The sequence below is a fragment of the Apus apus genome, chromosome 4, assembly GCF_020740795.1.
Source record: "Apus apus isolate bApuApu2 chromosome 4, bApuApu2.pri.cur, whole genome shotgun sequence".
Lineage (NCBI taxonomy): Eukaryota > Metazoa > Chordata > Aves > Apodiformes > Apodidae > Apus > Apus apus.
Window position 1 is genome coordinate 62,213,993 of NC_067285.1, and position 72,089 is coordinate 62,286,081.

The 72,089-nt window shown below is 38.0% G+C and overlaps 1 protein-coding gene across 1 annotated transcript; it reads left to right on the plus strand.

Moving 5' to 3' along the window:
- Positions 1-2,358: 2,358 nt before the first annotated feature.
- Positions 2,359-41,852, plus strand: PAPSS1 (3'-phosphoadenosine 5'-phosphosulfate synthase 1). Its single transcript, XM_051618240.1, has 12 exons — positions 2,359-2,545; positions 8,365-8,479; positions 12,444-12,679; positions 14,036-14,174; positions 16,247-16,365; positions 20,109-20,222; positions 22,086-22,197; positions 25,247-25,452; positions 27,664-27,799; positions 29,218-29,486; positions 30,822-31,051; positions 41,166-41,852. Exons 1-12 carry the CDS (start codon positions 2,486-2,488, stop codon positions 41,302-41,304), a joined length of 1,875 nt encoding a protein of 624 aa, XP_051474200.1. The 5' UTR covers positions 2,359-2,485; the 3' UTR covers positions 41,305-41,852.
- The last annotated feature ends 30,237 nt before the right edge of the window (positions 41,853-72,089 follow it).

Here is a 72,089-nt window from a genome sequence, read left to right on the forward strand (position 1 = left end):
AATCTGAATCCAACACACTTTAGGCCCCCAAGCTTCCAATGAAGTTTCTAGTAATTAATTTTTAACAAGCACCTCAGTCTCTATGTAATTTCCCTTTATGAAATTGAGCATAACAGTATTGGATGTTTTGTTTTTATTGCTCCTGCAAGAATGTTAAACCCACATTTATTATGGTCATGTTACAGAGTAGCTCTTTGACAGAAGTATTCAGCATCACAATCAACTCAGGAATACTAAATCCTGGTGGTTCTTCCAGAGGTAGAGTGGGTCTTATTTTTGGGGGCTCAGACTAGCAAAAAATTTAGCTCATAATTTCCTTTCTGCTGTCGTTCTCTTGCCAGGCTTGACTTTAACATTTAGTTAGAATACAGGCATATAGCACATTAGCTCCATAGAGGTGGGTTGGAAGACCACCTGCTGTCACGAGAACAGTTTTTTCATCAGAGATTGTTCATCAGTTTGAATTTCACTGAGGCCTCCCACAGAAATTTGCTTTTCAAGTTCAGAAAACACCTAGCCTGGAGACTGAAATCATGAAAGGAAAGTGAAATTGGGACTTCCTTTAATAGCCAGGCAGAATTTATACATAACCTTACATAATCTGGCAAACAGCTGACCAAGGCAAAATTCCCATGCAAGACCATTTAAAAAAATCCAATGTATTTTGCTCGCAGTCAATGGGTGAGTATTACCAGGGAGCCATATGTAAGAAGTCACTTGCATAGTTAAGTGGGCTACCTTTGGTTTTTTATTTTATTTACAGCTCTTGTAAACTACTGTCTTCCCACCTTTGCCTCTCAGACTGCAGAATGAACAATACCAATCTGTATCAATACAGTTAGAATAAAGGAACAGCAGAATTTTAAAAAAGAACGTGATCACAATCAACATTTAGAATTACTCTTAAGCCGCATAAAACAATGTTGGGCAAAGTGCAGTTAACCAAGCCTGCCCTAGACATAACTGAATAGCCCGCAGGTGGGAGCCCTCAGGGCAGTATGCTGGTTCTCTTTCCATGCAGAGGAGAGCACTGCGTGATAGATTTTGCTAATGAAACCAGGTCCTGCCTCTGTTACTGTTTGTCATGGTCAGAACATCCATACACAGCCAGGAACCACCTGTTTACCCGTGTCATTCAAGTCAAGCCAAAATAAATAACTGCATTTTTTCCATTTCTTAGTTCTGATGTGTTAATTCTATCTGACCTTCAAATTGCCTGCAAGCATTTCCAGCTATTTTTCCTGATTTCAGAGGTCAGCTACCTTGCATAATAAGGATTTTACGCTTTTAAACTGAATTTCAACATTTGCCTTAAAACCAACACCTTCGTGTTTTTGGAAGGATGTCTTTCTCATACAGCAGGCGTAAACATTCATCCACAAAGAGGGCTTTTTATTTCCTGTGTAAACTATCAAGAGAACAATCAATCTCCAGACAGATTGTAACTGGGCTGACAGTTTGTAAATAGGCGAATATTTTTACAGTAAACGCAACTCAAGTTCATGCAGCACCATTTCCACGTTAAGATTAGCACTTAAGTGCTACAGCAGTTCCTTTCTTTGACTAACATAAATGGACTAATATTTATCCAGCAAACGTAACTCCTGTGAGTATGGCATCATCTCCACTTTCAGATTAGCACCCGAGGGCTCAAGTAGCTACTTTCTGGAAGTGACAATCTAAGAACTTGTGGTTCTACATTCACAATAAGAGACACTTCCTGGAATGCAGCACAGGATTAGCTTTGTTTGTTGGCTTTGTATGGAAGCCATCCTCGCTTTCCGAGCCGCTGCTGCTGCCCGCTCTGCAGCTCCTCAGCGTGATCGCCTCCCAGCTAAACCTCTGCAGCAGCCCCCCGGCTTTCTCCCCGCCGTCAGCTTGCCCCTGTCACAGAAAGAGGAGGCAGCCGCTTCGTCCCCTCTCCACAGCTTTTCCTGATGGCTTTATGGGCTTAACAGCCTCTGTCCTCCCACCTGGAAAAGGTGGGAAACTTAAGGATTCCTGGCGCCAGCTGCGGATCCCGGCAAGCAGGACCAAGCAAACGGCCCCTCGCCGCTGCACTCGCCTTCCTTCCCAGACGCTCAGGGCTGCCCGTGCAGCCCCGGCGCCGCAGCCGGGACGCGGGACCCGCCCCGCAGACCCAGCCCCGGCACCGCCCGCCCGGGGCAGCCGGGACCCCGGGACCCGCCCCGCAGACCCAGCCCCGCCCGCCGGGACAGCCGCGGGCGCGCGGGACACGCGGCAGCGGAAGCGGCCGGCGCCCCTCCCCGGCACGCGGCTCTGCGCAGGCGCGTGGCTGGGCTCCTCCCCCCGCCCCCGCGCGCCCGCGGCTCCTCCCTGCGCCACCTGGGGGCGGGCGCGCGCACGGCGCGGGTCCCCGGCGGCTCCATCCGCCTCCAGGCGCGCGGGGACGGCGCGTCCTCCTCCTCCTCCTCCTCCTCCTCCTCCTCCTCCTCCTCCTCCTCCTCCCGCTGTCCCCGCGGCCATGGAGCTGCCCGAGAGCCAGTGCAAGAAAGTCAAGCTGAGCAACAGGGTGCCGAGCTGGGTGAGCGGGCGGGGAGCCTGTGGGCAGGCGGGCGGGCGGGCGTGCGGGACGGAGGGAAGGCAGGAAGGAGCGGCCGGGCTCCGCGGTGATGTGGCAGCGGGCGGCAGCGGGAGCCGGGCCGGGGGCGCCCTGCCCCGCGCCCTGCCCCGCGCCCTGCCCCCGGCCCGCCGCGAGCCGAGGCCGTTAACGGAGCGGCCGCGCGGGCTTCCTGAGGGAGCGTCGCCATGGAGCCCGGGGCGGCTGCGCCCCGCCGCGCTGGGCCGGCTGCCCGCGGCGGCGCCGGGGCCGGGGGCCGGGGCCGGGGCCGGGCCCGGGGCCGGCAGCCTCTCCGCAGGGAACCGGGCGTCTGCGGGTTTCATCCGTGCCTCTTCTGCTGTCAGCCCTCAGCTTCCAGCGTTCTGGAAGGAAGGTTTAGGAATGCGATGTACAATGTGGCCATTCATGAACCTGGGTTGGCCAAAGACTGAGGCTCTTTGTATGTGGGTGTTATGTGGAAAACTGTCGAGACAGGGCTAAAAAAAATCTAACCAAAGGCTTCATTCTTGTTCATCAAGAGGGGGGAAGATCGGTTTACAGCGAAGACCAAAATGTAGCTGTTTAGAAGATACATTGCAGTCCTTTAAGAACATTTGGTACTTTTGATGATGCAAGACAAGTGGAAAAAAAAAAAAAAAAGTATTATTTCTTTCAAACAAGGCTGAGCTGAAGCAGATGAGAGATAAGATCCTGATAATTTGATATGAAAGTAACTGTAAAACAGCCTTCAATGTTTTGCTGTGAGTAGTACAGGCCACAACTTTCTTATTGAAGTCACATACCTGTTCAAGAGGAAGAAGAATGACCACGAGCCACCAATGTGCCCTTGTAGCCAAGAAGGCCAATGGCATCCTGGGGTGTATTACAAAGGGTGTGGTAGTCTTGACCTGCTGGTCAAGAGAGGTTCTCCTCCCCCTCTATTGTGCTCTGGTGAGGCCGCATCTGGAATATTGTGTCCAGTTCTGGGCCCCTCAGTTCAAGAAGGACAGGGAACTGCTTGAAAGAGTCCAGCACAGACCCACAAAGGTGATGAAGGGAGTGGAACATCTCCCTTGTGAGGAAAGGCTGAGGGAGCTGGGCCTCTTTAGCTTGGAGGAGTCTGAGGGGCGACCTCATCAATTTTTACAAATATGTTAAGGGCGAATGTCAGGAGGATGGAGCCAGGCTTTTTTCAGTGATGTCCAGTGATAGGACAAGGGGCAGTGGGTGCAAACTGGAGCATAGGAGGTTCCATGTGAATATCAGGAAGAACTCCTTTCCTGTGAGAGTGACAGAGCACTGGAACAGGCTGCCCAGAGAGGTTGTGGAATCTCCTTCTCTGGAGACATTCAAAACCCGCCTGGACACGTTCCTGTGTGATGTGCTCTGGGTGATCCTGCTGTGGCAGGGGGGTTGGACTAGATCATCTTTTAAGGTCCCTTCCAACCCCTAAGATTCTGTGATTCTGTGAAAGGAGTCTTACGGTTGTCTGAAAAAGGGGAAGTTGGTATTGTACTAAAAGGCATTCAGTAGTTGTTGTGCCTATCCAAGCCTATTCCCCTGTACACAAGTTCAAACTTGTTTCATAAGAGAGTAATTGGTAAGTTGCATTCTTTCAGCTTCTGGGAGGAAAAGACAGAATCGGATGTTATGAAGATAGTGATTATGTCTGGGAGGGAGTAACAAAGTGTATTCAGCAGCTACTTTGTGTCATTTAACTTGTCAGAAGCAAATCCAAGATGGATTTTTCCAAACCAAAGAAGTAATATGTTTAAAAAAATGTTACCTGACATTAACTGTTTGGTGAATTAGGCTGAGGTTAGCAACCCCTGCTATGTTACATGGCAAGAAGTGGCAGTCTTCCCCTTTTCCTTTTTTCTTCGCAAGGCGTCTGCTGAAATGCTCTTTATAACCCAATAAACTTCATCATGAAAAAAATTGCTGCTGATTCACACGCTCCACAGATGACTATTCTGGCACTTCTTACTGTGTCTGTTCAGCTGAGAGCAAAGTCACCTCAGCCCCTAGGAGAGCTGGCAGAGCCTTGTCTTCCAAACTTTCTCTGGACATCCAGCACACTTCAAAACATACCTCTGCTTGTGGAAATCCCCTTGCCAAGCCAACCTCTGAGCACAGCAAACTCCATGTTGTGGAGCAGCACACAACATAGCCACAAATGCTCCCATTACATCAGCTTGATAGGAAGACTTGTGAAACACTTTCTTTCGTGTAGCTCAAATTCCTAACATGATTAAAGTGTTGCATCTAGCTTAGTTGTAAGTCCTAATGAGAGCTCGCTCCAATTCTTGTTTCTGAAAGCACAATCAGCAGAGGCATTTTGTGCTCAGTTGTCCATTGCATCTGATGCCAGCCAATGGCTCCACTCCAGCACTCATGAGTGAGCTGTCTCTGCTTTTGGTCATGCTGGTACTGCAGCAGGTGAAAAATGAAGATACACTCCTTATACAGTTATCACTGAGTTGCTTTTATCCACAGTACTGTCGAAGATTCTGGCTGCCTTCTGCTGCTGTTGTGATTTTTGAAACTGTCCCAGCTTTAGAACACCTGGCAAAGATGAGCTAATCTGTGGCAGGAGATCATGCATTTGTCAGATAGGGTGATGCTACATACCAAGGTATTCAGATGCCTTACTGTGTCAGTATCACTGTGGTAAACTGGGTTGTGCAAGGCAACTGGGAAGACAGAAGTAAGAATATTTGTTCTAAGTGGGAGAAAATGCAATGCTGTAGGCTATGGCAGAATAGATACATTTATTCATTTCTCCTTTCAACTACCTGCAAAGCTAAAAGGTTACCTTGATGCCAAAAAAAGTCAGCTGTGGAGTCATCCTTCCTTGCTGTCTTATCATTGCCTACTCTTCAGTGCACATCTGTAAAGGCTTGCTACTTTAATATTGCAGTTTTTCTATCTTCTGTACAAAGATAGGAGCCTATTATGGCACTTCAGATTTCATGTGAGAAACAAAATATCATAGTGGGAGAGAAGGAAGGAAAGATATGTCAGTCTTCTGGCTGACGTTACTGTTACAATGAAACAGTGGACTGAAGCATTATTCTTATTTAACATGGTGAGTAGGAGGGAAAATATGAAAATGCAGTATTTGTATAAGTAGTGCAGAAGCACTTAATGTGTAATGGGCTGGAAGAAATATTTTTGTGGGCAAGTCAGAGAGAAAATTTCCAGTGGTTGTAAAAAAAGCAGATAAATTGACCTATGAGATTAATGCCCTTTTTTTCATTAGCACAGAAAAATCTAGTGTGTCCTTTCAGTAGTGACTATTATAGTGAATGTAATTAGGCTAAGAAGTTTAAAATAGCTTTTTTTTAAAGAGTACTTGCTCATCATACTGAGTTTTCTGTCACTAATTTTCCTATGTTTTATTTAATATGGATCTCCAAGGTGAGTGATGCTGATATAGTGTAAAAGGAAATGTCTGTTCTTTATTTCTGCTATAATTTTGGATGGCTGTTTGATTTCATCAGTTGATACTCATCCTCATCAAATGTTATGTACAGGAATTTGACAACTGGATAAATAATTTAAGAGCACAACCAATGTGAACCGCTGATTTCTACTTCCGAGTATTTTTCTGTGCTGCACCAGTATTTGTAGTAAGTGTGTATGTCAGGGGAAGAAATAAAAAAAACCCTGTGTTCAGTGTTCAGATGTTGTTGCTCAATGGCAGTAGTGAATCATCTAGTAGCAAAGTGGACATGATTAGGAAACATACCTAGTGTTTTTTGCAGCAAGAGAGAATAGCTTCCTAAATTAACTCTTTAGAGCACCTCTATAAAAAGCTATTTTCTACTGGAAAATCAGGAGGATTTTGCTACTACTTTGCCGGGTGTAGTACTGAGCTGTCTTGTTTGTGTGCATGTGCACATGAGCAAAAGGTGGGCCTGCTGGGGACGCGTGTGTTTTTGAATGCATGAGTTTTTTGGGCACTTTAACCTTTAGTCTTAGATGCCTGCTTCGGGAGTGCAGATGGATTATTGTCCCACGGCTGAGCTTGCTGGCTGCTCTGTTGCACTTCTGTGCCTCATACTGTAGCAACCTGTTGGCCCTCTTGTTGCTCCAATATGTCATCTCTGAAAATTTGTTACTTGATACTTTTTTGTTACTTTTTAAAAGTTGTGTCTTTTTCATCATCTTGCTGGCTTCCTCAGCCTTTCATCTGTTTTGTGAGCCTAGTGCAATATCCTAAAAAAAAAACCGCAACAAAACTGATGTAACTTTGTGAATACAGACTAGAAGAAGTCTCCTTGGGTGAGACGTTTGACTTCAAAAGTATTTGAGGCTGATAATACACTTGTTGCCAGGAGTTAAAAGCAAAGCCTGTGTATTTTTGTTTTAATGTAAAAGTGCTTACTGAGTGGTGTGGGAGCTGTGCTTTGAGACTATAACTTGTTTATCCAGTGCCTGGTACAATAAAGTACAACTGGAATTAATGAGAGAGACTGTTGCTACTAGTGTATTAGCTTGAATTGTGGTGTATTTTCCTTGTGCACAGTATATCTTTCTTTTAATTGAAGACAAGTAGTAAACATCATCCCCATAACACAGGGTTTCTTTTATACACCAAAAAATGCAAAATTACCTGATCTCTAAGTATGCCACTATAATTTCTCTACATGACTGGTTAACAAGTTCTTGGTTTCCACTTAAACTGGCAGCACTTCTGTTTTTCACTAAACATTCTCAGAGGGTGGGGGCTTTTGTAAGTAGTGGGTCCTTCCAGCCTAAGGGAGTGTATGTTAGTATGTTAATGAGGTAAGTTCACAGTAAGTTTAATTAGTCATTGTTTTCTATTATCTGTTTTACTTCCTCAAGGCTACAGTGGTTAGCATATTTCATTCAACTCTTCTTCACACCAAGAAAAGCTTAGTAAACACCATCTTCCATCTGGTCGTGCTGACCTGTTTTTTTTCAACATCAATGCTGAGTCTTGTTATCTAAAGTTTCAATCTTCTATTAATAAATTTAATATAATTAGATACCATTAAAGCTTAAGGGAATACTTGATCTTCTGATCTTCCTGTGGGTTCCCTCTCCTTAGATTGTGAAATGTGACAGTGGTATCACCTTACTTTAAGATGTTAATACAGCAGCTTATTATGATGACTAAATTGTTTTAAGAAAGTCTCTAGCTAGTTTTGTTTGATTAAAAGTTTATTACAAAAATCCCATCTTTAAAAGTAAGTTCTTTAATAAGTTGCTTAGAAATCGTACTTTCTTTAAACACTCAGAATATATGATAACTGTCTCAATTCTGGAGACTGAAGATATAGGTAAAGGCAGGGTGGATTGGAGTTGTGTTGCTGAACAGAAAGTTGGAGTAGAGGTGCATAGTTTGCAGTAACAAAGGCCTCTTGAGTTTAACATGGGCCAATATTTTCCTGTTTTATGACAGAAACTGTTAGCTCAGAGAGAGAGAGGGAGAATACACTTGATCTTACATTTAAATGACTTCTGTATAAGTCTGGCAGCTCTAGCCCTGCATCTCTGTTTTTATGGTTGATTTTTTTAAACAAGTAATATTTGAAAGTAGTAGACTTACCTGGTAATCACAAGTTACACAGAAGGAGCACAAGGGATGTAGTTTGCTATGGGTGGCTTTTCTAATTCCTTTGTGTTCTTTGATCTATGCTGCAGCTGATGGATTTGGTATTGTTTTTAGTTCCATTGGTCTCTCTCCAAGTTTTTCTTTGCCTGTGAATAAGTTTTAGTATGCTTTGCCAGTGCACCCTTTCAGAAGTTAAAGGCTTAATCAACTTCTTTTACAGGGAATGCAGAGGGCAACCAATGTTACCTACCAAGCTCATCATGTCAGCCGGAATAAGAGAGGCCAAGTGGTAGGAACAAGAAGTGGTTTTCGTGGATGCACCGTCTGGTTAACAGGTAGTCATGGATTTCTGAGGATCCTTTTAGTTACTCTTCTGAAAAGCTACTTAGCTGTAGCTAATTTTTTTCATACAAAGTTGAATGCTTGATACAATTTTATTCCTCTTTTTAGGTAGAATAGCAAGAAATTGCTCTGACACAGATAGTAACTTGGGAATGTGTTTTGTTCAGTGTTCTAGGAGCAATGTTTATTTGGCGCTGTCTGCTGCTTAATTCTGTTTGAGTTTCCGAGTGTATGTTGTTGGTTTTTTTTGTGTTTATTGTAACCAATTCTGTCTCTTTTTACTGCCCATTTTACCTATTAAGAAATTAAACCTAACTTTTTTCTTTTAGAGTCTGTATTTTTGAATCTTTTCTGTAAAGGTCTCTTCTCTTTGGAAAATTCTTGTCCCCTTGGGTTGAAAGAACATTCCAACATAAATGTATACCTTGGGACAGAAACTGCATGTTGAGGCAGTGCATACCTGGGAGTTACGTTTGAAATCAGAACCATATATTTTTTTCACTGAATTGTTTTGATTGTAAAAACTGGGGTAAGTAACTCCTGAAAGACAGCATTGTTTCATAACTGTGAGGGCATTTTTTTGTTCTGTCTTCCAAAGTTCCTGGAAGCTTTAATATATTTTCTTTGGAGCTTTTTTCAGTTAAAACTGAAACTAATAAGTAAATATAACAAAGTGTGTTATTTTATTAGTTTGTAAAGCATTTAGAGCAATGTTGTATTGCAAGGCAAAAGATATTCACAGAGTATTAGAGAAACTTGCTACAGTAAATAAAATTTGCTTCCGTCGCTGTTAATGAATGTGTGTGAAAGGTAAAGCAATAGTTGATAACAAATTGCTGAGAGCCATTCCAACCAGATTTGATCCAGTAGCTTGCTGTCACATATTTCTTTGGTAGAAGAATGGAGCTCTTTCACTCCCTGTTTCAGTGACGTAGCTCCAGCTTCTCTTTCAATACTCAGATGATCTGGTAGGCTGCCTTTCTGTTTTTCCTGGTAATTTATTAATATATTTTGAAAAAGTTCACGATAAAAATGTTTTCTCAGTTATCTACACAACAATGTTTTCCATTCATCATTCTTTTTAAACAAATGTAACGTTAATGCCCAATTTTCCTTTTTCAGGAGGAAGAAGGGTGGTGGTAGAATACAGAAAAAAAGGAAGGCTGTTAAGGAATTAAGAAGAATGTGCTGGGAAACATAGGCTATTTAGGATGTTTGAGCTCTAATGTTAGGGAGTTAAATGAACTGTAGGCATGGAAGTAAGTAATACTACCTATTCTAAAACTATGCAAACATAAATCTTCAAAACTCTGCTAAGTTTTAGAATAAAATCTGAAATGGTGGTATTATTCCCTTCAAGATTTTCTCACCTCATCAGCAGTCATGGGGTGGGAATGTATGGAAAGTTATTTCAGAGATCACATTTAATTTTTAAGCTAAGATTTATTTGATAGATAAATTCTAACGAATGTCTTGTGCTGTTGAGTCAGAGGGTCCTAGTAAAAAAACCCTTAGGATTGTATAAAAAATATGTAAAAGTACTACTTTCATGTGTAGAAAAACATGTAATTTTGAGAGTGTAAGTAATTCTTCAGACTTGTCAGCTCAAAAGCTATTTTTAAAATAAATTATTCTATAACCTTAACTTCTGCATTTCATTACACATTGGATACCAAGTTATGTGTGAAAAGCAGAGGCTTTTGAGTGAATAGCAAGCGAGATGTGGGGACAAAAATTGCAAGTCAAAGACCGCATGAATGAGAAGTAAATGATGAAGTTGCTTAAATCTTAATTTGGATTACCATGCTTATTTTCTAGCATGGGGGTGTACTTAATTGCTGCCAAAAGATGACTGTTCTGTTTCCAGCCTTGCTTTCCTTTTCTTGCCATGCAGAATTTGGAGTGCTTGCCCAGCCCAAACTTGAGCTAATTCAGCCTGCCAAATCATCAGTGAACTTAACACAGCCTCCCACCACATACAGATAAGGGCAAGGAAACAAGAAAAAAGATTAGCAAGTTGAGTTGGCTAATGGGCACCAGAGGTGGTGGAATAATGGAGGAAGGATGGTGTGACTTCAGAGAGGGGAGGGCTTCCACTTTTGGAAGCTGGTGCTGGCCTACGTCATAACATTCAGCTTCATCATGTATAGCTGTTGCACTTTTCAAAGTAGACAAGTAAGCATTGACACAAAAACTTGAGTTGTCCAAGAAAACACAGATCATTTTTATATATTATGATAGATCATTATTCACAGTTGTGCAGTTTTTTGAGAATTTTGAGAATAAGCCAAACCATACTGAAATCTATGAGATCAATGCAGGGTCTTTTCTTGAGAGAGGTTAGTTTGAGTTCTTACGTAGGACTTCTCCTGGGATACACACATTCTTATTTTTTCAGTAGGCTGCTCTGCATCTTAAAGAAGGACTTTGAGGTGCTGGAGCGTGTCCAGAGAAGAGCAGCCAAGCTGGCGAAGGGTCTAGAGAACAAGTCCTGTGAGGAGAAGTTGAGGGAACTGGGATTGTTTAATTTGGAGGACGCTGAGGGGAGACCTCATTGATCTTTACAACTACCTGAAGGGAGGTTGTACTGAGATGGGTGTTGGCTTCTTCTCCCAAGTAAATAACAATAGGACTAGAGGAAATGGCCTGAAGTTGCATCAGGGGAGGTTTAGACTAGATATTAAGAATTTCTCTTCTGAAAGTGTGTCAGGCACTGGAACAAGCTGCCAGGGAGGAGGTTGAGTCACCATCCCTGGGCATATTCAAGAAACGTGTAGACCTCGATCTTTAGGACATGCTTTAGTGGGCATGGCATTTGGACTTGGTGATCTTTGATGTCTTTTCCAACCATGGTGATTCTATGATTCTGAATATTAAATTGAGTGAAGGAGGAACTAAGGCAATTACTCCTCTTCTTTAAATTACCCTAAACTATTGCAGATGTCAAGGTTTCCACTGAGCTTTGTGTTTTCTTAGAACATGCTTGTTAGTGTGATAATTTGCTGCAAAAGTTTTACAAGTAATACCAAACTGCCATTTAGTGTTGTTGGATTTTTTTTGTTGTTCTTTCTCTGAAAGGTAGAGTAAATCTTAACTAACAGAAGTAAAGATAAAAAAAATTTTCTTCACTCAGTAGTGCTGTTTTTTTAGACTACCATTACCCTTTTTTTTTCTTCTTCTTACTCAAAGGATTAATGCCATCTTATGAATATTTGAGTTTGAGTCCTGTTTAGGAATTCATTGCTCTTTATAGGATGAAATGTGCTCCAGGGAAACTACTGAAATCTAGTCTGGAAAATTATTTAAATAAATTTCCAACTTAAAGCAAACAGTACATTTATTTAATGCCAGCAAGACTTCTCAATTGTTTAAAGGTTTGTTGTGGAAGATTCAGAACTGGACAACACTTTAACATTCAAAGTGTCTGCTTTTTGCTAAGGCATGACTGCAGTGTGTGAGTCTTGAGTGAGTTTTGTTGTGTGTCTGATGTCTAATTCAGTGATGTTAGTCTGCAAGGAGTAAGAACAGAATGTGGTTTGCTCTGATCCCATTTCTGTTGTTGACTGAAATTCATTTCAGTGTGAGAGCTTCCTCTTCTGATGGAAAGTAACATCTTAAAGCTGTGTGAGGTTTCTCAGTTTATCTTGCTCAGGTAGTAACAACTGCCAGCAGTAGCACTAGGGAATGTGCACCATCCCTATAGGTAGCAATAGCTCTCAAGGCCATCCTCTTTTTTTCTGTTTCTAATTAACTTTGTGCCTTACTTTCCCTTTACCTATTGTCTGTGTAAAAGGCACTTAGCTTATGTTGCAGGCAAGCATCTCTGAAAGGCATTGTTGCTGATGTCTGTCATGCTAGTTTTTTTCATACTAGCAGTGATACATGTACTACAATTTGCTCTAATTAGTTTTGATCCTTCTAATATATAGATATTTATATTATTATTGAATATTCTAGGTCTGTCTGGTGCTGGGAAGACTACAGTGAGCATGGCACTGGAGGAATATTTAGTATGCCATGGCATTCCGTGCTACACATTGGATGGTGACAATATTCGACAAGGCCTTAATAAGAATTTGGGTTTCACACCAGAAGACAGAGAAGAAAATGTCCGTCGTATTGCTGAGGTTGCTAAACTGTTTGCAGATGCTGGTTTGGTGTGCATTACTAGTTTCATCTCTCCTTATGCTCAGGTAAATGTGAAAACCCTCTAGATAAAATGTAGGGAAAATACAAAATGTCACTCAGAATTTTAGTTATAAGAATCCCTTGCTGAACTTCACCAGAATCAATTGCTTGATTGTTTTTTTGACATTTGTGCTTTCTAGAGATGATCACTCAAATTTCAGAAACGTTCATCTTAATTATAAAACAAGTTTACATTAGTCCTATAACTGAAACTGTCCTTCAGTCTTCAAACTATAGTGTCTTGTTTGATCCATGTAGATGCCAGTATTTTATTACTACAAAAAATATGTATATACTTAACCTAAAGACTCAATTAAATTGTTTTTGAAAGCAATTTTTTCTTCAATAAATGAATAGTGTGAGCTGAATTTTACTAAGGGGCTTAAGGGAAAAGGTGTTTAATTGCCTTTAGCTCTTTTTCCTTAATTTCATGCTATGCATACAACATATCCATGTTAACCTTTTTTTGTGTATACATTATGTCTGTGTATGAGAACATGGATGGGAGGGAAAAAAATGATGTGTTAACACCAAGTATCTTGAAGAATGGTTCATGGGCTGTAGCTCAGACATTGCACAGCATGATAAGGTGTTATTTTCCCCATCCATGGCAGGGGGGTTGGAAGTACATGATCTTTAAGTTCCTTCCAACACAAACCATTCTGTGATTCTGTGATTCTAATTCGTTGGTTACAGGTCTTCTGATAATAATTTGGGGAACTCAAGATCCTGCAGTAAAACAGAAGACTTCATTTATGAGAAAAAATAATCACACTTAGTAAGATACAGTTTTAGTGGCTTTTGAAAGATTTTGTTCTCTAAGTGAAATTCACCAATTATATCAATGCTTGGCAAGCCATAGAAAGAAAATAATATTTGGAGCAAACAAGTCTTGTCATATTAATGAATGTAGAGAAATCTGGTGCTCTGGAGAGAAGGTGGTTATGTCAGGAGCAGGAGGTAATAATACCTCCTCTGACATTAGTGAGCTAGGCAGATGTAACTGTTGGGGATGTAACTCCTAATATAGGGGCAGGTACAGAAAAAAATGCAGTCTATGCTTGGATTTGTGTGGGTGGATTTTTGTTTGTTTCTTGTGGGTTTTTTGGTGTGTTTTTTTTTTAAATAAATAGGTTTAATGTAAAATATCTCAGATCTTCATGTCAGCTTTTACCATGTGATGAACCATGTGTATGGTAGCTGATGTAGCTTGCAGGGCATTGGTTGATCAAATCATGTTTCTTTTTTCAAACTTTGAAAACTTGTTTACATTTTACTATCAACTTCTTTAGAATGAGCTTCAAAACCAGAGAGTCGATACGTGGGTGTAATATTTTAGTTTTTTTTCTGTTTTCTTTCAGGATCGTAATAATGCCAGACGAATTCATGAAGGGGCAAGTTTGCCTTTTTTTGAAGTATTTGTGGATGCTCCATTGCATGTCTGCGAGCAGAGAGATGTTAAAGGACTCTATAAGAAAGCCAGGGCTGGAGAAATCAAAGGTGAACCTAGATGTAGTTACATCCTTTCTACATAAGTGAAACATTGGCATAATTTGACTCCAAGCGAGGGGATGTGCTCAAGTCTGAGTGTACCACCCCTGAAAACAGCATGGACTGGGGGACAGGACCGAGCAGAAAAATGTGATCGACTTCTAGCTCGTGCAGCTGACTAGTTGAATGCATAGGACAGCAAAAGGGCAAAGCTTTTTATTCTCACATGAAAAACTTGAGCAGATTACATGGTTTCTACTGCAGGCTCTTACAATTGAGAATTAGTCTATTTCCTTTGTGTGTCCATTGATTACTTAAAAAAGAGCCTGATTCTCTCTGAAGTCTATAATTGCATTCATAAGTGTTACTGACTTCTTCCAAAAGTAAAATGTGGCCATTATCTTTCTCTAAAGACCATTAAGAACATTTCTGAAGAGACTAACTTGTATTTTGAAAATAGGGTTCTGTGCTAGTGTCCATGAATATGGTTTCCTGTTCCCAGCCCCAGATCAAGGTTTAAGTGCAGCCTGCAATAAAAAAAGTTTAAATGTGATCACTCAAGTGATGAATTTCAAGCATTGTTTCAAATGCCTCTTTGCTTGGTGTTATATTAGTTTGCAGAGGTTGATGACAGCACATTTTACCTTTATTAAGAAGCAAAACAGTTTTTAAGTAATCTATTTCAGGGGCTGAATTTGCAGGTGCTCTAATGATAAACTCAAGTCATTATGGATCAAAAGTGATACAAAATTCAAGAAATTAAAGACATTCCACATGACTGGTTGCTTGATCCTTCTAGTACTACCAAATATTTAATGTGAAGACCAGGAATAAATAAGGCTGAACCAAGGTTTGCTCAGAATCAGAGCAAGATGGCTTGAGAAAGCATGACATAAAGTTCTGTACAGAATCCATATTTGTGCTGTAGAACTTCCTTCATATTCTGTCAATTTTAGAAACCCCAGAATGGAATTGTGTTACTTAAGAGATAGATGGGAGATATACAGTGCTTGAGTAAGTTACAGGTGCATCTGGCTGTATCTTATGACCTATCTGATACGTGAAGGATGAAAATTAAACGAACTTTTCCACAAGGAACGTCAGTAACTGTTAACTTTTCTCTGGCAATTTTAATGGGACACTTTCTTTGCTTTCTATTCTCACTTGTCAAGTCATCAGATACTTATAAGGAATATAGTTTTTGGAAACTATACTGACCTTTATCACATGGGTTACTGCAGCAATTTATCTTTTTCTTAGATGGGGAATTACGCTACTGATTTTGAGAGTATTTAAGTCTGAAGTGAAAAATCTGGAATTTTAATGTTTGCATTTGCAATTATAGAGGATGCCGATGTTCAATTGCTGCAGACCAGCTGATATTTCTGTGCAGATCGACTTGTAGTGCTGACATACTTTGCCTTTGGGCTTGCTTTTTCCTACTTGTTTCAGCATGGTTAGTCAGAATCTCTTCTGTTTCAAAGCAGATTGCTAGCTAAGTAAGCCAGTACAAGTGTCACTGGTAGCTTGTACAGTCTGTGACAATAGACACATCTCCTTTGCTTTAACAGTTATGCTAAGATGTGTATATTAGTTAAAACAATAAAATAGGTGTTGGAATTCCTTACTCTTCAGAGTACTGCTTGGTGGTATGACTGTACATTTGCATATATGCTGATCATTTGTCAACAGGCTTTGTGTTAAAAAAACCCTAATAACAGCTAATCACGAAGGACAGCTGATGAATTGCTAACTCTGGGTTGATGTGCACAGTTATTCTGCCAGTGCTCTGTTCTTTATTCACAGTATAAATCAAGTAAGTTCTTCAACAGAAGTGGGCTATGTATGTGGTACAGAATGCTGAAGTTTGATGCAGTCATGTAGTAGGATTAGCAGAGGGTTTGATAAAGAAGGAAGCTGTTACTTTCCTTAAGAAATCCTATAGTAAGGAAGCTAAAACTGTGCTCTTGCCAGGTGTGTTGGTTTATACCTAGAAAAGAAAACTGTCAGTGAACAATGTTAGTATGGAGTAATCTTATGGGAAAAACTCACTGAAGATTTTTGTCATGTATGTTCTGTAGGTTTTACTGGGATTGACTCCGAGTATGAAAAACCAGAAGCCCCAGAGCTTGTGCTGAAAACTGATTCCTGTGATGTGAATGATTGTATACAACAAGTTGTGGAACTTCTTCAAGAGAGGGTGAGCAGAAATGCAGATATATCTTAATAACTTTTTTCAAAGTATTTGTGCCTGCAGTCTGAATGTATATACTGGGAAAAGCAGAGACAGTTAAGAGTTAAAGGCTTATACATCTTTATATTTGAGCTTTTCAACTTGTCCTGTTGTGTGCTTCCTTTTTAAACCTAAACATTGCAGCAACATGGATCTCAGGGAAATAAGAATTCAACAAGTGGAAAATTATTTTATATTTGTTATAATAATTGATAACTGGAAGGGAGACAAGGCTGTCTCAGTTGTTACAGAACCAATGATGAATGTCAACTTTAAAATTGGTAGCTATCATATGTAAGAGTCTGAAAGTTCTTACTTTGTCTCTGTAGTGTACAAATTAACATATACTACAGATGTGAAGAGAAAGGGATGCACATACACAGTAATTGAGCTGGCTTAAATAGGAGCTGCTGCAGTTGTCTGGTTTCCCCTTTTTCCACTGTTTTTCTTTCACTGTTGAAAGTGGTCCTGCAGTTGTGTAATGACCAATTCAGGAAGCTGATCTTCTTGACATGGCTGAGTTGAGTTAATGGTTCATAGTTCCTGAAAAGGTATGTCTCTTTCCTTGTTCAAGCCTGTAATCTACATCATCCCTTTTGAAGCCTCTGGGCCTCTTGTTCTCTTAATAAGTGGATTCAGCTCATTACTCAACCTAAAAAAACCCCAAACAACAAATCCAGAAAAACCCCAACAAGCTACCCACAGAGGAAAAACCCAAACAAACAAAAAATCCAAATCCAAAACTCATTAAAAGTGAAGGCAGCCATGAGATGGCTTTATCCTCTTGAAACCATACCCCCAGAATTTGCTAATCTTCACGTAGAAGAAATGTGTCTCCTTACATTCTTATCTATAGCCAGTGGGTAGTGGGATGACATTTCAGATAATTACTTTAATTTAGATACTTTAGCAGACAATTTTTTTTTTTCTTTTTGAAGTGTCTGTTCTGGAAATTTAAGGTGTACCTGGAGTAAAGCTCCACCAAGTGCTGAAGTTGGTAAAAGCTGAAGGCCTCATCATGTAGCCAGCACAGAGTTAATGTTAACCTTCTGTGCCAATATAGATCTGGAGAGATTTAGTCTCTTGTATGTACATTTTCAGGAAAACTCTTTTAATAGATCACTGCTTGCACAAGGTTGCACAGAAGATAAGACAAGGCAAAAAAACACAGCAGAATTCTGGAGTTCTACCCTAATGCTCATCTGAATATATTTTGGAAGAAAGGAGGAGAGCACTGTGTAGGAGTCCTACCTATGGGAGGTGACAGTTCATGATTGTGGGAGACCTTGTGCCTCCTGCTCAGAAGAACAACCCAGTATGTTTCAGAATTGCAGAAACCAGTGTTACATGTTCTAAAATTGGGGACCACCAAGTCTTGAGTCAATACCTTTGGTACACAGTGCTGATTTCTGGCTACTGGCCCAGACAGCTCTGCATTGTCCTTTGCTTAAGGCATGTTTTAGCACTTTTAAAATAATTTCTTTGTAGACAGTACTATTGTGAATGCAAAGGTATCTTAGTGGTTGTTTACTTTAATGAAACCAAGGCGTGGCTGAACTGGCATGTCTTGTTCTCAGGCCATATTAATACAGTGATAAATTGAGAATATAATTTCTGTAGATTTCCTTTAGCTGGAATAAGCCATGTCTGTGCTCTTTAATAATCCACTGTGATTAGTAAAGAAAAACACAATAGGCCAGCAGCATTAAAAATAATTAGGAATGTTTGTTTTGTTTTAGTAGTTTTGAAAAACTTTGGGAAGAAGTCTTTTCAAAGTGTTGGTAATTCTTGAGTTTTGAGGACTGTTTTTATACTAGTTCAGACAATACAGACAGCTGGAACTGTATAATGTGTGTTGAGATAGAGATAGGTATACACATATTTATTGAACAAGAATTGGAAACATTTTTCTTTTATAGGTAGTGGGACAATTTGATTATTAATATTTTTTGTAATATTTGAAAAACACTCTGAAATAAATTTATCAATTTTCTAAAAACTTGCTCAGGGAGGTAACCACACAGGAATAGAACTAATAAGCAGCTGTTGCATCTGGAAAGCTTTTGTGTGGCATAAGTTGGTTTTAAAGGTTACCTGGTTTGGTTTCTTTGCATGCAAGTTCAATGAATATGTCTAAGTGCATTTTAGGGATATACAATGCAGGGAACTGATGAGTATCTCCTAAAGAAGTGGAGTTTAAGTAATATGAAAACTGCCTTTTTTTTTTTTTTGGTACTACACAAATCAGTGGTTGCATACTTCTCTTTCCTTTTTTTTTCAGTCAGAAAGGCTTGTGTGGCTTTTCAGCTTGATAAATTTGGCTTTCAATCTGCTGATATTTTCTAATGTAGTCAGACAAGCCTGATACAGGTATTTGGCTGCAAAGACTTCATTTTTTTTCTTTTTTGGTTTTCCTGTCAAAAATTGGTGAGGGAGAAGGGCACAAACTTTCGCCTGCTGTGCAGATAAGGTCTCTCAAGTGCCACAAAGAACAGTATAATTGCTTTTTTAACCTTCTGGCTATGTTCTTGCTATTACAGTACAGTATGCCATTGGCCTTCTTTGCTGCATGGGCATATGTTTTCATAATGTGCAACTTGTCCTTTGGTGGAATGAACTTTTGAGTAAAGTTACTACCATGAAGTGGTCACTAGATGGCTTGCTAGCCTAGTATTTTAGTGTAACTCACAGTTTAAAAGAGCTATAGATTCCTCTTGCCGCTTGTTTCTTTTAAATAAATCTGAGATGTTATTTAAATACTATTTTTATGTCTGCTAGGGAATCTAGGTTTACTAATCCTACAATTTCTCTAAATGTCTGACTCAGTGTTGCTAGATATGCCTTCAAGCTATTTACATGCTTAGAATGAGGTAAGTTGTTGACAGAAACTGCATTGTAAAACCTTTTTCTCCATTGTTTTACCCATTAGTGGGACACTAAAAACAGGATAATATTTGAAGATAATTTTTTAGTAGGCATATTTATTTTAAGCTTTTGATCTTTTGTAAAATTAGGACATTCTATTATGGTACTGAACTAGAGTCCAGAGGGGAATCTTCTGTGAAGCAGAATAATGTGTACTCAGTCATTATAATTTGCTTTTAAGGTCTGCTGTTCTTTACAGCAGGCAGTACCTTTATTTGATCCTGTGCTTAGTGCTGTGCCAGGAGTCTGCTGCAGCTCTCCTGGGCAGTAATGCTGCTGCTCAGGCAGAGAAAATAGAAAGCAGGTTTTTCCTAACTTACTGTCTAGTCAGCTTCCCAAATGATGTCTGATACGTAATGGACTGACCTTTTCCTTATAAAACATAATGTCTTGTTTAAAACTCATTTTTCAAATAAAATTTTATATTCAGTGGTATTCTAGTGAGAAAACTAGATTTCAGTTCATTGCATACATGTATGCGTAGGTGGCCTCACATTTAAATGTTCTATTAGTATACAGAGTAAGGCAGTGGCATTATGGCATTAGCTGTAAGTAATGCCTTTAATTTGTACTTCTGTATTAATCATTTTCAGTTGAGAAAGATTTTTTTTTTACTGCCATGTTACCACTTTAAGTTATAGTGAATGACGTAAATTTATAAATGCTCAATCTCAAAGCCTCACTACAGAGTAGTGCAACAATCAAATTTTACTTCTTGAACATGTGTTCAGTGTCAAAGAAGCATTCTGAGCAAACATTAAGTTCTGTTTCTTTCTTTTATACAGGACATTGTACCAGTAGATGCCTCTTATGAGGTGAAAGAGCTTTATGTGCCAGAAAATAAGCTACAGTTGGCCAAAACTGATGCTGAGTCTCTGTTAACCTTGGAAATAAATAAGGTATTGTATGTTCAGTTGTCTCATTGCTGCTGGAGTTGAAAGACAGTCTAATCAGTTGCTCAGTGGAAGCAGATATAGTTGAGATACCTGTATGGGTTACAGAATGTATCTCAATATGCTTTTTCCCTCTTTTCTTGAGAGAAATCACAGCATTTGTGTTTTGTTTGATGACTTTCCAGAGATATCAATTTAATCTTGGTAATTTCGTAAATAATGTTTGGTATAGTGTTACTTAGTTTATGTCAAGCCTGGAGATTCAAATTTACAGTGACTTCTTCCTACTGTCTCCCCCATCCATGGACTAAACCATGCATGTCTTGTAAAGGCAGTTTTTCCTAGAAGTATAACTAACTTAAAAAAAAAAATTAATTACACAAACCATTAAATTTTGAATTCTAGTGACAGAAATATGAAGGAAATCAGTTACTGCTTCTTGATTGGATTTAAGGCCAGGTTGGATGGGGCTGCTTTGAGCAAGTCAAGTGGGAAGTGTCCATGCCCATGTAGGGGGGTTGGAACTAGATGGTCTTTAAGGTTCCTTACAACCCAGACCATTTATTATTGTCTTTGTTGGAAACTTTCAGCTGAATGATAGTAACCTTATATACCAGGTGCAAACAGTTGCAAACTTAAGTCTACAGAGAGATGATGAGATCTACTTTACTTTTTTTTTTTTTTTTCTGGTTAGAACATATTCATGCTATTTTTCTGGCTTGTAATGGAGAAAATGTGGAAAAGCACAGATCAACTTGCTAAGTCTGTTCTTATTTTGGTTAAATGCATTATTTTCCAACTCGGATAAATTAGACAAAGCTACTTATGTCTGTGTTTTTGTTCTCCTGCACCTTCTTTTTATGAAGAACTAGGCCTAAACGCAGATACAATGCATGAGTGTTTTCACTGTGTTTTTGACAGTATTACTAGAAGTTAAGGCTAAGCATTTGATCTAGAAGCTGGCTAAGCTTAGAGTTGAGCATCTGCAATGCGTAACTTGACTTTGAAGGATTGAAATGACATACTAAGCACTGAATCAAATAGTTTTAAAATTTGTCTAGCTTTCTACTACTAAAATATTGTAATACTTCCTTTCACTACATTTTGCTAGATTCCTTTCACATATGTGTAAAACTATTTATTGCTTTGATTAGGAACATATATTTAAGGTCACCATTACTAAATTTCTGTATTGTCCTATTCTAAATCTCTCCCAATATAGAAAAGCAAATCCTTTCTCCCTTCACACACAACCAGTGGTTAAATATCAAGCAAGTATATAGCATAAGCTTGGGAAAAAAAAGTCTTGTGCTCATCTCAGCATAAATTAAACGATGTAATAAAATGAATCACGCTCTCTGCAAAAGCTTGTCCTTGTCAAAGACTTGATGAAGTTATGAAGTTTTAGTAATGCACATGCAGAAATAATAGAGGCCACACACTAAGTCATAGTGTGACTGTTTTGAGTGCCAAGTAAGGAAATTTCCTGTAAGTTGATACCTCTTAAATTAAAATAAGTACTAGTCCTGAGAGAATTTTACTTCTGGGTTGTCTTCACTAGTTTCTGCAATAAATTTTTTCTCATCCGTTTTAGGATTACATATCTTGAGATTTACCCCCATAATTCTCATATTTTTGTGGTAATTGTATTTGTTGTGGGGTTTTTTTAACACCTTGATTATCTTGCTTTGTTAAAAAAGTAAATGCAAGTGGGACACTCTAATTTGATTAACTGAACTCTATCAAGCATTTTAAAATAAAGCTTGTTGATGTGGGATTTTTATATGTTGTGGTTTTTTTAACAAATGGGATTTTGATCTAGTGTAAGCAACAACTTGTGTCTGCTATATTTTTCCATTTCTTTACCAGGTGGATATGCAATGGGTGCAAGTACTAGCAGAAGGTTGGGCAACACCCCTAAATGGCTTTATGAGAGAGAGAGAATACCTACAGTGCCTTCACTTTGACTGTCTCCTTGATGGTAGGGTAAAATTCACTCTTTGTAAGGCTGAGCAAACTAATTCTATTTCTAAAATATTGTTGGTGTTTTGCTTCTCCGTGGTGGTGCAGTATCATGTTGTCAGGCTTGTACCCAACTGGGGTTAAGAGAACAGCATATTACAATAATAAGTTTTAAACTTCATGTTTCTATTCTTTTTATACATACTGCTAGGTTAGACTTTGAATGTCTTGTCTTTTTGCCTTTACAAATTACATTTTTCAAATGTTTTTGTTGTCAAGAAGGATTTAAACTGAGAAACTGTATTTCTTAATTTGTTTTGAAGAAACTGATTTTAGAATTCAGAATTGCAGTTTAAGTGCTATTTAGCTCTGTGTGCCACAAGATTTGTTCCATAATAGTGATGAAGGAAAGGACAACAAACTGACGTAAATGCTGGAGCTATTGCAAAAATTAAATCAGAATTTAAGGAGGTGGCTTGAGTATTGACAATTGTCACGTGTAATTGAATCACTATGACTTACTAATTATCATGTGATAATTTAAATGAATATATTTTATTTTGCATTACCAATTGGCTAAGAGCAAGCATTAGTTAAGATGGTCAACAAGTGATAACATCCTCAGGTTTTGAAATCTGATTGTGATCCTCTGTTAGGTTTAATTTATTCCCCTTCAAAGGCTCTGTTTTACTCCAGCCTTTTAGGTTTTTTGCACTCTGTATATCCAAGAGAGGTGGTAGAAATTTCTGTCTCTGCACTTCCTTCTGCATTACTCTTCTCTTGCTGCAGACCAAACAGCAGAAAAAAAAAAGGTTACTTGTCTTTCAGTTCCGTCATCCAGAGATCTCTTGTCCCTCCTACGTTTTCTACTTCCCTTTTCTGTAGGTCTCTTGGATCCTGTCCTAGGCTACATAATGCCATCCTGTTATTTTGGAGTATCTCAGGTTTGCAGCGTCATTTTGGACTACTAGTTTTGTTTTCATTCCATTTGCCTTCTGTGTGTCCATCCAAGTGAAACATACTCTGCACATGGCATGCTGTGCATTTAACTGCTAAAGTAGCTTGTAGCTCCTTATTTTGCCCTGTAGTCTTCTGTAAATCAGAATTTTTATAAGGCTTTTAAGACCTTGCATAGGTGAGTGTTTCAGATATGGCAATATTACAAGTTTTAAACTTCTCTTGCAGTTGTTTTTAGTACCATGTGTATGCTGCAAGAAATAAGTGTAATGCAAAATAACAAATAACTTACTGATGGAAACCATTTTCAATCTTAAGCTTGAATAGAACAGTCATATTGCTTTAGATGCTACCATGTTTCCTTCTCTTAGATATCTACTTCAACATTTATGTATGAGAACTTTTTTAGAAAAATGTGATTGCCTTAGCACTCCTTTGCTACTTGAAGTGGCAACATTTAAGTCAAAACAATATCCTGAAAGTTTCCTCCCTGCTTGGTATGTTAGTTCTGGAGTCTCACAGCGGAAGTCATTTTCCAGGGTTTTGATTCTGAATGGGGGGGAAATTGTTTAATACCTGCAATGCATCTCATACTTTGAGCTTTAAATGCAATGTTCATACTGCCTGACTTCTACATTACGGAGATCAGTGAAGGTAAGTCATTCTCACCTTAAAGCTTAAGTTACCTGAAATAGCCTCAGGCTGACATCTGTGCTTATCTGTGTCTTAAGCTCATGCCACTACCTTGCCTTGGTTTCTCATTTGTACAGTGGCTGAAGGCATATAGAAAATACTGTATATTTATTATTGATCACTGACAGAATTTTAATAATCAACAGCTTTGAAATCTCTTTCCAGTTTGAAATATCTATTTAATTGTTCACAAAGCAAAAGGAATTTTAAAATTATCAAGTTAGTGGCAGCACGTTACCTTCTCTATGACTGTTGCCAAGCTCAATTTTATAACCCAGTTGCTTTGGAGGTAGCTCTGAGCACTAAGACTGAACTTAAGAGAAGATGCACAGCTTTCCATTTTGCATTCTGAAGGAAGGGGAGACCTATTTTTGTCTTAAGTTTTTCATGCACCTTCATGATTTTTAATTTCCTTACCACACTTAAGATAATATTGAGAGAAGTTTATATATTTAAAAAAAAAAAAGAAGTTCAAATAACAGGGACTCAGCCTTATTTAGAGTCTTGTCCCCACTAAAGCCAAAAGCAAACCTCCTCTTAACTTCAAGAGGTCCATGACTTTTCTCCTGGAGACAACCCAAAAGTTTTGCACTCTTTCAGCAAGAGTATGATCATTAGAATTCAAGCCTTTGAATGAGACTTACTGTATTTACTCCACTGGGTTTCTCAAATATCACTCTTGCAGTCAAGAAAAACAAGACCTCCAGCATCTAGCAGTGAAATAAAAATGAGAACACCATAACCTTAAAATTCAGATACGTTGATTTAGTTTTAGAAGTAAAGCTGCTGTTTTCAGCTGAACAAACTGTAAAGTGTCTTCCTGACTCAACAGGTTTTTTTCTGAAATATTTATACCTGAATCTGAATACAGTTTTAAGTAAGCAGCAAAAGTCACCTTTTGAAATAGTTGAATTTTATGTGCTAACTACTTGGGTACATTTGGCTGCCTCTGTTGCATTAAACTTATAGATTGAAAGTCTGGCTGCTGAGAATGCTGTTTCTTTTGTACCTGTTATCCACTCCAGTAGGAATCTTGCCTAATATTTTACATGATGTGTTTGAAAATGTCAGATGTGTGTTTCTGCATACTGTATAGCTTATTGAATAAAATATTTGACATCCAAAAAAAGTAGTATCCTCACAGTCTAAATGCTTGTGTGTAACTATTAGCACTTGCTATTTTCAGTGCTTGGTTCTTTCTCAAACCTCAGTGCTTGCACATTTTTATAGTACATATATCTTATGCAAGGATTCATTATAAAAGTTGCTTTTGACCCGTGGTGAAGTAAATACTTGAACTACCTGTTGTGCGATACACTTAGAGCGTGGACTGTAATTCATTAGAAGTATAGATTTTCATAATATCATTGATGACCACTGCTAGGGATAAGGGATTTTTTTCTCTCCTCACTCTGCAGGGGGAGTTATTAATCTGTCAGTGCCTATAGTGCTAACAGCTACTCAAGAAGACAAAGAAAGACTGGATGGGTGTACAGCAATTGCACTGGTGTATGAAGGCTGCCGCGTGGCCATTCTCCGTAATCCCGAATTCTACGAGCACAGGAAAGAGGAACGCTGTGCTAGGCAATGGGGAACGACATGCAAGGAACATCCCTATATCAAGGTGTGCGTTTAAAAGTTGAAAACCGAGTCCTATTAGCTGTACTGTTTGAGGAACTGCAGATTAAATGAAGTCGATATCTATGACTGGTGTATATCAACAGCAAAACTACTTTGAAAACTAATTAAAATATTTGAGCAGAAACAAAAGTGATTGTTTTGTTCTAAGCAGCTGTTGGATAGTCTGCACTTAGTGTGAAAATCTAATCTCAATATGTACACATGAAATTAATTGAGAAGGTACTGTAGAATCTGTGCTACAGAAGAGGAAACTTTGCCCTCTACTGTGCCTAGGAAACACATCCCTCTGTGTAGGCAGATGGACCATCAAAGCTTCTTAATTAGCAGATATATGCATTGTGAAGGCAAGAAAACTCCTATTTTGCCTGCATGTGGAGCACATGGGGAATGCCTGATTTAGATGCTTTTAAAATAGGCCCTCTTCCTGGAGAGTTCATAATTTAACTCTGGGCAGTTGTTTCCTATTCATTGTGCTCAGTATGTTTTATTATTTTGACCTTATGTGTATGTCATACTGAAATACATATAATTGCGTCATAGTCATTGCAGTGCTGTTTGGTTTTGCCACTGATGTAAATGTTGCATCTTAGCTCTGCAGAGCCAAAATGTTTCTTTCCCCATTTGTCTCTATAGTATATTTTTGTCTAGAACTATGACTTAAAATCAGATTAAAAGAAATTAAACCTCAAATTATGAGCTTGCTCTTAAGAAAAGCCTTTGTGTTCTGAAAATATCTGTATGCCTAGTAAAGACGTGAAAACCATTATTTTTTTTTTTAAATTTCATTTACGTGTAATCAGTTTATTGCTGACAGAAGTTGTTGTATTCAGGAATATATCTGAAACTGGACATCTGCTAGATACAAATGAGAGTATTCTGGAAGATTTTCAAAGTACTTGGTATGTTCTGTGCTGATGAACGTAAGATTACCCCCTTACAGAAAACTTAACACAAATTTAAGACATGCTAAGAAAATCTCATGCAGGCAAGATTTGAATAACTCATTATAATGCATTAGTAATTACAAAATGATGGGGGTGAAACTAATGTAGAAGATGAAGAACTATGTCCTTAAGTCTGCTGGGGTGTATAGTAGTATAATGACAGCATATGAATGTGTGCATGGCAGCATCATGACAGCACATGAATCTGGTGGCCCTTCTAAATTAGCAATCTTTGGGTGCCTGAGAGTTACTGCGGTGCAGAGTTTTGCAATCTTCATATCTTTATCATACCTTCCCCCCACCTTGGGGAGTTGTCCAAGTCTGGCATTTTCTTTGTAACATCATTTAATTCCAGCAGGTCCTCTATCTCAAAGCCAAAATAAATTGAAAAATCTAGACTTAATAACTTATGAGTTTAGTATGTAATGCCTTATATCAACATTTGTTGTCATCTTTAAATTTCATAAGGCTAAAAAATTACCAGAAATGTGGGGGCAACTTTTTTGAAGTTTTTTTGTGGTTCCACCTTCAAAAGCAAATGTGTTCTCAGAAATAAATGATTTCTGATTGATTTCTGTGGCCACTACTAGAGTATGTGAAACTGTTTGCCATAATAATTTTTTTATAAAGGGTGAAGTGATATTTGAAGATACCAAAAGAATTCTAGTCAGTGTACAATATATGTTGCTTTGGTAAACTGTTACTATGAAACAATCTGAAAGCCATCCTACTTCAAAGATTCTGATTTTATTTGTAAATTGAAGTGAGCTGGTAGTTAATCAGAGCTGTTTTATCTGTTACTTTATTGCTGAACAGAATCTTGTAAATAGTGTGCAACCTCATTAGTACTTGATGTATTAGGCTTTCCAACCACTATCTGTTCTTTTTATGTAATAATGTTGGTTAGGAATACTGGCTACTTGCATTTGTATATATTAAAAAAATCCGATACTGTGGAAGAAAAGCATATGCTTGTGTGTCTCTCCTGAACTGTCATATAATGTGTCTGTATATGTTAGTGTTTTTTGGGTTTGGGTTTTTTTTTTGTTTTGTTTTGTTTTTAATTCTTAATTAAAAAACAAAACCCCAAGCCACAAACAAGAACAACACATTGATACTTAACTGGAGACTGTCAAATAAAATTAAAGCAGAATTCTTCCAATGGTAAAGATGTGCCCCATTGCAATGCTCTAATTGCTTAAGAGGGCCTGACAATCAACCCTAACAGAGATTTTCCTTTCTTCTCTTAGATGGTTATGGAGCAAGGGAACTGGCTTGTAGGTGGAGATCTACAGGTCCTTGATCGTATTTATTGGAATGATGGACTTGATCAATACCGTCTCACTCCAGCTGAACTAAGGCAGAAATTCAAGGACATGAATGCTGGTGAGTAGATTTTTATTGTTCTATTTCTTCCCATAAAGATCTATGTAAATGCCTGCTGCCTCAATACCAAGGATGTTTTAAGGATGAAGATTTTGAATGCTCTCTTAGGTGGCATTCTTTGCCTGTATTAACTTCTATGACCTTAGGCATTGCGTTGCCTAAATACACAAGAGAGGCTGGTAATCCCTGAGAATTTTATCTTTCAATGCACACTAGTCATGTTACTAATGCAAGAAAAGATAATGTGGTAGAATCCAATTTTAAAGTTGTCAGGTTTGGCTAAAACTGGAGATGTATGGTTGAGTGCTAAATTTTCATATTCTTCTTTTTTTCAGTCTGTTCCATGCTACTTCTGGGGAGCAAAGCTTATAACAGTAGAGCAAATAAACTGGTGTAAAGTGGCATATATCACAGTTAAAAATTGTGAGCTAACTGCTGGCTTTATATTGCAGAAGAAACAGAACAATTTGTCTCAGTAAAGCAGTTCTCTTAGGCATTTAAGGGGCTGAGTAATGTCATAAAGCAGAATCAAACATCCTGCCTTCATTGTGGCAGTGACTAACAGGCAGCTGCTGAGCACTTCTAAGTGTGAGGGAAGCAATTAACATCAAGAATTCAAACTCAAATTGGTCCTGAGCTCCTTTCTTTTTTTCAGTGTGGTCAGTATTTTCAGGATCTGCAGGTTTGAGATTCCAGTCTTTGGTTTAGCTAGACCCTAAATAAATATATTTGATCTCTGAAAAAAATCCTCTTCTCTAGGTTTCATTGGTTTATTGGGAAACCTCTCAGTTATGGCAATTTTGCTGTCTTGTGGATTACCTTAGTTCATCTTAATTTTCAAAGGGGAGAAATCCTGGTTGTGTCAGGGGTTTACAACAAAAGGGTTTGTAATGCTTTAGAACAGCAGTGAGCCTTGCTTTGTTGTACTTGTTTGCTTGTACTGTGTGTAAGGTCTACTAAGCTGCTTAGTTCAAGGAAACATATTAAGGCAAATTAAATCCCATTTTATTTGTTTTGTTGCAAATATGTCTGATTTGTTTTCCTGATGATACATTGAGCCATTATGACAGGTAGCATAGTTTGATTTCTTCTTAGAATTTATATTATATGCTTGTGCAAGTGAAAAATTCTAAGAGGAGACTATAGCTATTGGAGAAACTAGAGTAATTCTGCTGAAATCTCAAAAATGAATGAAGCTTATTACTGTTTTTTAGTATTTTTTTAGATAAGTTTTGCTTATTGAGAATAATGATTTTATAATAATTCATAATACTTTAATGACCTGTGACTACTGTATTATACTTGTTTAATACAATTCAGAGGAAAGATTGCACTGTATGAAGATTTTTCTGTGGTTGTGTAAGTCCTGATCAAATAACTTGTTTTCCTTCTATCTTTTGTCTGTGTTTTCTCCATAGATGCTGTCTTTGCATTCCAGTTACGCAACCCAGTGCACAATGGACATGCTCTTTTAATGCAGGATACTCATAAGCAGCTTTTGGAACGTGGCTACCGGCGCCCAGTTTTACTCTTGCATCCACTTGGAGGCTGGACAAAAGAGGATGATGTTCCCCTCATGTGGCGCATGAAGCAACATGCTGCAGTGCTGGAGGAGGGAATCTTGAATCCAGAAACAACAGTGGTGGCTATATTCCCTTCCCCCATGATGTATGCTGGACCGACGGAGGTAAATACATCCAGAGTGTAAAAGAAAACAAAACAAAACCCCTTGGACAGTGCACTGGAGTACTTTGTACTATGCCCAGTGCTTTTTGAGTTGTGGTTTTTTAATGGAGAGAGACTTTCCTTGGGAAACCAGACTGTAAGGTCTTCCCTCTGTCATCAGTCAAAACATTCTTCTATGAAGAATCTTCTATATTGGAGGATTTTTCTGGAAATGCTGGAAGACAATTTGGGTTTATTCTTTATAAGGTTATGATAATTAATCCTTTCTCTTTTTTTATGGCCTTTTTTAGAAGGAATGATAAGATCTGTTAACATATCATATAGTTGTCCTGAATGTTAAGATACTTAAGTTTTAGGACTGTCAAGCAAAATGTCTTTATGTTGGAGGGATATACACAAATTAGAAATAAACAACAACGTAAAACAACCAAAAACCCCACTTTGTTTATTTTTTGGCAAACTTAATTCAGAGAGAATTGTCTCAAGGCTTTTGTATGAAATAATTCTTTGGCAACACTTTACTTAGAAGCCAGGTCTTGGGTTGGGATCCCTAGCAATTTGTGGGAAGCAGCAGAGAGAATAAATGCTCTCATTTGAGGGCAATTCCTTTAGGGTATATTGGTTCTCCATCTTTTACTTTTTTAAAATTGTTTTTCTCACCTCCCCCAGCCTCCATGAGCCACAGGAAGTTCAAATTCTGACGGAGCTCAAGAGGTTAACTCTCTGGTAGCTTTTAGATAGATAGGTCTCACCAGTGAAGTTAAATTAGAGACAGGTGTAGCTTATTTTTTGCTGGCCAGTTGACTGATCAAACAGAGCTTGCACTTCCTTTCACTCCAGAATAAAAAAATATAGTCCAGGTCTTAGTTGAGGCATGTAAGTGAGTTACTGTGCTGTTTGTTCCCCATAGACCTCTTGTGAGAATTAACAGCAATCTTCTACTTCAGTCTTCATAAGCATAGGAGGAGGAACAAAATCCACAGTCCTTACTCTGAAGAGAGTAAGAGTTTTCTCCTGACCTATATGGCATTTCCGGTGACCTCAGAGTACAGCCTGACAATAATGTTTGTAGTTAAGTAAAAAAAGAGACTCCTCCGTTCATCATTTTCCATAGGTCATTGAAAAGACATTGATAACAGGTTTGCGCTTTAAAGAACAACAAGCAGCTGTTATTTTGGTTATCTACTGAATGGATATGGCCTTCCAGTCTGCAAAAATTTTAATGGTGTCATGTTTGATTAGGGAAAAAGTAGTAGCTACATAATGCATACACATTTTAAGAGTCATATTTTGGCCATTTTCTTCTGTTAATTGTTTTTCCTTGTCTCTGTTCTAGGTTCAGTGGCACTGTAGGTCGCGGATGGTTGCAGGAGCTAACTTCTACATTGTAGGGCGAGATCCAGCAGGGATGCCACACCCTGACACTGGGAAAGATCTGTATGAGCCAACCCATGGTGCCAAAGTGTTGACAATGGCTCCAGGCCTCCGTGCACTGGAAATTGTACCCTTCAGGGTTGCAGCTTACAATAAGAAAAAGAAGTGCATGGATTATTATGACTCTGATCAGTAAGTTGTATTTTTGTTTTAAGACATTTTGAGCAATAGCCTTTTACCTCCCACTCATATTAAAAAAAATGTTTATAATTAAGTTAATATTGCTCAAAGATGGCAGTGTTTAGATGTGGTTTTAGATCGTGAATGGAACTTCAGAATCATTTGGGTGTGGTTTCACAGCACAACTAACCTTATCCAAATTTAGCTGCCACTGGAAGCTCCCGTGTTCCTTCCAGGTAATGGAGTTTCTCTAATTCTGCAACCTGTTCGCAAAGAGTGCTACATGCACAGAAAAATATTATTTTTTATTATAATGGTAAGGTTAGATTTTCTGCTGATTTATCTTTCTAAATATGCTTCTCAAGTGTCAGATATGCATCAGATATCATGGAAGAGAAACAATGAGAGAGTGTATCAAGGAGAAGATAGTCGACAAGAGACAGTGAAAATTAGCTAATTGCTCTGTTTAACACAAGTGCGAAATTATGCTCAAGTCCTTTGTATGGCCCAGGGTTTTCAGCTGGATATTTTTTTTTTTTTAAATCCAATTACAGGACAGGTAATTTCACCTTCTGCATGTTCCAGTAGTTTTCACTCCTTGCTGAGTGTATGTGTTGGTGTGGTGCTGATGAGTGGGACTGGGAAGATAACATGTAATTTTAGTTTAAACTTCTTTATTCAGGTGTTTGAACTCTACTTTTGTTTTACACCAAACTGCAGGTGAATTTAGTACTGAAATACCATTTGTAAAGCAAGACCTTTTTCTAAAAAAAACCCTTGCATTTTTTATATTCTGACTGTTTCCTACTGCTTCTAACTGGAAAAAGTCTGTACAACTCACTATGGGATAGATTGATCTGTAAAAATGAACCCATCCCTTATCTCTTGTTCATCAGCTGCTTGTGCCAATTGACCAGCAAGTTTTATTCAGTGGCTTGTGTCTTTCTTACCATTAATTATATTTATTAGTAGATAGTGTGCTCACTTGACATTGATTTTAAGTTATGCAACTGCTTTGTCTTTGAGCAGTAAATTCCCAGCACTTGAATTAGTCTGCTTTTATTTTTAAAAGCTGCTAAGTGTTATTGTCTCTTACATAACTAAATATAACTTTACAGTATGTTCTTCTGTTGTTTGGAAATCATAAGCAGCATGATAAAGGCATATCTTTTGAAACCTGACAAGAATTAAAAATAGTTTAATTATGTATTACTCTACAATGTCTGTATGTGTTTAGAAATTTGGTGATTGGCTACAATGCAGATATTTTAAAATTAAAGCTAATCGGGGAGGCTTATTTACCAGTTGTAGTTTGTTCTTCCTTCCTCCTGCCTCCCACATAGGCACCATTCCAGTGTAAGGTTCTACTTTGTGCTGTGAAGCTTCTCTGTGGATGGCATTGCAGCAGGATTTTTTTTTTCCTCAAGTGAAACTGTGGAAAGTAGCATCAGATCAGGCCAATGCTCTGATATATGTGGTATTTCATTAGGAGGAAAAAAACCAGGTTACTTCTGACATCTATGACATGAAAGTCTTTTCTAAAATCATGTCCTTTTAGCTAGCTCTTGAACACTTCACAACCTTTGTGCCTTTCGTTATTTGAGATGCATCTAGAAGTCCTCATTGCTGTGCACAGTAACTAGTTTGTGATGTAAATACTGCTAGTTTTATGCAAACCTGTATATGCTGTAACTTAAGGTTCCAAAGGCTGCTGCAGTAGATACTGTGCTTATTTGTCCTGTTTGTTATCCAAGTAATTCAGCAAGTTTTAGAGATTAAAGTAAAAGAGTACACTGGTGTATCACTTAAAGAAGTTGAAATAGAAGGGGAGTAGCAATTGGTATTTGCATTGCATGGAACAGAGAATCTTTGTAGAAGAATATTGGTTCTGTAATAATTGATATTCTTAGCAGGACAGAACTGGTTTAGATCAAGGGGTACCTATCAGTTGTACCTATGTCATTAGCCAGGGTAAATGATAAAAAAAAAATCTCTGTGGTAACAGGGTTTGCCTTTGTCAGAGACTGCATTATGCACACCATATTATCCTTTCATCATGCCCGTGGGGACCCTTTGGTTTGAGGCATTTTTTTGTTTGTTTCTGTTACTGTTTTGGAAAAAAGACCATCCTGCTATTAGTGTGCAGCCTTGCCCTGAAACTATCAGAGTGTAAGTTCATTTTTCCAGTCCTTCCCTAGATGCTGTTTGTAGAATACAGGGTGGACTGGAGTGTGGCAGCAATCCTCTAGATGGCAATGCGGACACATGCAGACTCCCTGAAGAGAGAGCCATTATTGTTTCTGCTCGCCATAGTTAGTAGGCTGCAGACAGAGCTTGGGTGGGTGCAGCTGGCTGTATTTCAAGATAGTCTGTGTAATGCTTTCTGTAAACCTTTCTCAGTTCTTTGAGGCTTGGAGACTTGGCAGTGAACTAGGAAATTCAAGAATTTACATCACTAATGGATGCACTGAAGGTTATGGCAAGTGGGTTTCCCTTCAACTGAGCTATAGCTGAGCTGAGCTGCTCCAAGTAGTTATTCACTGGTCACCTTTTCTGTTCTTTCAGGGCTCCTAGAGTCCTCTATACAGGAAGGTGCTTGTGAGAAGTCATAATGGACACTGTATGCTAGCTTGTGTGTCTGTCTAATTTGAAGGAGTTGGTCCCACACCTGGTTTGGCAGCAAAGACATGCAGGGATTATTGCAGCTGGGCTCTTTGCTGATATTAGTGAATTATCTTTCTGCTTCTGAAGGTAATCCCAAGCCATGGGGACGATGAGGGATGAATCTTTGGCTAGTGTTAAGATGTTACCAAAAGCTTGATCCGGCTACCAGAAGGATGTCTGACAAATTGGGGCTGCAGCATTAGCAGTGGCAGGGAGTTGCTTTGCTTGTGACATGTCTAAACATTAATGGTCAGCTTTTATGAGAAAGATGTAATGCTGACAGCATTTCATGTATGCTTGTGGGGGTAGGTTTTCACATTGGTATTGGTCAGCTATGCACTGTAAGATACTGGGCAACTATGTGATACCTTGCTGTGACTAAGCTGCTCATGACTTCATGGCAAGCCTGAGAAGCATCCAAAAGCCTACCATTGGTTGTCTCCAGATTAGTAACAAAGGCCCTTACTTCTTAGGTGTTCTGCCTGTGATTCAAAGAGGTCATCATTCTTAAGGTCTTCAGCTCCCAAAAGTGTCCATGCAAATGCTGTTTTGTGGAGTTGATACAGAAATTAAATTTGTTTCTCACCTCTGTTAGTATCCTCCAGAATGCATGCTGCCCTTGAAGTGTCAGTAAACCTGGTGTCCCTGCTTGGGAACAGTCTGGAGAACATGACTGTTAACTCTGATTGTCAGAGCCTCACACTGCTTGCTAACAACATTGAGCTGCTGTGGTGCTAGGCTGGAGCTGAAGTCACTGGACGGTAGGTGTATCTCCATGTGCTCCTGTTTATAAGGAAAGGCAGAGATATCCTGATTGCATTCAGGAATAAGCATGGAGCACTGTGTTTGGGGAAATGGAGTAAGGAAAGACTGATCTAAAAGCCTTAATAGTAGCTGCGCAGCAATTGTAGTTGCAAGCTTAACTTGTACAAATTGACTAAAGTTACCCTTTAAAATATTATGACCACTGAACAACCAATGACTGGAATGTATACTTGTATTTTTACCTCACGAAGCCACCACAATTTTGAATTTGTTTCTTTGACATCTTAGAACTATGTTTAACGCCTCATGGAACTGCAATCTTAAAACATTTTTTAAAAAGTGTGTCTAAAACTAAGATTTAGGAAAGGGATTTGAGGAATGCATTTGCAGTGATGTATAGCAGCACATGTAGAGTTAACTTAATTATATTTTCCCTTTAGTCAAAATTAAGATGATAAATTCCCGTTTCATTGTTGCTGAAGTGAGATAGCAAGTCTAATCTAAGTTTCTGTGGGAAGCTTAAGCATTTCCACTTGCACAGAATTCTGAAGAAATAATGCATATAGAAACTAGTATGAATATTGGTAGTCCTTCGCTTATCATAGTTTTTACCCATCTAGATTTAATAGAATTTTTGATAAATAATTGAGTATATCCAAACATGTATTGGAAAAGTTTATAGGAGTATAGAAGGAATACTATTTATAATAGAGAAATTCCAAATGAATATCAGATCTGTGAACCACTATTGGGCTGAAGTGTAAAGAAAAAACAATCAAAGAACCAAGCAACCACCAAAACAAACCACCACCCCCCAAAAAATCCCTACCCAATGCTGAAATCCATTCAGGAAAACAGTGTGTTTCTTCAGCCAAAAAGGCCTCTCAAACAGTTACCACAGACAAGTGTAATTTGGGATTGGTGGCTTAATAATAGTAGTTGTTTCGGCAAGCAGAGATTCCCGATTCTTTACAGAAGATCAGTCCTATAAAATGTAGCCACAGACTGCTGCTGAGAATAAACTCAATTAAGAAAGGAAATTAGTCTGGCAATTAAAAAAAGCCACAGCAGTGTCTGGAAAAAGGGATTATTTATTTTTTTTTTTTGTCCTGAAAGAAAACGGATGACATCATTTTGGCTAAAAGAAACCCGGAAGTAAGGTTACTGGAGCAGACTGTTCATGCTTTCTGTAAAATGTGAATGCAGCATGGGTACCTGCAAAGAGGGGAGATGTTAACTTTATCTAGTTTATTTACAGGACCCTTATATGGCTTTCATGACTGCTTTAATAATATCAAATCATTCTTATGGGGCATCAGTTCCAACTGAGTACCTGCTGTTCCCAAACTGGTTTGGTGTGATAACTGTTTTTTTTCAGTGATAGTAGGAGGCTGAGATAAGCACATTTAATGGTCCTCCTCAATTCATCTATGTGATACATGGTTTCTTAATTAACAGTAGTACATAATTCAGGATACATTGGAACACTACAGCAGCTTGGAACACTTAAACCCTCTTGCCAGTGAGAAAGGAGTTTCATTCACCAAAGGCAAAGGATGTGCTTTGCATATGTTAATATTAATCGTATTATTGTGTTCTACTTCCATATGAGTTTGCTCATGGCCAGTTAGCTTTTGAACCTAGTTGATCATAGCAGATTCATTCAGCATCGGGCATTCTGAAAGTGTAACACAGAATGACATAAAGTCTTGACGCTGGAAGGGACAACTTTCTGTTCACATAAGAGTTCTGGTGTAAGTTCTGACTTTATACTGCAAAGGCAAAATTAAATTCTGTAGAAGTCCTTCTGAAAAGGGTTGTAAGGTTAAATTTCATCTCATGCTGGATCCTGTTCAGGAAGCTTGAAGTTGAAGAATTGTTAAAGGACTGAACCTCAGATACGGAAGCTGTGAATTGTCCTAGGAATTAATTAGATCTAAGGTTGACCAGCTGAGTAGAGCATAGCAGTCCTTTTTAAGCCAGACCAGGTGAATAAACAATATTATTGTTTTATTTCCAAAAAACATTTTTATGAGTAGGCAAAACACTGAATGGTCTGTACTTTTATAATAAGTCTTGTATATAGAAGTAATTTCTTAAGACCTTTAAGGCACCAGATAGTGCCCTCCACAGAGAATGAAAATTCCAAGAAGGTAATTAGCACAGTGCCAGATACCATAACCTGGGTGAGGTTTCCCAAGATTATGACTGATCTTTAGTGCTTTAGAGTAATAATGAAGTAATATATTTTATACTTTGGTTAAACCTGTAGGGAATAGTTGTTCAAGTGTAAAAAATATTCTCCTCAGTCACTCTAAGATACCGTATTGGTACCTCGGAGATCTGGCAGAAATTTCATGTAGGACTGTGGGCATCTTCATGCAGTCATTTCCCATTTGCACATTAGTGTCAGCTGCTTTGTTCTGTCACAACAACTGTAAGGTGTTTGAAATCCTAGCCTCATACACTGCCCTTAGGGTGTTTGAGCTCATAACAAAGCATAAAGAACTGTCGTTGTTGCTGAGGTCTTGTGCTATTATAGTAAAAAATAACTGCTGAATGCACAAAAAAAAGGGAAAAACCTTTAATAAATAAAACATTAGTCTTTGTAAATGAAAGAAAGGAAGAACTGGTGTATGAATTCTTAATCTTCTGTGCATGGTTTGGACTGTCCTTTGATGCTTACTGTGAATAGTTTGAAGTAACAGCACCAAGTTGTTCTTATGTTACTGTGGTTAGATCACTGCTTTCCAAATTTAAAATATTATCTTGTGTACCTGTGCGTGTCTGTAGATACATATAGCTCTGTGTGTGGAAGGAGCGCACAATCTGAAGAAAAATTCCTTTTCTCCTTTTGCTAGATGTACAGCAAAGTAATGTATTTTCTGTCTACTTAGCCCTCTCTTCCATAAATAAAGAGATTTCACAGTGTGTATATTGGGGGCTTTTTCCACACCGTGAGTGTAATAGGATTCTAGGATGCTGTGCCATGGAGTAAATACCAGTCTCAATGTAATAGTTTTCAAGACTGGTTTTCTGTTGACAAGTTTTTGTTGTGGATTTATTTCTGCCTTTTTTTACTCTTTCTTTTGGAGAATGCTTTTAATTGCATTGGTATCAACTATTGCATCACTACAAGTCGAACTTAATTGGTAGTAAAAGGTCAAATCAATGTTATACACATCTACTAACATACAGTGTGGCTCAAAGAAAACTAATTCCAGCAACTACTAAATAAAATTTTTAAAGGCTCTTAAATCCCATGCTTAGAAAAGCCTTGGGTTGAGTTTAATTGAAATTCATCCCAAATCTCACTTGATAATGGAATTTGGATGGCTTTGGCATTTATATTTCATAGTAGCTTTAACAGTCAAATGTTTCAGTCTCATGTTTCTCTCAAATCCATTTTGTGTAGAGTAACTCCTACTATCCTCGAAATTCACTATGAACAAAATTACTTGACTCTTCTTTCTCCTTTCTTCTACAAAAGCAAATGACTCATACTGATAATGTTTTATTTCAAAATGCTCATGGTTCACATCACAGTGCCAGTACTGATAAGGTATTTCTGCTTAGTGGAAATCTCAGTTTGTGATATTGAAGAGATTTGATTTTTACCTTTAGTAAAGACAATGAGTATTGAGTAGTTACTCAGATATGCTGCATTAGGTATGAAAGTTGAGATTAAACTAGAAGCAGTAAAGTTGCCAATGTAGTAATTTTTAAAAAGACAAAAATTATCAGGTTGTTTCAACATACAACAAAAATTGCCAAAGGTCCATGTGAATCACATTAGTGATTAGTATTTAAAGTCATTTTTTTTTTAATAGAAAAACTAATTCAAAAGAGAAGTTTGGGATAATGAGAGAGCATCACTAATACTTGGCTACTTTTTAATAGTATTTTTGAAACATTTCTAGATGTATTACAAGGTGCATTATGTTTCTTAAATGATGCTTCTCATGTTTTTCTTTTCTTATGGTTTCTATAGATCTCCTTAGCTTCTCTTAATGTTTCTCTCTTTCTTTATATATCTGATTCCTAGAGCTACTTTTTATGCAACTAGGGATAAGAAGAAGCTGAAGGAACTGGGGGGTCTTATTGAAGCAAACTTACATGGCATATCTAAATGTATTGTCTTAGTACCTTTTTTCACTTGTAGGGCACAGTAGGAAATGGAATGTTTTTCTGAAAACTTAACAGGCAAGCAGGGGATAAAGCAGCTAACTTTTTTAATGCTCAAACTTGGTGTTGCTAGCACACTGTAAAGAAAACCACATATTGAGAAATTTTCTAGCACTTGCTTTTCTCTTCCTGATCATCTGAAGAATTAGTACTTATTTTTCTAGAATGAGACAGACTTATCACTTCCCCACATACATTTTATAGAAGTAGTTCTTTGCAAAGAATGCAAGTTACCTTGAACCAATGTTAGTGAACAATAGACATCTCTCTGTCAAAGAATACATTTTTCAGGCATTATAAATAGCAGTGACATAACTTTTTCTCCTATGGGCTTACATCAACTTTAAGTTTTAATTTTTGTGTAATTTGTATTTTGCAGAATTGAAGCACAATAGGGTGTTTTGCCTTGTTGTGATACTTCATGAACCCACAGTCCTAGATTGAGATCAATAAGAAAAGAGCATGTATGGCGGTACTGCTGTGTAAATGTATACAATCCAAATAAAAAAGTTATGGGGCTAGTGGTTTTGTGAAAGGGAACTATGAAATGCTTTCTGCATCTTGCTAACTTCCATACCCTAGTAAGTACAGTTTAGCACATAAAGCCAAGTTTTGCCCTCTGTTGCACACACTTGCCTCTTGTTTCTATCTAAGGCATGTGCATCTGAAATCAATACTTAGCTTTTATTTCAAACAGACAAGGAATGAGTAATGCATACATGTTGCAAATTGAGCAAAGGGTTTAACTAAAATTGCATATTTAATTTAAGAATATATATTTTTTCCTTTGGAGCATTTGATAGAACTCTGGCATTCAGAAGGATCCCATCCAGAGGGACCTTGACAAGCTGGAGAGGTGGGCCAATGCAAATCCCATGAAGTTCAACAAGTCCAAGGTCCTGCACCTGGGTTGGGGCAACCCCAGGCACAAATACAGGCTGGGGGGAGAATGGATAGAGAGCAGTCTTGAGGAGAAGCACTTGGGGGTGGCAGTAGATGAGAAGCTCAACATGAGCTGCCTGTGTGCCAACTACATCCTGGGCTGCATCAAAACAACTATGGCCAACAGGGCCAGGGAGCTGATTCTCCCCTTCTACTCTGCTCTTGAGGGACCGCATGTGGAATACTGCATACAGCTCTGGAACCCTCAGCAGAGGAAACGCATGGAGCTGTTGGGAGAGGGTCCAGAGAAGGCCCACAGAGATAATCAAAGGGATGGAGCACCTCTGCTATGGAGACAGGCTGAAAGAGTTGGGGTTATTCAGGCCTGGAGAAGAGAAGGCTCCAGGGAGATCTTATAGCAGCCTTCCGATACCTGAAGCGGCCTACAGGAAAGCTGGGGAGGGGCTTTTCACCAGAGAGGGTAGTGATAGGACAAGGGGTAATGGTTTTAAACTGAAAGAGGGGAGATTTAGGTTAGACATCAGGAATAAATTCTTCACCATGAGGGTCGTAAGGTGCTGGAATATGTTGCCTGGGGAGGTTGTTGATGCCCCCCTCCCTGGAGGTGTTTAAGGCCAGGTTGGACGAGGCTTTGTGCAGCCTGGTCTTGTGTGAGGTGTTCCTGCTCATAGCAGGGAGGTTGGAACCAGATGATCTTTAAGGGCCCTTCCAGTCATTCTATGATTCTTGTTTTGCTTTTACTGTTTCAGTCTTGTGAGGAGAAAGTTGAATTCAGAGAGCTTTTGCTGCTTATGACCACATACCTGAGAAATTAATATTTAGATTGTCGTGTTAACAATTATGAGTAACCCTTACCTGGGTTAATTTGTGCATTTGTCCAACTGAATTCTGTGTTGTTTTTTTTTTAGAGGAGAACATCTTTAGGGAAAGGTATTTTTATTATTCCCCTGCTTTTTTCTTTATTTTTAACTGTATGTGGCACATTATTCATATGCATATATACATACATGTATGCTCAGTGGCTTGAAATGGTCCAGCTGCAGAAACTGTGGAATTTGCCTCTAGACTCTGAGGCTTTTACTTCCTCTGTTTTTCAAAGTGTCCTTCACTAAGATTTCATGCAGTATTGTTTTTTCACATTCTCTAGTGGCACTGAAATGGCCTTACTGAACCAGCACATAGGACTGGTCTGCTGCCATGGCAGGGCAAAGTGCAAAATAGGATGGCTGCTGTTGCTTAACAGAGGGCTGAGAGAGGTGGAGATGTCTCTCTCTCAACAGCAGTTCCCAGTTTCCTCACAGAGAGTGAGCCAGGCTAGATGGAAGCAAAAACACAGTTCAGTCCACAGGAGATAAGTCAGACATTGCCGCTAAACCTCAGGAAATACCTAAGCTGAATATTGTAGAGGGTGTATATTCTAGAGATTTACTGGCATTGCTGGCCAAATGTCTGGAAATGAAAGTTGCAATACACCATTATACTCCCAAGAAGAAATTTATAAAGTATCAAGAAAGCAGAAGGAATATGAACAACTTTGCCTACTTTTAAAATATGTTACTTTTTTTTCCCCCCCTCTCCTCCCCCCTTGCCCCCACTCCTACTCTCTCAGCCATGAAGACTTTGATTTTATATCGGGGACCCGCATGCGCAAGCTGGCTCGTGAAGGACAAAACCCACCGGAAGGCTTCATGGCTCCTAAGGCTTGGACTGTGCTGACAGAATACTACAAATCCTTGGAGAAGGCTTAGACCTCTTTTTAACTGCAGATCAACCTTTGACGCCTGATTTATTTACGAGAAGGGGACCACACAGTCACCGTTCATGTTGCTTTGTTGTGGTGTCTGTCAGGAAGTTCTTCTCTGAAAACAGACTCTTTCTCCCTAACTTAGCATCATTCTTTGCCTGTCCTTATGGGTTCTATTATGTCCTGGCACCTAACTAGCTGCTGGTTTTAATGTCTTCTCTTTTATTACAGTTAATATTCTTGCAGTAGGATTTTTAACTCTTGTCTTTTTATATTTTACTGCCTCTGTCCTATGAGTCCTGCAGCTGTTAAATAGATGTGGCTTTTTTCATGTTATTTAAACTGCTGGGTAGTGTCTGGTTTTAGTAGTTTGTAGGAGATAATGTAATGGTTAGACCCTTAACTATGGATGGATGATCTATAAATCAAAAAAGTAAATAAGTTTTAAAACATCTGTAAAAGTGTCCTCATCTCTGTCTCATCATCATCTCCAGAAGCACTTAACGCTGATTTCTCACAATATGTAATAAAAAAGAATTTTTTTTTAATGTAGCATAAAATTTTTGTTGTCTTTCTTTGTTTAGTTTTGGAACTCATTGAATTGTCTGGTGATTTTCTTCTGCTGTGGATCTGTAAGTTGGCCAAGTAATGAATAAGATAAAGTATCTAGTTTTCACTTTGAATTGATAACTAATCCAGATTTGAATTTTTTTTTTGTATGTGCTTGTTGCCGTAGGTATCAGTAGGGAATGTTTTCTTTCATTTGCTAGAACTTACCAGTTTATGATTCCAGATATACTTGTTTAGCCTTCTGCAACTTCAAAAGAAGTATGGCAGATCAACTTTGAATTCACCTTTAATTATTGCAAGAAAAATAAAAAAAAAATCCCTAGATCTTGGCATTTTCTGTGGTACAAATGCTTAGTCCTGAGGTTAATGTTCTGGCTATTTTTCAAGGTTTCCAAAGAGTTATCCCCTTCTCTTGGTTCAGTTTTTGCTTGCTTGAGAGACAAAGCATATGTTCTTCTTCTAGGATTCTTCAAAAATCCTGAAGTTGGTTAATTTGGTATGTGAAACTGTCAGCTGTTAAAGAAAAATATAAAAAATGAAAAGTAAGAAAAAATGAAAAACTTCTTTAAGTGTGAAGTAACACAGATGTATTGGGATCTTTCAAGCATTTGCAGGTAATAGGCAAGCCTATTAGCTAGAAACTATCTTATATCCTTCTCACAGAAACTTACTTTTCTGTTGTTAAACAGTGTATATAGGAGGAACCAGCTCAAAGTTGTTTTTAGAATGTTGATATTGGCCTGCTACTGAGCCTGGATGAAGCATATGTTCATGTAGGTTATTTTTGCTGGAGGGAAGGTTGTGATGAGGGGACCTGTGTAATGAATGGGAAAAATGCTACTTGCAATCTTTGTTTATTTGTTCACAGCAGTATTTAAGACATATGCTTTGAGAATGACATCCTTCTCTTTTCTTTCTCTGTCTCTTTGATGAGATCTAGAATGTATCTTTTAATGGGATTCTTACCTCTGACAGAAAGTAAGGCAGAATTGGGAAAAGATGGAACATTCATTAGTGAACCACAGCAATTACTGGAGACTGTGTTTTGGTAGTTTAAACTTACTTCTTCAGAACTGTGGAACAGATTTTCTTCAAACTCACCTCTTACATTGTATCAATATGTAGAATATGCAAAATCCAGAAGAAAGAGTCAGTTGATCTCTGTGCAGCTGTTCATGCAAAACTTCAAGTTTAACTATGACAGCAAACAAGAGTTATTGGATGCTAAAATGAGATTTGCTGTTGGAAACTGGAGTTTGAACTCTTTACTGTCAAGTTTGATTCCTTTGCTAGTTGTCTTTAAAGACAATAAAAATATTTGGGCAGAATAGCAAACACAGGTGAACATCTACAGAACTTAATGTTTAAAAAATGCTACATGTGCCAAATGACGTCTGGAAAATAAGTGGGAGTGGTGTCCATGAACATGAATCATCTCGTAAAGTTAATTTAGAAGCAAGAAGGCATTCAAGCAAATTAATACAGTGATAACAAATAGATCTAGTCTTCATACATAGCTGGTTTGATGCTGAGGCCATGTTGTTATAGTACTTCTGGAAATATTCCTTCTAATGTTCTGTAGTAAAGAAGCTTTCAGGTTTATTCTACCTTTAAGCCAACAGCCACAGCATTCCCAGAATAATGCTGATTAAGAACAGAAACATCTGGCCAATTTGCAGGCAGGACTTGCTCTATACAACAGTATTTTACTGTATTATATGAATTTCACTGTAGAGTTCAAATTTTTCCTCTCGTCTTGCAGGTGCCTTATTTGAGGAAGCCTTGCTTATAGGAAAGGGATACCCCAGAAATTATTCTTCTGCCAGTGTCTCTTTCTTTTGCTTTTCTCTGCCTTATCTCGGTGGGTAGTGTTGTCAGCTAGTCCTAACTTTCTCTTTTTAACAGTTGGTTCAACTTCATTATGGGTGCTGTGGCACTTGAGGCTATACTGAGACAATAGTTGACTGGCTTCCAGGAGGCAGCAACCAGGACTAAACACACCTGCCTTCCTACACCTGCTCTGTCGCCAAAGAGCAATGACCTCAGGAGCGTGCCATACAAAAGTAATAATACTCTTGAACCATGATATGAGAATGAGGACAAGCAGGACCTAACTTTCCAGCTGGAAAAATAAAAAGCTCAGTTGTCTCACTTCTTCTGTTCCTAAAATGACTCTTTTTTTTGACTGGAAGAATACTGATGGGTATGTAAATTGTGAAGCTAAGCAGTTATATAGGTATGTTCGTTTCTTATGTAGAACAGCAAAATCAAACTTCCAAGAATTTAGTTTTTCTAAAGGTCATTTTGCTCTAACATTCAAGAGCAGTTTTACTCTGTTCATTAAGATGAAAAATGTCAAAAGTGTTCCCCCTGCCTCCCACCTTTTGTCTCTACACTGATCTACCTTATAAGTGGTTCTTTACCTGCTGCTCTTGCACAGGATAATTTATGGCTATTATCCTGTGCTTTTTGTACAGTCTGAGGATGATTATTCACTTCTAGCTGTTCATTCTGATGTATTGGACATGTGATGTATTAAAGTAATAACACCCTTGATCTGTATGGCTGATACAAGGACAATTTGAACCCATCTTTCTAAAATACAGGGATAAATGAAGGTGGAGATTACCAAACTCTAATCCTTAAGGTTAAAAAAATTGTACAAAATTACTGCCTCTCCTAGGTGAAATTATTAATTCCAGATTATTTTGATTCTGGCAATACCTATGAGCAACTTAAGGAAAAAAATATTTTACAGAACCTCATGGCTGAGAATTCTCTTTTCCTATGTGAGCTCCCATATGCCTGTTTTTCACTAACATGAATATTCAGGATAACTTTTCAAATAAGGATCTACAGGTTGTGATAGAAAAATACCAGAGGAATACTGAAAATGCTGATTTCTGTCTGATTTTGTTTTTCAGTTGAGGATCGTAGCACTAACAACTCAGTAATACATCCCTTCTGACCAGATTAAAGTTGCTAATCAATGTATTACTCCATTTACCTCTAGATGCTGACAGCTTCAAAAACAGGTGTGTGTGTGTGACTTTTAGTATTTACAGACATGGCACCCCTTGTATCTCTGGTCATGAACCTTTAAACTTTTGTGCTAGGCATAAAAAATGTAACGGTATGGATTTGATGGATGGACCACTCGTTGGGTAAGGAACTGGCTGGATGGTCTCACTCAAAGATGATCAATGGCTCAATGTCCAGATGGAAACCAGTGATGAGTGGTGTTCCCCAGGGGTCAGTACTGGGGCTGGTGCTGTTTAACATCTTTGTCAGCGACAAGGATGGTGGAATCAAGTGCACCCTCAGCAAATTTGTTGATGACACCAAAGTGTGTGGTGAGGTCAACACGCTGGATGGGAGGGATGCTATCCAGAGGAACCTTGACAGGCTTGAGAAATGGGCTCATGCAAACTGCATAAAGTTCAACCAGGCCAAAGTGCAAGGTCCTGCGTCTGGGTCAGGGCAATCCCAAGCACAAATACAGGCTGGGGGAGAAGGGATCAAAAACAGTCCAGAGGAGAAGGACTTTAAAGTAATGGTGTACAAGAAACTCAACATGAGCTGGTAATGTGTGCTTGCAGCCCAGAAAGCCAACCATGACCTGAGCTGTATCAAAAAAAGCGTGATGAGCAGGGCCCAAGAGGCGATTCTCCCCCTTTACTCGGCTCTGGTAAGACCCCACCTGGATTACTGTGTCCAGTTCTGGAGCCCCCAGCATAAGAAGGAGATGGAGCTCATGGAGGAAGTCCAGAAACAGGCCACAAAGATGACTGGTGGGCTGGAGCACCTCTCCTATGGAGACAGGCTGAGAGTGTTGGGACTGTTCAGCCTGGAAAAGAGAAGGCTCTGGACTCCTTATAGCAGTCTTCTAGTACCTGTAGGGCCTACAGGAAAGCTGAGGAGGCACTTTTTACAAGGGCTTGCAGTGAGAGGACAAGAGGTAATGGATCAAAATTGGAAGAGTGGAGATTTAGGATAGACATTAGGAGGGAATTCTCTAGTGTGAGGGTGGTGAGACAGTGGAACAGGTTGACCAGTGAAGTTGTGGATGCCCCCTCACTGGAGGTGTTCAAGGCCAGGTTGGATGGCGCTGAGCAACCTGGTCTAGTGGGAGATGCCCCTGCCCATGCAGGGAGGCTGGAACTAGATGATCTTTAAGGTCCCTTCCAACTCAAATAATTCTATGATTCTGTGATATGATTCTATGAAAATATAGCTATCATCTCTGCTTTCCTGTGAGTCGGAAGATAAGTTTACTGCATCTATGGCACCATCTCCAAAGATGGGGAAAGAGAAGGCTATTCCTTCACTCAATATAGGAGAATCCACAAGGAAAAAATAAGATGAAAAGTGAATCTTGGTTTAACTTCACATGCGTGTTATCAATCTATAGGAATGGGATTTACTGTGATGCTTGAACATTAATAAGAAATATGTAGGAATGTTATTTTACCACTTCAACCTAACATAAAATCCTTCATCTTCTGTAAAATAATAGGGACTTCAGCCTGCAGTGAGTTGGCAGAATTAAATGCTGGATTGAAAGAAAGTGATAGCTCACACTTAGTATTTTGTTGTTCTTTTTGAATTGGTCTCAGAAACTTGCTTACCAAAACCCCTGATTTAGATGCTGTTGAAGAGGAGAGTGACACTCATTCAATTTTTTTTGTGTGTGTTTAGATTTTATTACAAGATGAGTTTGGGAAGCTAGGTTACTAATGGTAATTTTAAGCCTTCAATGGCCAATGTGTTGGATATGAGAGTTCCTTGCCAGCAGCCAAACAGGTGCCAGGTACACATGTGATTTGAAGGAAGACTCTGTTGAGGTTTCTGCTCAGTTGTGTTATTTTACCTTGAAGAAGGCCTGAGGGCTGGAATAGGAGAGCCTCTTTTAAGTCTGCTTTCTCATTTCACAAAAAAGAAGTTTTTTATTATGAATATAACTGGATTTTTACTATGCTTTTGAAGTTTCTGTTGAAGGGTTTTCTTTGTGTCTCCTGCAAGCTCTGTGTCTGCTCTTGTGGTATTAGGGTTTTTTTTTTTACCTGCATCCCTTTTCATTAGTCTTTATTAAAATAACTTTTTTCTTCTTTATGGGAGGGTATTATATGGTCATGAGCCAGAATCATGCCTTCAGCATTTCCAGAGCTGTTTGCCCTAGAAACTTCATCTTGATACCATTTTGAAGTTGAGAGGGGAAGACAACTTCACTGAAAGCTAGAAAACACTGCTTTAAAGCCACATCTGGAATTCTTAGACAGTAAATGGCTCCAGCTAAAAACAGAGAATAGAGAGATTTTTATATGCCATAAAATTCAAGGAGCCTTGGATTCAGTATAAGGACTGTCACCAGACCTTCATGTTAAAATTCATCTACACAATGCTTTGAAGTATGATTGTAATCAAGTCACTACTTGTCTATGTGTGAAAGAAGAAAAAAATAAATCAATTTCAGAATAAATTTCAATGGGATGGAAATAGTGCCCAAATCTTGCTTTTATCCTCTGCTGTTTTGTCTGTGGAGTCCCACACTAATCCCTCTAAATTGCATCATATGAGAAGAATACGAACATTTTGGCCATATCAATTTATTTTGATCTCACAACAGCAGTTATGATCGCAAGTAAAAGACTTGCAGTCTGAGCTGTGAGTTTCAGTTTTTGCTGAGCACCTGCAGATCTCCAGGCATTCCACCCAGATGACCTGTGTCTGAATTTTTATGGTCTAAATCGATTATTTCTGTAAAGTTTGCCACAATAATTGTGGTGAGATGGATGAGAGACACCACTATCCCCGTGTTAATATTCCCTGAACATCATTTATTTATGACAGAACATGACATTTTGTCCAGGAGGACAAACCCACTCCTGTAATATGGAAACCTGTCTGATTTCAGAAGTACTCCTCAGAGAGGAAAAAACCCCAACATTTAGGCTTTTTTATTATTAGTTTGATTTCATCAACAGCTTTTTCAAAGGCTTCAGTGGAAACAGAAGAGACTCCTTCACTATTAATCATTGGGTTCAAATAGGTTGCCTGCTGTAGAATGGAAAACTGCAGCCAGATAGTAAACGGAATGTTTCTTTGGAGGATTGCTCATGTGTCATTGACTTCTGCCTTGTTTATAGTTCATCTGCCACCTGTGAAAAACAATATTTTAATAATTTGATTCAATTGTTTCCAGACAATGAAAACAATCATGAGACAAGATCATGTCTAGGCATAACTTTCCATTAGGAAAAGTTTAGCACTTTTATAGTTTATATTTAAACTGGATCTTTCAGACTGTATCCTAGTGTTATAAATATATGAGCAAAAATTTCCTATCATACTATGTGACAGCCGAGCAATAAACTTGCCATCAGAGTCAACATCAGAAGTACAGCACAAAATGAGAAGAATTATTGACACTTCTTCATTAGAGACAGTTATAAATAACTCCTTTGTTCATGATTTTTTCAAGGAAAAATACTGCTTCTTTCTGAAAACTGAAAATCTATTTACCTTACTTGGTATTTAAAGACACTCAGAATGGCACTGATTCTTCGTAGTTTTTACTGCTTTGCTGTGAGTAATTTTAAATACGTGCACACTTCTGAACTTCATAGTGAAATAGCTTTGCAAAGAACATTCAAGTTTTAGAGTTTTTCTTTGTAAACATTCTTGGCTATTTTCTGTATAGTATTTTCGCCATTTTTCTCTTTGAACAAAGATGAAAAAAGTCTCAGAAAGGTCTGATGTAGAGATTGGGTACTGAATTTGCATCAGCTATTTAAACAACTAAAGCTAGTTTCCTTTTCGTATACGCTTCTGGTTTTGGGGTGTCTTTAATTCATGTTGTAAGGGTTTGTGGTAAAATATTTCATGAGCTGGAGAAGAGTATATTTAAAGATGGTGAGTTGATGGTGGAGAATTTCAGGTTAACCTTGTAACTATAAAAGACAACATCTTGCAATTCCTTGAAAAGAAATCATGCCATTTCTGTAGTCATAGTTGGCAAATAAATGAAAATTCAAAGCAGCATGTTCCGTCTAAGAGATTTTCAGAACAAAATTAACATTCTTCAGTCAATGGTTTTCTGGAAAAAACAAAAGCTTGCTTTTCACATTTTTAATGTACTTGAAGAATGAAACATAAACATCCTGGTCTTTCTGTTTCCATACTTAAAGATGTGTCTTAGTGGGGGACTGATGTGTTTTCTCTCTTATTCAAAAATAGTTGCATTCTATTCCGTTTGAGGATTTGTTCAATATTGGCAATGAAATAAAAATAATGATCTATCTAGGCAAATCCTGCACCAGACAGTTTCAAACAAACTCATCTTTTGATTTGACATACTTAACTGTCTTTTCACCTGTATGTATCTTAAAAGAATTCCTAAGTTCACAATTTTCTACACAATGAAAGAAAATTCAGCCTCTTTACCCATTCTTGGTTTGATTATTATCCTGCATGTGTCTGTAGATCTTGAAACAAATGCTAAGGAAGTAGGTGCCTTTTCACATTGAATTTGAGATGTTAACTCTGGAAGATATCATTGATGTTCATCAATGTGAACTTGAAGAAAGATCTGGCTGCTTGAGGAGAAATTAATCTGATTGTATCGAGGCCTGCAGACTGTGTGCTAACTCTTCTCCCTTTAAGTGACTCTTTGTTGGAATACACAGATCCTTTTATTTTGACAGAAAAGGGGTAAGTTGCTGCTTAAAAGTGGTACAATGGGGCTTTCTGAAGAAACAGACTTATCTTAGCAAGCCAAATTAAGACAGAAATGTAAACCAGGAGCTGTTTAGCCACTGGTTTACAAAAGGATCAGTACAAGTTAAAGAAGGCCTGCCCACTAGAACCTGGAGATTTGTGCCTGTGTGTATCCCCAGCGAGACTACCATTAATGTGAAGAATTCCAAGATTGAAGAGCATTTTATACTGTATGAATTTATTATGCATTTCACAGGTCTTGTGGAATTTTCAATGTCTGCTCAATTTCCATGTGTGATTTTAATAAAATATGTACTCATAGTACATTCTGCTCTTGTATCTTTTTCTTCGTTTTCTCATAAAATACTCTGTTATTGTTTCAGGCCAAAAATTTTCTCAAATTGGATGTGCCAAGGAAAGCGTTGCAGTTTACAGGAGAACTCGTGCCGTTTACAGTTTCATCAGTCAGCCATGAAAAACTATGAGAAGGGCCTGTATAACAGGGGCCTACAATCTCTTTTTGGTTTGCAGACTATTACAGGTGTGTGGGGTATTTTTTCTTTCTTGGTATTGTTTTTTGGTAGTCTTGGCATTGTTTAGTTATCTTCTGAGATTCCTGTAATAGTAGCTCATAAGCCTTTCTTGTAAGTGCAGGTCACAGGTTGAAAACTGTTGCTCTAGAAAAGCAGTAAGTTCTCATTGTGTCTATATAAAATAAAGTAAAAATAAATATAAAAATTAATTTTAAAAAAAGTACAGAAGCATTCAAAGAAACAAGAATAAAAATGAAAGAATTAAAGAAGATGATTAAAGGATTAGGCAGTAATTGAAGGGTTAGCATGTTCCCACTTAGGCAAAACTGTTTTACATCCACCATTTTGCAGGAAAGTTGCTGCTATACATTAGCTGTCTGGGTTTGTACATTACTATAAATGCAGATGCAAACCCAGTGAAAGCTGAGACAACAGTTCCAAACCATCCAAGCCTTAGAAGGCAAGCATCTGAAGGGGAAGGCTACTCTTGCCCTCCAGTTAAAGAAGTGGAGCAAAAGATTAACTTCAACCTTGACCTTTGGAACTGAATCTATAGATGCAGATTTGGAGTCAAGGTAAATACCTTGACTTTTGTCTGGTGGAATGTGCATCTAGAACAGTCTTATGTACACAAAGTGTTGAATCTTGGTGGTAGAAGAAGAAATAATGTGGAGTACTAATGTTTTTCCACTTGCTTTTCCCATTATAAAAGCAAGTAATTGTTTGCTATGTGGTTGCTGCCTTTACCTTGTCTGCTTTGGGATTGTTTGTCTGGGGCCTGACAGCCTTGACTGTTCCTAGTTAGTTTTTACCTGGACTCTAGCTGTCTTTGATGGGCTCCAGGAGTTGATTCTCTTTGGACTCTCAGCTGCTTTCTCACTGGCAGAGGCTGCATCTCTTTCACAGCCAGATATTTTTGGGTTTCCGGAGAGTACTTTTCAATGAACTTTGCTATTTTTACTGGTTTTGGAGCATGTTTTTGTGGTCTGTGGTTTTGGGGGTGTGGGTTGTGGGGTTTTTTTGGTATTTTTTTGCTCCCCCCTCATATTTGTGGAGCTGAAAGCAACAGTTAGTGTAGTATGAATCAGTGTGTCTTAGTTCACTGTCTCTTTAGGCTTCTGCTTTTCATGTAACAGCTTCTAATCAATATCCTACTTGCTGAGAAACAGTGAAAGCCTTGATATTGTGTAAGCACTATCTAGCAATAGCCTAAACACTGTGTTACCAATACTGATTTAGTCACAAACCCAGAATCCAGTGCTGCTGTAAAGAAAGTTACATTCATCCCAACCAAACCCAGTAAACCTTTGCTCTTAAATAGAGCTGTGAAGGCTGGAGCAGCTGCTGCTCCAGAAATCCTGAGTTTTTTCCTTATTGGGGAAAAACTGCTAAACTGATCTTCTGATGTAGTCAGGGAGCTGGTAAAAACAGTTGCTGAGAATTACCTTTTTTCTCTTAATGTCTCTTCATCTTTTAGCTTCATCTCTCAGTTGTTCTATATTTTGTTTTCTCTAAAGTTTCTGCAATGAGCAGTGTGGATCAAAGAGATTATTAAACCTTATTTGCTGCTAAACTGACATGAAGGCTGTGATGCTTCAGTATTTCAAGGTAAAATTATAAATAATCACTGTAATGAGGAAAGCCTCCTTGTTTGCCCTATGACACAATTAAACTGCACCTTGTAGCAGTTCATTTGCAAAATGTTCAAAGACCTGTTCCAACACCATCAGTGGTACTGATGCACAAACTGGGAAATAATCAAAAAGGCATATTTGTTACAGGCTTCATTGAGAACAAAGAGCAAAAGAGAATCACAGAATCATAGAATGGTTTGGGTAGAAGATAATCTAGTTCCAACCCGCCTGCATGGGCAGGGACACCTCCCACTAGACCAGGTTTCTCAAAGCCTCATCCAGCCTGGTCTTGGACACTTCCAGGGATGGGGCATCTACAACTTCCTTGGGTACTGTATTCCGGTGTCTCACCACCCTCAAGCTAAACAATTTCTTCCTAATATCTAACCTAAAGCTGCCCTCTCCCAGTTTAAAGCTATTTACCCCTCATCCTGTCACTACATGCTGTTATAAAAAGTCACTCCCCAGCTTTCCTGTAGGCCCCAGTTCTTGTAACCCACTGTTCTTTAAATAGAAACATATCAGTCTTGCAGTGAGTGAGGAGGATGGGGGATGGCTAAGCCTTCAAATCAGCACAGGCAAAATACCAAAATAATTTGCACTAATATTGGTCTTAAGCATGGTTCTTTACTAAAGAACTGATTGTATAAAATCTGCAAGATTTAGCTTGTCCAAATAATGGAGTATCACCAATTATTGTTTTCAAACTGACTTCTACTACCCAGGAGCTGCTAAATTTGTTTTAATTAGTTTCACTTTTAAATTGTAGTGGGACAGAAAAGTGCCCTTGGAAAGCAGTTTCTCCGTTTCGATTTTTCCCTTTTCTCCAGTACCAGGAGTGTTTTCAACCTAGCCTGAAAATACAGTTGGTGGCTGGTACACATGAGCATGTCTATGAGCTTTGTCACAGTGTCTCTGTGGACCTGTTGACCTTGCACTAATTATATTATGTCATTCCCATTAGGATAATAGCAGATCTGCCTTTACTGCTCATGCTCTGGGATTAATTAATTGGTACAGTGCAAAATGCTACATAGACTTCTATGGAAACAGCTGGCTTAGTATGTTCTTGCCTTGGTAGACTTTCAAGCCACTTGGACCTTCTTTCTGCAGCAGTCAGTGCTGGCAGATGCCCTCCTGTGTTCAGAGGTGAATTTTGTCCCTGGAAAAGTAATTTTGTAAGTGCAAAAAAAGGGCATTGCGGTTTCACCACAGAAGTCAGTACTTGATCTTTTCCTGACACTGCTGAACAGGCCTTGCTGTTTTGCAGATTAGAATGACTTAATTGGAAGACAGGAATATTTATGAAAACTTCAGTGGCTGCTGAGGGATTTCTTTTTCCCTTTCTGTTCTATTTGGTAAAATTGATCGTTATCTGTAAATATGCATAGAAGAATAAAAGTCTTCCCATTATGGAGTTCTGCTGAACAAGCAGGACTGTATTGGTCTTCTTCAGAATTAAATACCATCCCAGACCTGCTGTTCATTTGCAACACACTTATTTCCATTTGCTCTCATCTTTTGCCCAAATAAAAAGCTGAAACTGAGTAGGATTTAATTACAGGCTTATTTAAGCTTTCTTTTGTGAAGTGTATATTTATCGGAGTAGAAATTTTGAAACATGGTCCTTTCTACTTTCCATTTTCTCTTTTTAAGAAAGACATATCTTGCCACTGGTGTTTCGTTTGTTGGTTTTTGTTTCACTTCCTTCTGATGGGACTTTTTCATGATAGATGAGGGGTAACAGTTTCAAACGGAGAGAAAGTAGATTTAGATTAGATATTAGGAATAAGCTCTTGACTGCAAGGGTGGTGAGACACTGGAACAAGTTGCCTAGGGAGGCTGTGGATGCTCCCTCCCTGGAGGTGTTCAAGGCCAGGTTGGATGGGGCTTTCAGCAACCTGTTCTAGTGGGACGTGTCCCTGCCCATGCAGGGGGGTTGGAACAAGATGGTCTTTAAGGTCCTTTCCAACTGAAGCCATTCTATGATTCGATTACTTAAAGTAATGACATCAGCCTATTTGTCATAAATAAAATAATATTTTTAATTTATTTTTTTCTCTCACTCTAAGTCCTAAACCACAGTATTTGCATATTTGTTTCTGAGGTATGTAGTTTTACAGGGTTCTGTTTCATCTTAAGGAATTCTTATTCATTAGAGTGAGTTGTATAAAATTAGAATAGATTAATCTTTCATTATTTCTCAGAAAAACTTGCCAAAAATCTAATTTCTACCATTTTTTGTATCTGGTTTCTCTGCAGTGATACTAAATGATACCTATCCTTATCACCCATAAGCCAAACTATTTCACTTGTGGTGTAACCAGTTCAATTAACATTAAAACCAGACATAAATCTTCAGCCATCTTTGAAGCAAATATTTTTTTCAAACTAAGTTTGCATTAATTTTTCATGTTGTGATGACTTTCTCATTTACTGGGTATGTGCACTAGAAATGCTAGCCTGTTTCCATAGAACAATTTTCCTGATGGGTATGCAAGGTTTACTCTTTATGGTGAAATCATATTACTAGGTGAGTTTTGTCCTAACTTATGATCAAGGGGTGACTTTGTTACTGATCCTTCCTGACTTGTACAATTAGTTCTGTAGAGTTCTAGTGCTAAGTGTTATATAGTGGAAATCGCATGATGAGAAATACAAAAGAGCTTTTTTAAAAAAACAAACCTCTGTCTGTAACATTAGAGGAGTTTTTATAATGAAGTGACAATAGGGAGGCGTATTTTTTCTCTTCATTGTTGTTCACATTTGAGAGATATTAAGGTATTTGTAAATGTTTCTAATACATGTATAGATAAGAGAGAGAGAGAGAGAGAGAGAGAGAGAGATGTGAAAAGAAAGACTCTTAACCACAACATCTGTTTCTATTGAGTTTCATCTGTTTTCTTCAGTGACAAAACCATGTGATTATCCCTGTTGGGATTTCAGGCTAATACAGATGTGGAAGAATGAGCTGGATGCCATATTGCCAAGTGATTGGTTAGTCTGGCTATTTTGTGCAAAGGACAGATGAATAGCCTCTAGCAGAAGTAATATGACATAATTTTCCAGATCCTGTCATTCTTTCTCTGCTGGCAGCTGGGAAAAAGGCATATGCTATACAACCAAGCTTTGCATATAGAAAGTCAGTAATATGAAAATCAGTGAGGAAGAGCAAACAGTATCTTTTTCAGTGTTGGAATGTTTCTTGGAGATTAAGGGAGTATGCAAATTATTATTTTAAGCACTTTCAGGTTACTCCAGTTGTCAAAGTTAGCTAGACAAACCTCCAAGGCCTCTTGATACTGTCATTAGAGAACAAAGTCAACACATACCACATAAGAGAAGCATTTTAGAATTCGAGGTGGTGTCCTCCCGGCTTAGAGAGTCACACGCAGTGTTGTTTTGCAGTACTTCAACTTAATGGTGTATGTACAGTGGCAAAGAAAGAGTAGTTAATATCTGAGAAAAGTTTTCCTGTTAAGCCAAAGGTAATGACTCTTTCACTGCTACTAGATTTTATTACTGTTCAGGATTTCATAAAGGGCATTTTAGATGCAAGTAAAGCTCTCGATACATTTTTTTTTCTCTTGTAATGCACAAAATAGAAAAATCATGGTTTGAATTAGCTTGATATTCATGGAGAGTATAGTAAGGAAAAAGTCCACGGTTAACTTTCATTTAATCACTGCATAAAATTCAGTTTGGCATCAGTTTAAGAGATTAATTCTATGCTATAACACTGAGGAGTTCTGTGAGAATTAACTTTCCAAGTACATATAACTTTGTCCCATGCTTAGGAATTTTTTACTATTTAAGCCAATGGCAAATACTAAAGACATTATCTCACTGATGATACATGGGTATTTTTCTCTGTGTTCGTTTTTTGAATTAAGTTGCAGTACAAATGAATGCTCAAAATTTCATAGGACTCCATTGTCCTTTTCTTTGAAGCCAGAGAATATGCTGGCTATATTTACAAGAAAATGTTTCATACCTGAAAGTAGTAGTAAAGGAGAAAATGGGAGACTGATAAGAAAGGAAATTCACAAATGTATGTATTTGTGCATACAAAAAAATAATCCTTTTCTGTTGCTATGTAACAGAGATGTAATGAATTTAAAATAATCCATTAACTGAATCAGCAGATCATCCTGAAAAGGGTCATGTAGTCCAGGAAAGGTAGTTTCCTGGAATTAGTTTAGCTTGGTATTGTAATAGTACCCCTGAATGAATCCATCCCATTACTCTCTTCCACCTTTTATCACTACTTTTCTGTCAACCCCATTTCCTTTTCTGTTTTGATCTTCTTGTATTTTGTTTTGATATGTCATGTAATTCTGTGTTTGGGACTATTGTGTTGAAGAGGTACAAAACTTTTTATTGTGCACAAACTTAGTATTTGCCCAAGTAAAGCCTTTTGCATTTGATTATGTGCTAGCACTTAATGTCCTTGATTTTAATACTATAGACAATTAGAACATGTAATTTGAACACATTGTTTTTGCAGCCATCTCATCTACATTTTAATTTTTGTCTATGAATAATCTCAGAGAAAACCTGATTTGTTGAGCACTGGTGGCAACACAACACTTTTGGGACCAAAGTGTAGCATGACTAATGGTTGTTAGAAGGGACCCTACGCTTTTCTAGGTTGAAGTGCAATGGTAAAATCTATCCCTGTAAGGAAGACTGATAAAAGGCTTGCTTACCACTTAATCAGAAGATCCACACTGATGGAAATGGAAACAGGTGTCGCTCTGCTGCCTTCATGGAGCAATGCAGAAGTACACATTTGCATTTGGCTGAGAAACTTGAAGTGATGCGGATCCTTGAAGGTTCAAGTGGAGAACAGGCCTTTTAGCCTGGTCTTTGCATAACAGTGAATTTTACCCTGGGTATGTGGATTATCCTACATAAAAGGCCTTCATCAGTTTTTACCATATGGTTAAAACACATATACATATTTTTTCTGTTACCTCCAGGCATTGTGAAGCAGCTGGTATTAATGAATAGAAATAGCCAGCAGTATCATGGCATGTGGTTGCTACAAGGAACAATTTATAGCCAGCAGTCTTGTAGATTACTAGGAAGAAGAAAAAAGGAGCAACTCCAAAACACATGACCTCTGAGAGCATGTATGAACTTGAAGCTTCATCTGCGTTTTGGGCACCTGTACTGCTCAAAGCAACAGAATACGGAACTGATTAGAAGATAGTAATTCTATTCCTATTGCTAAAAATTATAGTGAAGGGAATTGGAGGCAGTGTGCTGTTTTGGGTTTCTTTTTTAAACACCATTGCTGTAGTTTGTCATCAGCTGATCATGCTATCGACATATTTGTAGCTTCATAGAGTGCTTTTAAAGAGATTATGGGATTTTTGTTTCTAAAAATAAATGAAATATAACTTACTATGTGAGCCTTGGAATACGGTCATCTCTAACTGTAATGCAAAACTATGAATTCTAGTAATTTATTTCATAGTCCTGGTTTACCTTCTGAGAAAGAAAGCTGACCTTCCTTCTAGGCAGTGCAGACAAAATGCAAGAGTCCTATGTTTCAGAATATGACTCTTTAATAGGCCTTACTGTTTTTTAACTGATAGTTGCCATGCTCAGAGAATGAGCAGTGAACTTTCTTTAAACCTTCACTCAGGCTCATTTTAGAGGGTTTTTTTGTGTGTTTTGCTTTGTTTTTTCTTTATAAGAATTTGTCATTTATTTCTCTTAGGGGCTGTGTTTCAAGTAGTGGGAAGATCAATATAGCATGACAATTCTGTAGGGTGCAAACACTAAAAGGGATTAAGGGGTTGTAATGAGAAAAATGTTGAAACTTGATTTACAGTGAGACTATAATGGCTACTGAAGTTCTTAATTTTTATAAACAGGCAACAGGAGCAGCAGTAGGAATGGGTGTGTCGTTCTATAGAATTGGGAAGATTGGCTTTACATTCTATATCAGGTTAGCACAGGAGGGAAGAATACCAAAAAATCAGAATAAGATCAAAATAAATTTAGAACTGGAAAACATTTTACAGAAAAACATTTGAAAAGCTCCATAATTCATTCAGTTCATTCAAAAGAAATGGAGAAGTGCCAAGTTAGGTTAAAGTTGGGGAGGAACAGAGCTCCTGGTGTAGAGAGAGATAGCAACGTTGTCTCAAAACTGGTCAAAAAATTCAAATGAGAAAGAAGGATGTATTTTGTAGTGAGCATGATTACCAGTTGGAACAAATTGCCTAGAGATGTGGTAGTTTCCTCTTTTTCTTGTTGCATGAAGAGGCCACATACCTTTGAAAGTTGTGGTAGACAAAAGAGCATGATGTAGGAGTATGCAGGTGAAATACTGCAGTTAAGAGGAGGAGCTATACAAAGATATATAGTTGATCCACAGAAAGGTTCCTCTACAGAATGTATTAATCTGTACTCTAATTTGTCCTGAATGAAAAGTTCCCAGATTGCATATGTCATTCTAACTGTACACAAAGGAATGTGTCTTGCAGAAGCATTCAGCTGTGACCAAATTCTTCTTCCTTATAAGGTTGAGGGGAACATAAGAAGGCTAATGATGTCAAAAGAGGAACATTGTGTATCCTGATTATGCTGCTTGGTGGATCTATGAGATCCAGAAATGCCAACAGGGGTAAATGCCTGGTGGTTTTGTGGCTTCATTAGAGAAAAACTCTTGGAATATGTAAATCATAAGCAGCAGGCAGGCAGGCAATTCTAGTGAGAACTCGTTTAACAATTAAAACTGCTAAACTGCGTTTTAGTGCTTTTAACTGCTTTCAAAAGACAATGCTACTCACTATTGTTAAGTTTAAATTTTTGTTTACCCACCATTGTTAGTAATGGCTTATGACAATTTTGAAAGTATGTAATTATCAACCAGTATTACTTGTATGCATTTTATTATTATGTATTTCTGTTTAGCTAGTGTGAAATGCACATGTATGGATGGTTCTGATACACCACTTTGGCTCTGTGTTTGAAAGCTGATCACCTGCATTTTTTTCTGTACTCCAGTGACTAGTATCAGCAACCATTTGCTGTTGGATGAAAGGGAGTACCTAGGAGAGGCACACCCTTATTTCAGCAAGAAATGTATGAAAATTGAAGGTACTTTTGGTTTAGATGTTTACCTAATCCTGAGAGAAGATATAATAGAAAAGAAAAAACCCAACAAAAACACAGCAGAATATTTTAGGACAATTAATCTTTCTTGTAACAAATATTAACACAAGCCTTGAACAAAAAATAGTTCATTGTAGTTTAAAAAGATGGAAATAAACATCTGTGGTAGTGAGGGACTTTAAAGCCTCTTAAAACAGAAGTGTTTGTACACATAATTGTTTCATTTTTGCTAGGCAAATTCAATTCCTAAGCTCCCACATGTGAGGAATTTCTAATTTTACCCAGCTGAAATTTAGCATGCCAGCTGCCAGGCCTGATTGCTGTGTTTTTGTTGCTGGGAGAGGGTTGAAACTCTACATTTTTGGAAAATTCTTGCTCATAAGCTGCAAAATACTCTTCATTGTGGTCGAAAAAAAATTAATAAAATCCTTGAGTGTTCTATATCAAGTAGCAAGACTTTCCCTCTTAGTGTATTCTTGTTACTAATGTTTTTAAGTGGAACTGCTGCATGACAACTTGCAGTATACAAAATGTCTTCAAGAGGAAAGCACTGATTCACTCACAGAGGTTGGTTGTACAAACTCACCAACTGGTAGTGCAAAGCAGTGATGTTAACATAGAGAGAGCAAGCTGCCCCCTGGAAATTGCTTGTGCATGCAAGTTCTTACTTCTCCTGCCTTATGGTAAGTTGCTTCACTTTCAAAAGGAGAAACCCAAGTTAGGTGTGCACATCTGTGGTTCTTTTGGAGTAGTAGGCTTGCTGTAACCACGCAGTGCAGCTCTTACCAAGTTAACTTTATTATCAGGTGGTAAGAAAATGTGTAGAAAGTAAACAACTTTTATATAAAAATCTAGTGCACCAGTGTGATGTTATTGTTTGTTACAGAGAGAGTTGGAACAGTAGGTGCAAGTAGACAGAAATGGGGAATAAAACAACTCCTTTCCTGTTTAGGTGAAGCAAAAAAGTCTTTTTGCACTGCAAACACTGTTTACAAGGAATGGAAGTATTTCCATTCCTAACCCAACACTGTACTTCTAATACTTCTGCAGTTACTGTCCTTTATCAAAATCCTTAGAGTTCTGAAGTATGGGTCTGGATGTTGCCATTAGGGCTACTAATAGACCAAAGGGGAAAGGTGGGGATGACTGCACTCCAAAAACACCCAAGTTTGAAGGTGGGCATTTTTCAGATGGTTTCAAGGCTTTGGTACATATTTATCTTCAGGTGTACAGGTACACACACCATTAATCACGGAGTTGCCATTAGAAGAGTGGATCATTAGCTGGCTAAAAATGAAATACATATAATTAATATTTGATATGAATATAAAAAGATGTATGTGTCACATCATTGCCTATTGTATAATCATCTCACAAATTTATATCAACTGTCCTGCACAGAATATTATAGTTGTATAAATGAGCTGTTGATTTTGAAAAATGAGCTTATTTTGCCACAGAGTATTCTGTGCCATCTTAGAAATGTAGAGTATTAGGATGTGTATAAAAAAATCTTCATGAAAAAAAATTAAAAAAAGAAAATCAGTATAAAAATGTCTATAAAATTACAGACAAACTGTTACGTACTTCTGAAGTACATTAGCTTAATACCTCTAGTCTCTGTAGTCAATATACTGGAAGTCCATTCAGAGTGTGTGGGATATTATTCTTATTCATGCTTTTAAACTGACACCTGAAAGTAACATTTTTAAATCTTATGGTACAAAGTATGCTGTTATTAAGTAAAATTATTGAGAGTGATAAGAATTCTAGAGATCTCAATAACTGTTTTATTGCTGGTATACCTTGCACATGCCTGCTGAAAAGAATTCTGTGTATTTGAGTTAACTGGGAAGCAGTCTTCAAAAGACTGTACAGCCTTTCAGTATCATAAAAGAAAAAAGCCAAAACACTGCAAGATAAGCAAATATATTTGTAATAAGGCATCTTATGATGAAACAAAAATGCTGAGGACATTTGGTGTTCTGCCTTCCGATTTATAAACTTTTAAAATTTCTCTATTCTCTTTCAATGCTTGAAAGAAAACTCTACTCTCATTTACCCCAAGGTCTGAGAAGGTGATTTGATTAATCTTGATAAGTAATGGTAGATATAGTTGTGGGAGGACATCAGAGATTTACATGAACACCACCTGGATCCATTAGTGTAACTACAAATAGCATAGTTTTGTTTGTTAATTAACTCTGGGAGAACTTATTTGTTCTATGACATGCAAAATTAAATAAGCAAACAAAATATGTAGTTTTCTCTGATACAGGGATTTCATACAATTAAATGTTTAAGAAATAGGTTGCAAAGGTTGCTTAAATCTTTTAATGATTTAATATCTTTTTTTTTTTTTTCTAGTATGATGAGGAGAGCATAATAATTTCCCCAGAAGGCTTCTCTTTCAAAAGAGTTCCATTATAAATTCCTTCTGTGTCTTGTATTATGTAAGCTAGGAGTCCCTTGGCTGTGATAAATATTGGTTAGCTGACCTTTTTAAGCAACAGTTGAAATTGTTTGGTTTCAGCCTAAAGTTATCTGTAAATGAAGTAAATTAAGTTATTTCTTTTATTACTCACATTAAGTCAATTAATTTTTCCATAAAAATTAGACTATTAAGATTATTGGACTGAGAAGCAGAGACACCTGGTTTATTATTCATCATGCAAGGATATGGTAGAATAGCCCAAATAACACATGCAAGACTGCTGTAATGGTAGTTTTTATGTTTTAAGGGCATTTGTAAGGTTCTCTGAATCTCTGCCCAATCATCTTTTCACAATTTAAGACCAAATCCAAACTCTTCAGGAAGAGAACTGACAGAGTTCTAAGACCCTGGTACAGTAAAACACTAGGATCTTTAACCAGAATGCCTACTTAAAATTATGAACTACTTTTTTTGCTGTAGGGTTAAGTGACAACTATGCCAAAAAGGACCTGAGGTTCTTCGGAGACATGGAGGACATGAAACAAGTGTGGCTGTGCATTGACGTACTGGAGCAAGTCCAGGGGAAGGCCACCAGGACCATCAGAGGACTGAAGCATGTGAAGCAAAAGAGGAAGGTAAGAGAGCTTGCTTTGCTCAGCCTTTGAGAAGACAAAAGGGAGACCTTGTATCTGTCAACAGCTATCAAATGGGAAGGTTTAGAGAAGATGAAGACAGGCTCTTCTTGGAGGTACATAACAAGAAATGAGGCAACAGATGCAAGTGCAACAAATAAATTATTAGTTATGAGGAAAAAAACATATTTGCAGCAAGTGCAGTTAAATATTAGAAGAAGTTGCCCAGAGAGGAGGTGAAATCTCCATCCTTGAGGATGTTGAAAACTCAACTGGACAAGGTCCCGAGTAACCTACTTTGAACAGGGAGTTGAATCGATGAATTCCAGAGGTCTCTGCTAACATAAATTATCCTTGAACCCTGGGGGAGAAAATGGAAAAACAAAAGGTTTTATTTAGAAAAAAAAATAATTAAAAAAATCTTATTGCTCTGATGAAAATTGCATGTTGTGATTTTTAAAACTGATTCATGGAAGAAAATCTGGACACGTTGAGGGGCATGCTTTGGAGTAAAAACACTTGCTTTGTTTGTTCTAACATATCTACGTGTATTTTTTTCCTCCTTGTTTTGTAAGACATCAAACTTACTTATCTTTGTACTGTATCACCTTCTTCAGCTGTAGAACATCTATCCATTCCAATGGAGTTACCATCTCTTTGTAAATCTGTATCTGCAGGTTGTAAAAAAAAAAAAAAAAAAAAAAAAAAAAGCAGGGGAAGAAAAGGAAGAAAAGGGATATTTCAGGAAAAATTAGGGAAAAATACTGTCTTCTCAAGCTTTTTTCCTTCTGTAGTCTTTCCCTCACTTTAAGGAAGAAGTTTATCCTTGAAAACTGTAAGAAAAAGCTTTGAGGCCAGATTGCTTGTTATTAGCATGCTTTAGACCTCCTCCTAAGATTTGCATAAAATAGACTAAAATGATTTTAAGCTCAAGGCTAGGTTTTACTACATAGGGAGCAGCATGACAGGTTTAAAGATTTTCCCTGCTCCCACTCTTGCCCCAGCTCTCCTGCATGCTCTGTTTTTCCAGATTCATCCTTACACTGTCAATTCAATGACTCTGTCCCCTGTGTGAAACTTCCTGCTGCAACTCTTTGACCTGCTGCATTTTATAATCCCACTGGCCTTCTTCCATCAACCTTGCCATGTGTCTGCCAAGCAGAGTCTTTTACACTCCTCTCCAACTTGTCCACCTAATTTCTTTGAGGAGCAATGAAAGGTATAATAATAATAATAATAATAATAATAATAATAATAATAATAATAATAATAATAATAATAATAATAATAATAACGTGTTGATATTATTATTATTATTATTATTATTATTATTATTATTATTATTATTATTATTATTATTATTATTATTATTATTATTATTATTATTAAAATGGCTGTCACAGAAGGTTTAGGCATGAATCTAGTTTTTCTTGGTTTGAGCTTTTTCTGAAAAAAAGCCAAACAAACAAATAAACAAACTTGCAAGTGAGCACTGTTCATTTCTCATGAAGAAGGCAAATAGACATTAAACTGCTATCTTGATTTGTAGGCCTGAATTTGAGGAAAAATTTACTTTGATTGTTGGACAGCAGAGTTTCTGCACCTGTAATTCAAAAAGTGATTAATATTTTGTACTTGTCTCCCACTATAAACTTATTGTATTCAGGAAGAGAAAGAACAGAAATAATTTCTCTCATCTATATTCTTATACTTACATCAAGTGTGTTTTGTACCCAAATCCAACTGTGTTGAATGACTGTATGCACAATGTTTTATTATTTCATTTTTCTTTCCGCCTTTTTTATGATTCTATTGTTTCCAGATGTATCCATTCCAAATAAATATCTACTAACTTTTCTTGGAGCAGTCAAAAACCACTAATGAGCTGTTACATAGCAGCTGTGTCAAACTACTACCTGTTTTCAACCACATTCTCTGCTCTTCTTGTTGCATTTCTTAAGAGCATCTGATTCAAAGCACTGGATATTTTTGATTTCCAAAGAACTGAAGAATGGCTAAAGCACTCAGCATCATGCAGAATCAGCTTTCTGAAGATACCCAAATGGACCTTTACTAGTGTGTTTCAAAATGTTAATTATGGACACATTGGTTGCACAAAACAGCCAAAGGCTTAGATCTTATCCCAGTTCATGTTATAGAACAATAGGCAAAATCAGAAAGATCACATCCCAGGATTACTGTGCTGGGTTAGGATGTATTTTTCCTTTCCACTTATTTCAGTTGCTTTGAATGCCATAATTGGTCTCCCTGTTGGGCTGACTTTGACTAACTGCTGTCATGCATATGCTCTTTCACTGCCACTTTCTTCTTCTCGTCCCACAGACGTCTGAACAAGTTGCATGCCAGAAGCTTGATGGAAGCTGGAAAGAGCATGAAAGTGTCCTTCCTGGCTTTATTTCAATATCTCTGCTAGATCCTGATGTTGGGTGGAACCCGAAAAGTATTCACATAGAAAAACTATTAAGAAAATACCATGAACAGTATTAATTTAGTTTTTAATGTGAATTTATCTGACTCATTTGAACAATATTTATTTCAAAGACTCAGAAACACTTTTTTTTGTTTTTAATTGGCAATGAAAATGTACTGTTTGCTCTTTTTTGTAGGTACTAAGCATGCTAGCTTCAGAGTAAAAATTTTATAATTTCTTAAATTCAGAAGGACAAAATTTGCTTCAGAATAATTAAATCATCGTGTCTTGTAAATATTCTCCTCTCTGATTGCTTATAATAATGATTATATTGTCTAATAAACTGTATAACAGTAATTATTTATTAACTGTCTGTGGTTCAGTAGGTGCCTCATATCCATATTCATGGTAAGTTCCAATGGAAATCAACCAACTGTGACTACTTCAACTAAGATTGACCAGCAATGGATGAATAATGCATCTGGACGCATTGAGACTGTAGAAGAGGAGCCTCTATGCCTTAAAATAGGTATAGAATTCTTCACTGTAGAGCTTGATCTTTTTCAAATGTTCTTCATCTGCATTTGTCTATTTGACACAGTTTTTTAAGTATTCCCTCCAGCTCTAGCTCCTCAGTAATTCATTTACTCAGCTTCAAATATGCTATGTTTGCCCTCAAAAGAGCGTCTCTCACCATTTGTCTCACCTTTTGGGTAAGTGACAATGCTGAGCAGCAGTAATGTTTTTATTTATTCCTACATTCTGTTTTGATCATAGTGAGTATAATTCTATTTTAGCTGGAGAACTGAAGATTGAATTTTGTTTAAGATGGCTTCTTTTGAAACAGAAGCAGCATGGCTGAGCAACACTTCAGTCATGGGGTAAGAACATAATAGAAGTGTTAATAGGTAATAAAATATAAGATGTATTGCACTAGGGCTACATATGGTTGTATGCATTGTTTTAAAATTATCTAATTTTGTTATGAAAAGCATAGAATTATATCACAGCGCAGAGACTAAAGGCAGACGTCAGTGCCAGACTTATTGTCAAAGAATTTCTTCTCTTGACAACACTCATATTATCCAGTTTCCAACCTCTAAAGGTGACCAAGTGAGCTAGAAACATTATGTCTTCAGCAAAGGTTTTTCTAAGTTTCCGTATTTCCACTGTTTTTCCAGAAAAGAGTGTAATCTTTCTAGAAAAGGTATATCTGCTTATTCATTTTTTCAGAGGAGTATGTTTTAGAAGCTTGAAGTCCAAGTATGATCTCATACTTTCCTCTGTCATAGCATCTGGTGATTAATCTATTTTCTTTTACTTTAATAACCTGATTTTTTACTGCATTTTCTGACTGAACATAGTCACGTGGGGCCTAAACTTTGCTCTGTGGCAGACACCCAGCTGAGTGTATCCTGAAATACCTAGTGAGCTTGGGCCTCAGAGAAGAAAAAAAGATGGGGACAGGGTCAAACTTCCTTCTACCCTTTTTTTTTTTTTCCTTCAGTAAGCTTTCTTTTAACTAGGACAAGACCCCCTTAAAATTTTCAGGGAATTTCAAAATTATTTTACTCTTGGTTTTGCTGTTGCTTCCTTGTTTTGAGAATTCTGATATACCATGTCCATTACCTTTCTGTTTGAATCTTGGCTGAGTGAGAGACAGTGTAAATTGTATAATGAATCAAAACCACCTGCACAACATTTTTGGCATCTTTAAAGGAAGATAAAACTAAATTCATATTACATGTGAAGACTGAGAATACAGCACTTCAGCTATCAGTTATTCCGGCATTAAGGAAGGAACCAGTGAGAACAGATTGGGAATGCTGTTGCAAACAATTTTAACCACCATTTTACTGAGTGGAAAGTATAGAGACTGAAAGCATGCTGCTGGTGGAGAAGGATTTAAATGTGGAAGTTATGCTGATGAAGTTTTTAATATAGCTAAAGGCAAGAAAGCTAAGGGCAAAGAGGAAGTGAAAAAAGTAAATTATTTCCTGAGCAGTTAAGTACACATTGGTGTCAACAAGCTTTTCAGATCAGTGCTGATCAATATTTCCAATGAAGTTATTAAGCTCATCTGGAAAAATTCTCACTTGTTCCACAGTGAGTCACAGGAAGGACAGGGATCAAACCATGTGCTTTTACATTTTGCTTTTAAACCTATTAATCCCAAACCCCTTCAAGTCAATGGTCAATACCTTCATGAGGAAAAGGATAGAATTTAGTAAATCAGATATAGTTCATAAAGTTATTGTCCTAGGTATAGTTCCAGGAGATTTTGTGCAGCACCATGTATATTGATAAATTAGTAAACCATTTGTTGGACAAGGAACCTTAAACCCTGGTGAATAGTTTTCATCAGGTGTCTGAAGGGTTTGTTTTTTCTGTGTAATATCTGTGAATGTCATGTGTATTTAACAGAACTGGTCCTTCTATGCTGGTTTATTTGTTTAATGTGGGTTGTGGCATAGGAAATAAGTCTGAAGCTGGCTTGCTTTACCTGTTAATGCCTGAAACCTTCCTGATCTGATGGATTAATTAAAAAATTAAGAGCTCCCACACACCTCTTCAACCTCCCCTCTCCTCAACCAAATAAAAGCCTCAAAACAAAAGAGCCCTGAACTTTTTAACTGTAATTGCCAGTGCTTCAAGGGGAAAAAACCCAACATATATCTATGTCCTAGCACTCCTGCTTCATTCCTGTCTCAATGTTCTGGGTACACTTTTCTTATTTTACACATAGTAAGTTCATCCCCAAAATGGAGGACTTTCTTATGATTAAGAGCTAGGCTGGATTTTGAAAGAAATGGATTTGGCTTTGCTGCCTCTTTCCCACGTGACCTGCAGCCAGGGACTGTAGCCAGATGTTCAGCAGTGCCTAGCTGAGTGGGATGCAGCTGTTCTATAGCATGGAGAGCTCATGCTGCTCTGTCCTACCACAGCTATTGCTTCTGCCTTGTTGGTGAACCCGTGCCTCCTTAGGCATCCATGTCCTCCTAATTTCATTGTTCCTAGGCTTGCATTATCTCTCGTTGATCCTCTGTCTAGAAGGAATCTTTTCCTCTTTACTTAAATGCAAAGCTTTCTGTGTAAGCAAGACCCTACTTTCATGGAGCAGTTAATGAATGCTGTAATACAAATATTCATGACTTAATGTGGTTGAAATAAAAGGCAAAGGTAATGCAGAGAATAAATGACTGTACTATTCCGGCCTCCTCAATGGTGAATTTGTAACTATTCTAGACTCTATTTCATTAAATATACAGGATTATAAAGTGTGAACTAGTGATGGATAGCATACCAGTACTATGGTAGTACTGTGGCTTTAATGTAGTAGCTGTGTAATATTACAGTACTTACAACACATTTGCTTTCTAGAGCTTGATTTGACCCTACTGTGCCCCTGCTCATTTTGCCTTGCTCATCATTAGCTGGCATTGCTCCTGTCTTTTTGGCAAGGACTTGGAGCAGAGCTATGGCATTGGTGTGATTAATGCAGTTCTGCTGGTGAGATTTGTGTTGATGTAGGTTGTTACTTATGCCTAAGGGACACAGGCCCAGCTCCTCCTACCATCTTGAGCTGCAACCTTCAGAAGAGGTGAAGTTCCTTCGGGACAGTTTTGGGAAACAGACATAAGACTAGGCAGTATGGAGGAGAAGGTGTTCCTTAATACACCTAAAGCACTAATCCTACCTTGCAAATGTTTAGGTGGGATGGGAAGCTGTGCTACTGGTATAAAAGCAAGATTTCAGAGGTATCTTGCCTATCTTCAGAAATGCATTTTGAATTTATTGGAGGTTTTCCACTGACAGTAGCTGGTAGTTAGTTAGTCAGGGTCAATATAAATTTAGTTAGCAGTACTGACAACCTCTATAGTCAGCAATGCTGTTGTTATTTTTTAGAAACTTTAAATTCCTTATTGAATATATTGTCCACCAGATTTCCTATCTTGTTACTGCATCTAGTGGCCATTGCAAGCCCGTGGCATACAAACTTATTTAAGAGTAGCAAACAGTACTTAGTATTCTCCTTCAGTATTCCTTAACAGTTGAAGTGAATGAGCAGGAAATAGAGGAAAAGACATGATATATTGATGATACATAGCAAACAGCTGAAGGTCAGAATAGGTCCTAGATACTTTGCTTTTTAATCAGTTGGCCTAATAATCACTAATTTACAGTATTCATAAAGGATATGAAAAGCAGATATCATTTAAGAATCAGAAAGTTCATAGGATATTAAAAAGCTGTTCAGGAAGATGGCTAACTGCTGTCCCAAAAAGCCGTATATATGTTGTCAGTCTTTGAGACAAGGCAGATAATCCTCAGTAGTTTTTAACCTGATATGGATCCTAAGACCAGTAATAAACCCAATCCTGAACTGCTTTCTCAGACAAAATTTCCACGGAACTTTGTTCATCTAAGTGAAAAACAGAGAATGGGACATCTTTTGTGATGAAATCCAACATTTAAAAAACGTTGACTTCAGAGTCGGCTCTAACAAATTTTCCTTTTAATAATTTGCCTTCAACAGTATGGCAGCTTTTGCTGGATAATTCATACTACTCATGAAAGATTATAGCAGTAGGTGAACCTCACTGAAGTGTTCCATGTCACTGGCGATTCAGGGAATAAACATGTTTGTTTTTTTCCTTCAGTCCAAGTCCAAACTGTTGGAGTTGGCAGTGCTCTTTTTGTTGGAATGGACTTTGCATAAAGACACTCAACTAGCCAAAGGTGCACTCAAATTTTATGCTTAGAAAAATTCAATGGCTGTGGTTTGTGTTTTAAAAATATTGTAAAAATAATCTATGGCCAAAACGCTGCGCACAGCTGTAGCACAAGAACAATTTGCCAAACAATCAGCTGAAGCAAGATGTTCCAATTTTTCAGAGCTTTAGGGGCTCCTGGCAGAGAGGAAAGCCCTGTTATGTACATGCTGACAAGTACAAGATAAGCAAGCATTCTACTTTCTGAAATCTTGTTGTTTTAATTACCCTCCAGTGCCTATTTGTGATAGTCTTTTGGGAAGTCAGTACTCAGGATAGAAGTTTAAGTCAGATTCTGCTAGGTATCCAGTAATTGCACATTTTGGCAGAAAAAACAGGGCCTGACTTAGAAGGAGTGAAAACTAACACAGCGGTAAAACTTAAAAGGAACATCTCTTTTAATCAGTTTCCAAACCTATGATTGGCAAAATTCCAAAACTGAAATACCTCTTTGCAAAGCTACTTCAGCATTAAACAACACACTGTCATTTGTGTAACAGACAGCTAACAGCAAAGCTTCTTGCTATACATAAATGTACCAGAAGGGATTTGTAGTATGCAATTATCTATTAACATAGCTTAATTTCTGCTTGTTTTTGTGTGGGACTGAGGCAGATTCTGTAACATTTTGATCTTTTTTGTTGTTGTTGTTTTTCTAATGATGAAATCATATGAGGAAATACTACCTATCTGGTAAAGTAGTTTTAATTTCCCACTCTTGGATATGTAGTAGTCAATCTTGTTACACAGGATAAAACCAACCTAATTGCTTTGTGATTTGCTAATACTGTAGAGATTTGCCCTCGAGGGTGAAATTCTATTGCTGTTGATAACATGTAACTGTTTTCTCTCTGCCTTTCTGATTTCAATTCCCAAGTTTTCACTGTTGATGTTAGAATCACAGGATCATAGAATCATCAAGGTTGGAAAAGACCTTCGAGATCATCAAGTCCAACCATCAGCCCTACACCCCCGTGACCACTAAACCATCTCCTGAAACACCACGCCTACCTGTGTTTTGAACACCTCCAGGGATGTTGCCTCCATAACCTCCCTGGGTAGTCTCTTCCAATGCCTCATCACTCTTTCAGTGAAGGTATTTTTCCTAATATTGAATCTGAACCTCCCGTGGTACTACTTGACCCCATTTCCTTTTGTCCTATTGCTAGTCACCACAGAGAAGAGGCCAACACCTGCCTCACTACAACTTTGTCTCAGGTAGTTGTAGAGAGCAATGAGGTCTCCCCTCAGCCTCTTGTAAGATGTGATCTCCAGACCCCTAATCAGCTTGGTTGCCCTTCCTATAGAGCAGTGCCCAAAAATGCTCACAGTACTCAAGGTGTGGCCTCTCCAAGGCTGAATACAGAGGTAAAATCACCTCCTTGGTCCTGCTGGTCACAGTATTCCTGATACAGGCCAGGATGCTGTAGGCCTTCTTGGCAACCTGGGCACACATACTCCCCAACCCTGTAGCACTGCTGGGGGTTGTTGTGTCCAAAGTGCAGTACTGACATTTGGCCTTGTTGAAACTCATACAAATGACCTTGGCCCATCAATCCAGCCTGTCTTTGAAAAGATCTTCTGTTTGTGCCCTTCTTTTAATATTTAGCACTCTGAAAATTTCAATATAAATTATCCCCAAATTACTTGCAATTATCTTATTTTAATTTCTTTCCCATTTAATTATATTTTTCTAGTAGTGTCACTATAAAGGGCATAGTACAAGAGTGCATTATTAAGAGCTGTGACTTCAGACATAATTAACAGCAGAAGACCACCTCTTTGGTCCATGACATGATGTAACTAAGCCATGCTTTCCTGATTCGCAGTCAGAGAAAGAAGTCTTTGGGGACTGGACTCAGGCTGTTTGTTTCTTGGTTTTGTTTTTATACAACTCCTAATACAGTAGAGCCATGTTCTCAGTCGGTCTTCCAGGCACTTTTGCAATATAGATGCATAATAGTATTAACTCTCCTGGGCAATACATTCTTCTTCCAGTTGACTATTGGTGTTATCAACTATATTTTCTCCAACTGAACTGTGTCAGCTTCTATTTCCTTTCCCCCTCCATATTTATTTAATAATTTACAACCATTCCAGGTCTTTTAAAAATTATTTATCTGTTGTTAATAAAGATCAGAGTATGTCCTGGATCAAGGTAATATTCAGTTTTTTTGTTCTCGTTGTTAGCAAGTTCAAAGTCAAATATATTAATAAATATAAAATTGAGATATAAAACACTCTTATCCAGTGTGATACTTTATGTAGCTGTGGGTTTTATTTTTCTTCTGCTTCCTTGAAAACTTCTGATTACAGTGAAAGAGAGACTTGCTTAGGATGTCATTTATGTTGATGGTTATGTGCCTGAAAGTAACCTTGCTTTTTGTGCAGCCTGGTCTACTGTGAGGTGTCCCTGCTCATAGCAGGAAGGTTGGAACCTGATGATCTTAAAAGGTCCCTTCCAACCTTAGCCATTTTATTATTCTACTGTCTTAATATGGCAGAGGCTGCCTCAAATCCATGCCTGTGAATTCTGTACCATGCAAGTTATACAGGACATAATTTTTCTTGGCATGGTCACAGAGCAGATTACGTATATTAGTAAGCAGGTTCAGTGAGTCTTCATAATTTGCTGTAAACCGTAATTTAACATACTGTGAAGATACTGCCTGTGAAGTATCTAAAAGTTGAGAAATGTTAGCAGCTGAAAGTGTACTTTGGAACAGTGTCCCCTGCTGCTTTTTGTTCCCTGGTGCTGTTCCCTTGTGCTGTTCCCTCATCATGTGTCTGGCTGCTTTTGGAGAAAGCATATGGGGCTCAAGGGACTACTGATGTGACCGCATATGACTGTTACATTCTACCAGTGTCAGGTTCTACCAGGGATATAAGCAAGAAAGAATACAGAAATGAGAATTTAGAAGCTCCCATAATGACAA

Bases quoted from the DNA above. Each gene is read 5' to 3' on its own strand.
- PAPSS1 (XM_051618240.1), top strand. From the start codon at position 2,486: ATGGAGCTGCCCGAGAGCCAGTGCAAGAAAGTCAAGCTGAGCAACAGG. The intron at 14,175-16,246 runs GTGAACCTAGAT...TATGTTCTGTAG, and splicing joins CAGGGCTGGAGAAATCAAAG to GTTTTACTGGGATTGACTCC. The intron at 31,052-41,165 runs GTAAGTTGTATT...CTACTCTCTCAG, and splicing joins GATTATTATGACTCTGATCA to CCATGAAGACTTTGATTTTA.